The sequence below is a fragment of the Cenococcum geophilum genome (genome assembly GCF_001692895.1).
Source record: "Cenococcum geophilum 1.58 unplaced genomic scaffold K441scaffold_24, whole genome shotgun sequence".
In the NCBI taxonomy this organism is placed as follows: Eukaryota; Fungi; Ascomycota; class Dothideomycetes; order Gloniales; family Gloniaceae; genus Cenococcum; species Cenococcum geophilum.
This window is the reverse complement of record NW_027137582.1, coordinates 2,151,579-2,218,642: the sequence shown is the minus strand read 5'-3', so window position 1 is coordinate 2,218,642 and position 67,064 is coordinate 2,151,579. Positions and strand designations below refer to the sequence as shown.

Here is a 67,064-nt window from a genome sequence, read left to right as displayed (position 1 = left end):
TCGGGCTACTTCCAAGCACTTCATGGTTCTTTCTCAATAGGTTTGGATGGAGTTTGTTGGAAAGACACCCGTGTGGAATAAAAGGTAGGCAATATTGGTGATGGGAACTTTGATTTGGAGGGTTGACTGAGATGGAATGAGAGGTAAAGGGTAAGGACGGAAAACATATCACATGCGCCATGTCCCTAGAACTTTGGGATATCGTTTTGAGCAGCATATTAAATACTAGTCACATATTACAGAAAGGACCTCGAATCTCTGTGAATTGTTCTATCCCTTCGTCTGGCAAGTTTTTCATGGACTTTTCGTATATGCACGCCTCATAAGCCAATCTAGAGGCTCTATACTATGTAAAGCTTGGTGTTAAAGCCTCTGGTCAGTGCGGTAGCAAGGGTGCTGGCGCCTCATTGACGCTTGGATATCGAATAACCGCTGGTTGAACCGTTCAACCACTTGTAGCACTTGATACACCTTATTTAACGTATATAGCACGTCCTCCCTTATAACCTTAGGCTGGTCCTTTACTGGCTTATCCTCATTAGCGTTAAGAACGCGTATAAAGTAGATAGGTGGTAGTAATTTGGGGGAGGACTCTGATGGAGGATTTTCCCACACAATCACCAGCCGGTTAATGGAGGAAGGGCGGAAACCTGCAGTCATGGCGTCATATATCGCGACTTTTTACCCAACTTCCTTAAAAAAATATATATAGAGGTGTTTTTTGGTGGTGGCCTTCTGCAGTATTTCATCGGCATCGCAATNTTGACGCGTTTTGGTGAGGNTTGCTAATAAAATCACGCTAGCTAGGGTGCCTGCAGCATGCTAACCCAGGCAGGAGCGCCTAAAGCGCCCAATACGAAAAGTCCGTTTTGCCAGACGAAGGGATAAAGCAACTTGATAATGATTTGGATAACGTGAGCGATAAGGTTATGACGGCAGGGTCAAAACTACGCACAGACGAAATTTGTTAGGAATCGTCATAACTATGCCACGTTATAATTATGTTCTCCACATCAATAAAATAAAAAATCGCACTGTCATCAAGCAATCTGTACCTGGCTACCAGCTGCTCATACGCATTTTCTGAACAAAATAGTCTCAGGGTGCCATTATTTGAGAGTCAGATCTCCAGTCTATCCCTTACACTGTTGTTTACGTCCTATAAATTGTGGCCTGTGCGTGCCAATCAATAAGCTGCATTCCCAGGCGGTCAATCGTTCTGCCGCATCACCAAAGTTTTGAGCTGCCTCGCCCGCGCCCGCGCCCGCGCCCGGTAAGACCTAAATTAACACCTCTGCTTCGCATCTAAGAGCCTGCAATTATATAGAGCGTCGCGGCGGTCAGTCAATTAACTCTATAACTAGCTCTATAATTGCCAATCGCGTCAACAGATCTACTCGTAGAGAACCCTCGGCATTATAGGCTCGCACTTTGATGTTCTTGATCGCGCGCACGGGCCACATTTTATATCACATTAACAATGCAAGGGATAACCAGAATGAGAGAATGAGCATTTTGTGAGCGGTCTTAGATGCATTTTGTGTGGGCTCATAGTGTTAATTGGATTCACGCTTAACACATCTAGGGCTAGCTCCAAACGCAATCTAGAGCATATCAAATTTGTCAAGAAACGAACTAGCGACAGCAGCTCAAGTCCTTAAACAAAGCCCTCCATCAACCTACTTTTCCATACTAGTGCCAAACATAATATTACGGGCCGCCCATTCATAGATCGTCCACTCCGCTAACCTCTAGAATCTTACCCAATGCATCAGCATGCTTGAACTTCTCCCTATCCACTCGATCCCCCAGGCTCGCCGTCCGCACCATCCCCTCGACCGCAATCGCCGCAACATTCGGTCGCCGCACTTCCTCCGCGGTCGCGGGGACGGGAGGGGGCTCGAAGAGCTCGGCCTCGTGGTCGTTGAAGTCCTGGCCCGGGTTGACCGTCTGGTATTCGACCGTCTTCATTAGCTTGTAGAAGCCAACGGCGAGCAGCGTGCCCATGAACGGCCCGACCCAGTAGATCCAGTGGTATCCGCTGAAGGAGTGCGTTACTATGGAAGGGCCAAGGCTGCGCGCGGGATTGAGGGAACCGCCGGTGAAGAAGGCGCCTGAGGGGGATGGGATTAGTTGGTTGGAAAGTGAATAGGGTGTGGGGGATTAGTGAGGGGGCTGTTACCTGTCAATTCTACCATGAAAAGTGACAGTCCTATTCCAATTGGCGCTAGATATGTGGCTTTGTGTTTTTCAGCCGCAAGCATAAAGATAGTGAAGATTAGCTCGGCGGTTAAGAACATCTCGAGAAAGACGCCCTGCGTAATAGTTGTGCCACCTCCAAGAGAGGTAGATACGTTAAGTGGACCAGGGAGAATCGCAGAGACCACGCCCGCCGCCGCTATGCTGGCGAGCATTTGGGCGATGAAGCAGAGGACGGCTCGAAGAGGATTGATGGCCCCGATAAGGTAGAGGCCGAGGGTTACCTGGAATGGACGGTCAGATTATGCTTCTTTCCTTCGGTATAGAAATAGGTTATAATTAAGACGTACTGCAGGGTTGAATAGCCCTCCGCTAATTCTAAAGAACACCCAGACATTGACTGCGAGTGAGAAACCAGACGCAAGACTAATGAAGAGAAGCACTGAAGTATTAGGTGCTTGTGTTATCAAGTGATTTTCCTGCTGTCCTCCTGCACCGTTTACTACTACAGCTGCAGCATTGGCGACTTGTGTTGCTCCGAATGCAAAGAACAGGAACATGAATGTGCCCCCGAACTCTGCCACAAATGCGACTATCTCATTACGAGCACGGTTTGAGAGAAATGGTATGGGACGACGCTGTCCCCGTTCATTTTCGTTGTTGGGGTCGAAATCCTTGCGCATCGCGAGAGACGAAGCCTCTAATAGAGAATACGCGCGATGGGAGAATGTTTAGAAATTAAAATCTAGACTAAGAATCCGGATAGCGCTGATAAACGTACAGAGCTCAACGAGAATTGAAGATAGCAAGAAAATAAAGAGAGGAAAGCTGGGTTAACCCGTCAAATACGCAAATATGCCCAACTATAAAGGTGGCGTTTAGAGGGGGCAGCTGTCAAAAGAAGCCCAAGGAGGGGACCAGTGGACCCTATCCTCCACACCTCCCAGACTACGATAAACACAATGTGTAATACTGCCTTTAAATACTGCAACATGAGCACCTCCAATGAAAGGGTTACGTAGTGCATAATGAAGCCGGTGTCTCGAACTCGCCGATAAGGGCACATAGACGACGCCCTAATGGAATGTAGAAGGTCTGATGTGAGTACGATCTTCGCAGGGTCCACGGCGCACCAAACGGGTCTTTCCATACCCACCAGTAGGCTGGCTGGTAAAATCTTATAAATCTCGAGCAAGCATGATTAGAGCCATTCCCATTGCCCTTAATTTTCTTACAATAGGCAGAAAAATAGAGTTGTCATCTGCATGATGCAATCGGCCCCCCGCAGACTTGGGGCCCCTCAATGGTAATCAACCCCTCTCCTGCAGGATTTTTATCCAGACGTGTCCCTTATCTGCTGGAGGGGTTTGTTTGAAGAAGCATATTCGAATATGCAGGTCCGGATGATGGTGGAGGGCCGTATTAGGCAGACAAGGCCAATTGAAGTGGAATTCCTAAAACAGGTGAAAGATTATGCAGGGCAGGAATTAAAGGCATTTGATAAGCTCAATGAATGAGATAAGAGTATCATTTTAAGCCGAAATGTGACTTCCAACCTGCAAGCCGAACATAAGATGAGGGGGAGGCATTTGGTAACGCCAAGATCAACCAATCCACAATATTACTAGCGTTGTTAGCCGGGAATCAAAACTCTTCTCCGCTCTCAAACTCTTCTTTTCTTCTTCATGATACCGTGGTCTCCAATAACCCTTGGGCAGTCAGTTTTCAGTTGGCTTTCCGCATTCCCGAGTGACCAAGAACGATGAAGTGCCTTTCTAATCCTGGAGTTCGCTTTCGCGTGGCCGAGGTCTTCGGGCTTCTGCGCGCTTGAGAGCTTCGGGTTCGCTTTTAGGCCTACATCTCCTAACCATATATTGTGCGTAGTTGTGAAATACTTTTTAGGAACAGGTGTCTCCGCTAGAGTAGTTAAGTAGCGGCTTGACAAGACTCCTTTGGATGATGGTGCTCGGTTTGGAATGTGCTGCGTGCTTGGGCCCGTCGGGCCCACAACTGGAGGCCTGGCTGACGCGTTGTTGAACAAAGCTCTTGGACCGCGAACTAGAAGGATCAGCTTTAGAAAGCGAAGTAGGAGATCAGTTCTTTCCTATCTTAAGCAGCGGTGGAAGAGTCCGACTGTATGCCGGGCTTCCACTATCAACTGAACGATATGACTGCTTGCAGTTTTGTTTCCAAGGTTCCGTAGGTATGACTCTGCCGGTTGTAAGGAAGAAGGTAAGACCGGATTGTCGGTGCTAAATGTCGAAGTCTTCTGGAAAGGCCTCCAAGGTCTTACCAGAACCACGTCGTACATGATCTTGTACATGGGCCGTTCAAAGATCGTGCACGCAGGCGGCGAGCTTGATCTCATGGTAATGGTAATGTACGATGGCGATGGTGTTGTACAGACTGGCATATTCCATGGTTCATATAATCCTGCAGGCCGATATTATTAGACCGTTTTTTTGAGGAAAATGAGAATCGTCGAACCATCGAGCGCTCGCGGCGGGTACCGGAATTAGCATACAACGCCGTCGATACACCCAACAAGGCCCCAGGCACAAAGCTATCCCTAACCCGTCAAGGCCCTTAGCATAAGTGGTCCGTCGGAACATTGTTCTCAACGAAGTCAAAGGCTTCGTATTTCTGAGAACGGCTGCTTGATTCGACCGGTTTGATTGGTGGGCTCTTATCGCTACCGTAAGGACCAATTTTGACGGATTAAGGGATACCTTTTCTTCCTCCATGTGATATCTTGTACGTAGAGCGTAGCTTTGGCCCATAGAAGAGAACTCTATATTTTCATAAGGCTATTACGTACTATACTAGGGGTAGAGAGGCGTTATATATATTATCACGTGCGGTATCACGGGGGGAGCTTCACAACGAGCCCTTCGACGGGTTGGACGGGCACCAAAACTTTCGCTCTACCTGCTTGGCAAAGTTGTGCAACCACCTTTATTTTACTCTGTAAGCCTCGTACAGGGGGGAAGCGGGGGGCGAAATCAAGCGCCTTGCCCACCCGGGCAAGTGGTGTGGTGGGTGGCCCTCCGAAGAAAACCCTCTATTGGCCTCTCATCCCGACGCGCTTCCCCGCACGCGTCGAAGCTCTTGCCCTTGAAGCCCTCTGACCGCGGTTTGAGCCAAGGATTCATTCCGGCTTATGGTGCCTACCTTTGCCTCACTGGATAATTTGTTCGTGCCTACGAATTATGACAGCGAACCACAGCTGCACTGAGCACAAAAGGACGTCCAATGAGATAACCCGTACACGGCAGTTTGATTGTCGCAATACGATGAAATTTCCCAGCCTACGAACAATACACGTCTTTGCAACCAGCCGATCCTTTCTGCCAGGTTCCTGTGTCACTTGGAGTTCAAGGAGTACCAGCCCTAGCTGAACCCTATTGGGTCCAGCGTCTCGCAGCCTGCATGGCGCCGCACTTTTGCCGGCTACAGGTTTCGGACCTGCCGTCGTGCAACGGTCAGCGCCATTCTGCTAGACTGCGAATCATAGCTAAGAGGGGCGAGGGCTAAGGAAAATCACCGCCGCACCCTCCGGTCCTTTCTCAGTTCCTCGGGAATTTCAACAGCCCTCAGCCTTGCGCTGCCACGCCTTTTCCCTTACCAGTTCTGTGGGTTGCCGGTCCCGCAGTAAGACCTCGTTCCTCTGTCCATGTGTCGAGTTATAATCTTCTACATAAGCGTTCTCGATTCGATGTCCTTTTGCTGTGCGATTGGGCACCAGTTGAGTCGGTCATGGCATTTATACTCTATTGCCTTCTCGTCGCCCTCAACTTCGCTGCCCTATCCCTGCAAGATACGAAAGATCCCTTGATTGACTTCTGCCGCCGCTTCGGCCATCAAACCGCCGTTATCGACCGGCGACTTTACATCGATGGAGGCCTGGTGAATTGGAACCCAATATCACAGAATCGATTAAATTACACGAGTAAGTTAACACACCGATCCTCCATCTTTGAGAATTATTCAGTAACAATACTCTTCAGATACCTGGCTCCTCTACAATGATCTTAACACCACCACATCCTCTGGCGGCATGCCACAGCTGCACGCGAATTTGACCAAGAACAGCACAATCCCGAGCGTGTCCGGTGGGATCCTATGGGCGGATGATGTGAACAAGGTCTTCTATCTCTATGGCGGAGAGTTCCAGAGTACACCTCAGGACTTCACTTTCTGGCAATATGATACCATCCTGGACCGATGGAACTTGACCGACGACAATACGCTCGCCGGTATAACACGAGTGTCATATGGTGCCGGTACTAGCATCAGTGAACTTGGATTCGGATTCTACTTTGGAGGATGGGTGAACAGTCAAAATGTACCGGGATGGGGCGGAGCTCCTCTGGCCACGAGTAATCTCATCAAATACGACATGAACGCGAATGCTTGGACAAACAACACTGGGCCAGATAGTACGGGTAGGGCGGAAGGAGTTATGGTATATCTGCCGGCTTCGGATGGAGGATTGCTTGTGTATTTTGGAGGGATCACGGACCCGTACAAGAACGGTACTATAGTTGGTGTAAGTTGCTCTTATGACACAGGAAGTCTCCAGATGAATGCTAACTTTTCTGGATAACAGTCAAACATGAGTGTAAGACCGGCTTCAACCTTTTCTCCGGCCATTTCCTAACAATATTTTTTTAGTCCATATACATTTTTGACGTCGCATCATCAAAATGGTACACTCAGACAGCCAGCGGAGATATCCCTGAAATGAGAAGGAAGTTCTGCGCGGGGGCTACATGGGCCAAGGATCAATCATCCTACAGCATGTGAGTTCGTCAACATCTCAGAAATCTTACTCTGTTTCTAATATATTATAGCTATCTTTATGGCGGACAAGGGATTAATAACATCACTGGATTTGACGATGTTTACATCCTCTCCTTGCCATCGTTCACTTGGATTAAGTGGTTCCCGAGTGGAACAGCTGAGGGAACAAATCCTCATGGTATAAGCTCTTGTAATGTTATCGAAAACTCACAAATGTTGGTAATTGGGGGTTATTTTGCCCAGGATGACGACTGTGATTCTCCGAATGTCTGGGGTACCCATAACATGAATTTGGGAGAGAACGGGCCTAAGAACGCCATCTGGGATTACTACTATCCAAATATCACAAAATACTTTGTTCCGCCAGAGGTGGTCTCGAAGATCGGTGGCGGGTAAGTTGGGCGTCTTTTCAATACCTTGAAGAAATCCCTAACGATATTGTAGACCAACCGGCGGAGCAACTGCTACACAACCTGCAAGCGGCTTCAGTAACCCTGACTTATCAGTCTACTTCACTCGCATCCCCACCTTTGCTGCGCGTACAGCTACTCGATCTTTCCCCACCGCAACATCAACACCATCCGGAAATAGCACAACTACGCACAAGTCCACAAGCCACACTGGCGCCATTGCAGGAGGTGTAGTGGGTGGCCTAGCAGGCATAATACTCATCCTTCTCGCAATCCTTTACCTACTTCGTCGACACAAGAAGAGTCTCAAAAATAAACAAAAAGTCTGTGCGCCACCACCTCCTACCGAGCTCCCGGCCAACAGCATACACAGCCCGATTCCCGAAATGGACACGCCCATCAATCCATCATGGAAAATGACGCCCTCTCCAGGTACACAAACCGCAACGCCTGCATATACGCAGTCGCACAGTCCAGCGCAGGCTGGATCACCAATCACTTCTGCACATGGCAGGTCGCCGAGTGAAAACCCAATCTCCCCTGCCTATCACACACCTGGGTCCCCCTACGGCCCTCAATACTCACAAGGCACATACCTTTCCACAAACTCCTCATCTACTCAGTCAGCCACCGGCACCTACGCCCCCGACACCTACGCACCGCCCTCAACCTACCTTCCAGGAACCTATCCCCAAGACGCCTACCCAACCGGCACTTATCAATCCTCCGAGGGCTACCCGACTGGCATCTACCCCGAACAACAGTACGCCCAACAACAACAGCAGCAGCAGCACACCCTCTCTCCCTCCGCATCGCAATACCAGCCACCGCCAAACCCGCCCTACGACCCATTGCAGCACGCACTGCACCAACAGCACTTCCCGCCGCCTCCAGGCGCCGACGACGTAGCCGCAAGCTCCCCGAGCGGCTTCTTCACCGCATCCTACCCGAACACGACGTCGAACACACCCGCACACTTCTACCCGCAGCCTCTGAACGTGGCGCGGCGGAGCGAGGGCAGCCCGAGTGGGGTGGAGAGGCGGCCGATACGGGGGCGGTTTGTGGAGGAAGAAGACTAGAGGATGGAGCAGGGGAAACTGCGGCATTTGGGCCTGCGGTCTGGCTTTTTAGGGCTTGAGCGCTAGAGCCAGGATTTTGGATTCTGTAACCTGCGCAAAAAATTGGGACTAGGTTTGGGGTTTTGGATTTGAATTTCAGCGGGTTAGCATGTTTTGGGTAGCGCTGGCGCAAGAGATTTGGGTGGATTGGGATTGGGTTATGGCATTTGCTACTTGGTGCTTGGATAAAGGGGGAAAGGGCGGGTCTGTGCCCTTGGGGTGTGGTAGGAGATATAATCGTAGTATATGACCGTAGTCTGAATGGGCGAAGCCTGTGTTCGTTTGCTTTGTATCCCGGAGTGTGGCCCTGGAGGTAGGCACGTATGTAGTGTGGTGTGAGGTAAGAGCATTCCAGATCTTCCTCTAGGTCTTAGCATAAGGTCGTGTCTTCAATACTTTGGTGACCACGGTTTAGCGATCCTGCGTTGAGTGCTTTACCCCAAACATCGGTAATCTAGATTCGCAGTTTGCTTCACCGGCAGGACGAGATTGGATGCCGGGCACTAGTGTCGGAGCTAAGTTTGGATCTTGGATAAAAGTAGTTGAATCTCCAGCAGGTTGAGCTAGGTCGTCAAAAGCATGCAAATGGTCCTGCAAGAGGGGCGGAGGAGCGCTACTTGACTCTGCCCAGGAGCTTTGAATCAGAGCCGGCCGAAACCGCTCGGAAGCCTCGGGGGTTATAAGCTCCAGGCTACTACCTGCCGCCAGGGAGAAGGCATGCCGTCCGAAGGAAGGGTCCAGGGAGGGGGAAACACCCTGCGGCCATACTGCTGCTTCCTGATCTGGTGAAGTTGGGAGGTTTGAGTGTTGTTCAGCGTCGACTGGGATGACTTCGTCATTTCCGGCTATTGATGGGTCGAAAATGGAAGCATGGTACTCGGTGTGCGCAAACGGGGAAGGCGAGTCTAGACTGAACCGACCAATCTGGACTTCGGAGCTAGAAGCGGGTGGGGTAATTGGGACGAAAGTTGTTTGGAAGCTGAAGAGCTGTTCACATTGAATCCCCTTCAACGTTTTGCAGTCATCGCAGGTGCTAGTGATGTCGATGGTCGGCCAGAATATCCCACAGGAAGTGCATTTTAGCATGTCCAGGTCTGTGACAAGGTCGTCCCAGTTTATGCCACCGAGATCTTGACCGTAATGACGACCTGAACCTTGGAGGGGCCCTATGGGATACCCTAGAAAAGCCCCTGCATTACCGAACCCCGCCCCGGCCACAACGCGCTCTACCTTGTAGGGGTTTATAGGTCCTCTAAATTGCCTACGGCGTGACCGTGCGCGAACACATGTACCATCACGGAGCCTTGATCCTATTGATTCTATTAGCTAACTCTTATCGATAACTGTAGGATTAAATCTACCAGCCGAAGGGATATCGTCTATTCGGGATAACTGAAATGCCTCTAGCCAGGTGAATATGCCTGGCTTGTTCCACTGGTCTTTGGCGGTGCTCACCAAGACACTTTTATCACATGTGGATTTGAGAAGAGAGATGGATTTGCCAAGGTGTACGAGGTAGTGAGACAGAAACCGTACGAGCGCATCCTTCTGCGTTTCTATGACTCCACCCTCAACCACTTCATTCTGCTTCATGCATGAGTGAACAGAATCCCTTTGGATGGGTTGAACTTACTTCTGCAGGTGTGTACTTTGCAGCGACAACTGTACCCAACAATATCAGAAATATTGTTTTCATCTTTTCGAGTTTCTTATCCAATGCTTCCAAGCGGAGAGGCTTGAGTAGCGAATCAAGAGCGAAAAGCACTTGAGTGCCAGCATAATCTCGCACGGGACGAGTCTCATCCACGCTGTAATTTCGATATCCCGCTACTATCCCAGTAGTATGTAGCAGGGAGGCCAGATGGATGGGGTTCTACGGCCTGACCAAGCATCTCATGAAACCTTGCGGAGGACAGAAGCCCAACGATGCTGAATGCAGGAGATTGTGAATCGTCTGTGAGCCAAAGGGCAATGCGTTTGGAAGCATCGTCAATGTTCCATTCAAACGGTATGCCGAAGTCCGGATGAACATCGTCATCCATCAGCTTTCTGGTAGCGTCCTGCACCCAATTCAACGGCTGAGTGCAAGACCCTGTCCGAAGCGGTATTAGCTGGCATCCGTAATCTTTTGTATTGGATTTGTTCACACCTTGGTTAGAGATGCTCCTAGACGTGAGGGAAGGCCTAATGCAATCCATCCACATCAGGACCCTATAGCTCAGAGTGGAACCTGCTGCGGCAATGCATGATTTACAGGGATCTTCCCCAGAGCACTTGATTCATACAATATATCAGCATCAGTCCAATGACGAATGAAAAATGCACTCACAGCCCTCTTCGTGATTTTGCATCGTAAACAAGCACCTTTCCTACGGATTCTTCCAACTTGTTCTCTTCTGGTAGGGGTGTAGGAGCCTCTAGCTGGAGCTTTAATGCTTGCACCGGGGAGGGAAAAGCACTAGTATCCAGGAATTGTCTCAGGCACCTTGGCTTTTCGAGGGCTTCCCGATTGGTGATGATGGCTACCTTGGCCAGCGTTGTCATCAGGAATAAAGGACTTATCACTGAGGCCCAATTCGGGATTGTGCTTATTAGCAGGCTCTGTTTCTAACCCTCTGCTGCTCTGTCCGTAGAGATCTTCTGAGAGCCTTGCACATTTCGTAGTGAGTGCGTTTTGGAATTCGTCCATGGTTTTCAAGCGGAAGCTCTAAAAGTGAGTGAGAAAGAGAGTTTGGGTAGTTCATTATGCAGGGCAACGGGGTGCCTTTATAGATAATGATGAAAGCTTTGTGATACGCGTGAAGTTAATCTCGAGGAGTCTTTTGTGGACGTTGATTGGCGGCCGGACATGGAGCTCAATCCGCTTTACCGCACCCCAAGCGTCCCCACATTGGTTTACACGTGATTTACAGTAGATTCTCGACATCAGAAGCCTCTTCTATCTGCCACGTACAAGACATTGGGAGAATCCTAATATAGAATCTCGCTGAGATTTAGTTACGGCAGTAATCTTATGCCATCAATTCCGGAATACATCGGAGGCGCGGGTGATTGAATCGTTCCAGCCAGATTTCCCACCCTTTCTAGTCGCCCTCGTGGAGCACTTTAAGCTGCTTAGCCAAGGCCATAGAGGATTATAATAGAGACTTAAACGGATAAAGATTCTAATAGGATAGCTGAAGGCTATTTTGCATATTTGGCTTTGAAGTTCTTTAATAAAATTAGAAAAGCAACATACTGGTTCCTTTAGGGAAGCGTCGGGATTAGCCTCAAAAATTCGTTTAAAGGGAAGTGAAGCAAGGACCTCCACTAAGGCTACATTAAGAGGAGGGAGCCGACTCTCCGAATCACAGTAGTTGCGTTCTCCTAAAAGGAGGTTGCCCGCGTGTGGAACCTCAACAAATACCTTCATGGTCTGCACACAGTTGAAGCTGCAGGGAGCTGTTAAATGAAGCAGGGGAACAGTGTCAGTCAAAACCTTCTTTAGCCTGAGATACAACAGGGGCTTTACCAGTTCATTCTTCACAAGAGATACGTCGATTTCCACATGCGACAAGTTGGTGCACTGCTCTTGCAATTGCTCTAGTACTTCAATTGGCCAGATGGGAGCTATTACGCGTCCATAGATGTCCTCTAGTGGACTGTGGAAGTTGAGCGTCTGCAACGTGCTGCTATGCTTCAAGATTGAGCTGACGAGATAACTTGTGTCAGATTCGGAATTTGTGATATACAGCTCATCCAACCGGTTGATAGAGTCGAGGAAATTACAAACGGCAGCCAGATTCTCACCGCAGGTCATGGGTCTATGTGGGCATTTCCTTTCGCCCTATATAAAACCAAACCGGAGCGATTTCAAATTGCGCACGCGTCCTCGAAACTGCTCGAAGGAATATCTAGGACAGCCATCGCGGAGATCAAGCCGGCAGAGCTGATCCCAGTCCATGCACTGCCTCCACATATGGCAATTTTGGTAGTTCAGGTTGTACTGTGTCCATAGCTGTAGCTCTTGTATAGGCGGTAGTTTGTCGCCGGGTATAAAAGGCAGGTTTAGGAAATTCAAGTTCGCCTTATCTGTCAATAAATCGACTCTGTACGGGTGGCTATGATTAACAAATGAGGTCCAACATACCAAGACACTATTGTCTGAGTAAATAGTTGCCCTTCGGTAGAATCTAAGGTGTAAAACCCTCCGCCTAGGGCTTCTCAAAATGACTTCTTTCAGCTTTAGCATTTCTGAAGCTGACATTTCTCTCTCGTCTACTGTAAAGTAAAAGATGCTGTACGCTAGAGACTAAAGGAGTGGAGAAGCTAGAAGACCTATATCTATATTTAGCTCGTCGAAAACCGCTATCTTCCGATGAGTGTTGTGACGCAGAGCCTTGTGTCCGGCCAACTTGCTTCGAGTTTGGATATAACCGCTTCCGGAACTGGCTCGCAGGAATTCCAGCTAAATGATTAGAGGTGCCTAACGTGTCCGATAATTTTCTCAAGTACAGCGGCGTTGAACACTTTAGAATCTCCTTTGAAATCAGCAATCGTGTGATGCCTGACATGTTGCAACATATCATCGTGAGGGTCAAGCAGTCGTTGGGTTATGTGTTCCGCCCTTTCTAGCTTCGGAGTAGCATCACTTAATATAATTGATCGATGAAGAAACGGGTCCACGAGTTTTTTGCAGCGCCTCGAAGCCTGTGCCAGCTATTTCAGGGAATGTGGAGACTCAAGTTCAAGCTACTCTCCATTTGTTAATTAAGCCTCTCTTGAATGCCTGCTATCCTGAACTATACCTGAGTGATTACGAGGTTAAGGACGTCCTCGTTCAGTCCTGTGAAGTGCTTCGTTGTTAGATTCTGACCTTCATTTGCGCTTGATTTTCCATAAAAGGCGGTCCTTTAATTGTCCCAATCGCATCTTATACCTTGAAATTCAGTTTTAGTATAAAAGACCATACTGATTAAGACTCAGCCCAGGAAGCAGGCCTCTAAGAAGTCTAGGTGTTGCCTGAAGCGCGCTTGGCGGGAAGGACCGTGCTACGGCGGAGCAGCCCTCTGATATGTACTGAACTGGAGGCATGAGTATTGTATCTACGACTGGATATCAGGCGTGGGTCCTAAACCGTGAAATCGGTTGTATCTGGCAGAATAGATAGACTTTACGCTCAATCGCGTGTATGCTCATACACTTGATTGTATTTGGGGTGTGGTAGAGCTGGCTCATCGAGGTCATTTCATTGTGTAGATGTAGAAGAGAAAAGGATAATAGAATTTGAACCTTACTTAGGCTGTGACCGCAGATAGCGCAAACACAGTCTGGTAGATAATCGTGCCAAGCAAGCCCAGCGCCTCGAGAGGGTCGGTCGATAATTATTCCGAAGCCCGTCACTCTCTAGACCTAATTTTTCTATGCCGCTCAAAAAGCTCTACCGCCGTTCATTGCAGAGTGTGTACACGTAATTCCGCCCTCTGGCCGAGTCCAGTTACAGCCCAATTCCTACTTGCTGTGGAATAATATGGCCACGCTCTCCTTCTCGCCAACCACCTCTATATCCTCGCACACGCTCTCCGCGCAATCTGCGCAGCCGCCGCCAATGGATCTGCAAAACTCCTCCACGCCGGCTTTAATATCGAGTCTTTCAAATGAACCGCACGCATTCCTGCAGCCCCCTCGAAACCTACACACTGCTGCATTGGCTCTCGCAAAACGATATCTCGATCCTCTAGCGTCTAGGGTTAGCGAAGCGCAGATACAACGGCAGAAAGAGGCAAGGAGGAAGAGAAAGAGGGGCGAACGAGAGTATGAAGATGCGAGGGTATTGCAGTTGAAGAAGGTGCATTTGGAGGGGTTTGGAGTTGATCAGGTTTGGGAGCAGGCAAGGAGGGTGTTGGATGCCGTGAGCGAGGAAGTAGAGAAGGCGCTCCCAGAAGTATATGGAGAGGATGAAGGGGATGAAGAGGAGGGAGTACGTGTTAATGGAACTCATGGCAGGGAGAACGGAATCAAGACCGTTCGGTTCGATGAGGACGGGTTTGAGATGAGTGGGTCCGACCAGGAAAGCATAGGAGAAGAAGGTGAAAATTGGGAATATGGTGGCGATGACATTTCAGGTGAAGAAGATGCCGAAGAGGGTGGCAGTGAGGGCGAGGTTTTTGAGGAGGATGAAGACATCGAGATGGAGGACGAAGAATTTGATGATGAAATGTCACAAGATGATGAACCTGCGCAAGAGTTCATTGCCGACCCAAATGGCCTTAACGATGGTTTCTTCTCTATCGATGACTTTAATAGGCAATCCGAATTCCTAGAACAACAAGATGCAAGAGGAGAAGCTGCGGCTAGCGACGATGAGGAGGTCGATTGGGATGCTGACCCCTTAGCTGCTGGGGCAGGTCCAGAAGCCGATGACCTAGCAGACGAAGCATCAGAAGATGATGACGAGGAAGCTGGTCCCACTTTTGGGAACGCCGACCTTAATGCACCCGGAGGTGAAAGCGAAGATGACGAGCTTCTCGAGAACGGCGAGCTAGACGATCTAGGAGGCATGACCAACACAAATAACATCTTATACGCGGATTTCTTCGCTCCACCCGCCCGAAAAGCCAGCAAAAACAGAAAGAAACGAGGACGGCCGAACCCGCACAATTTCCCTTCAGCCTCAGATCCGCAAAACACCTCCGGTGCTCAAGATGAGGAAGACATCCAACGCACTATCTCCGCCGTTCACCGTGATCTTTTTGAAGATTCTGATGAAGCCGAGTCAGATGGAGATCTTAGTGACCTAGATCCGGCAGACCCCAAATCCCGTCGCTCAACTCATGAACGTCGCCAAGCCAAGCTTGCCGAGGAGATTCGGCAGCTTGAGGCTGCAAATGTTGCTAAGCGCAACTGGACGCTTTCGGGTGAAGCCCGGGCGGCTGACCGTCCACTCAACTCTCTGCTCGAGGAAGATCTCGACTTCGAACGTACAGGTAAACCTATCCCGGTTATCACTGCTGAAGTCACCGAAGATATCGAAGCGCTGATCAAGCGACGGATTATTGCTGGAGAATTCGATGAAGTTAAGCGGCGTCGGCCGGACGACCTCGTTACTGGCCCAGCCGCAAGAAGAGGCAGAGTTGAACTTGACGACAATAAATCTAGCAGAGGCCTTGCCGAGGTATATGAAGAAGAACACCTACGTAAAACAGACCCGAACTTCGTCGATATAAAGGATGAAAAGCTGAAAAAGGAGCATGCGGAGATCGAGGCGATGTGGAAGAGCGTGTCGGGCAAACTCGATGCATTGAGTTCCTGGCATTACAAGCCAAAGCCTGCGGCGCCGAGTCTGGAGGTCAGAGTTGATGCACCGGCAATCGAGATGGAGGATGCGAGACCTACTGCCGGAGGCGAGGCTGCGGGCGCAAGCATGCTAGCGCCGCAGGAGGTTTATAGGCCTGGCGAAGAGAAGGTGACTACAGAGATTGTGACGAAGGCCGGGTTACCTGTGGCAAGGGAGGAGATGACCCGAGAACAGAAGCTAAGGAGGAGGCGGAGGGAGAAGGAGAGAATCAAGAAAGCCGGCCTCAACGACGGTGGCAAGGTCAATGGTGAGAGCAAGAAGCGGAAGGAGAAGAAGGATATGCTCGGTAGTTTGAAGAGAGGCGGCGTCAAGGTTATTGGGAAGAAGGGCGAGCTCAGAGACGTTGAGGGTAAAGAGGTAAAGGATAGGGCGAGAACTGGTGGGAGTAGCTTCAAGCTGTGAATGAAGTTTATGAATGTCTTAATGTCCACCTATGATGTCCTTTGCTTGCAATCAGTCTTGACGGCAAAATGAATCGTGATAGCTTTATATTTGTGTATCATAAATTAAATTACCCTGAAGCACGTCAGAGTACTCCAAAACAGACCAGATTACCCCAAAGGAAATTAGCACCCCTTATATCCGTGTAGCCCAAAAATCTAAATTGCGCTAGACGTTTGGGGTACGAGAGCAACACCCTCTTTCCTTAACCTTGTTCCAGGCCATGAAATACCTCCATTCATGGTCCCCTGGTCATGTTGTCTGATGGATGGCGATATATACCATCTCTGGGTTGTGGGGGGGCGGCCTCGAGTTTCGAAGTCTCTGGTGGTTGGTGTTCTGAGTTGCGCGATGTGTTCGCGTTATTCTGCGAGCTCTGAGGTGAACTCTGCTGGGCTGAAGCACTATCAGTATTGGTATTGATTACTTTGACTCATTTCGTAAGGTCGGACGGAGGAAAGAAGTTGGCGATCCACGCAAATGGGCAAATAACCTGCAGGTGCCTGTATCTCCACCATAATTCTGGTGACGTGACTTCGTGGTAAAAGGCGACGACCACTTGCAGAAGTCTAAGTGAGGTTGGAACACCTGGATGTTAAGGCCAGATGTTGGTATGCATGTACCGATCGTTGTAGCCGTTAATAGTAGACCGACTTGAACGAGAGAGTGTCCTGTAAAGTGAATCATGGAGTAGTTTACATGTAGGTTGTCTGGACACCTTGCTGATAATGCATTTCTACAAGGGAGATGCCAGCATCATAGCTTCAGACTGGCCAAAACAGTGCTGCTTTGTTGGCACGCATGGTAGCGTAAGATAGCGGTGAAACGCTTAGGGCGCCCTATGGGATCTTTCGGACGGTCTTTGAATGGACTGACTGGATTGCTCCCTAGGGAGCAGGTGTTCAGGAGTTTGGCTTGGCGGAGTTGAGGGACGACGGTTGTTTTCCAGAGGCTATATAGCTGTTGCGCAACATGGAAGGAGTTTGGCCAGACCTAAGTTATTATTAATGTCGCGTCTTAATGAAGTATGGTCGAAGGAGGCTAGGGTAGCGAGGCAGACACTCTTTCTAGAGCCTTACGCTGAGCCATATTGCCTCAGCACTGCTCGTTTCTGTAATCGGAAATGGCCACCGAGACTCTCCAGACTACGGCGGCATATAATTCTCGTTAATAATTCTCCTGTATCCAGTCTCCATGTCTGTCATAGTATCCTTAAAGTGATCATTATGCTCTTCTGCAGTCAAAGTGGAGGAAGGGAGGTGAGGCTCTGTGAAAGAATCTACCCCAGACTTCAAAACTTTGAATGCCTCAGTGGAAGAAGGATGGCTCTCTTGCTTCCATTGCTAGCTTACATGCAATCCCCGAAGAGGCCCAGCCTTACAAGTAGTCAAGCGGTGCATGCAGTGCGAACCAAAGCTGTGGTGAACATGTGGCTTGGCTCGCAAAGCCACTTTTCCCCTTTGCCTGATTCCCGTCATTCTTCCGCAAACCCTAAACGCGACTGTGTTTACCAAAATTTCACGACTCCAACTCTTTTCGTTGTTGATTTGCGCTTCCTATCGCCACGTTTTTCAAATTGTAACAGAAGTTCTTGAAATCATCAGACCCTTTTCCATAGAGTAACGCACGCCTTAGGACGCTTTCACCATGGTACGGTCGCCCCATCTATTTCAATATTGCCCGGATACACTAGCTTGACATAATCGGTTTTCAGAGACTGTAACAAAATATATATGAACCGTGGACCTTGAGCTACCGGATTCCGCCCAAACCACGATAGCCCGACATCGGACGAAACTGGGCTTGGCTATTTGAACACTCAATGTTTTGGAGCAACAGGCTGTATGCCACTACTGTCGAACAGTTACCTAGGCATCGGAAGAGTTCGACTGTCCTTAGCAGCCTGATAGCCATCCATGTTGTCCTTGCATCTAAAAAAAGTTAGATAGAAGACACTGGTAGAGAATACTTTGAGATAGAGAAGATCGGGACGGTAACAGGATAGGATATTGTGTTGAATAGGAAAAGGCTTACAAACAATGCAGGCTATGGCTCGACCAAAGCCCAAGGGCTGCGGCACTTGGCCTGAAAAATGATGGGATGCGGCAGGATCCGGGGTTGAGGTGGAATACTCCTGGTCGAAACGGTCTAGCCCATTCAACCTGCGTGTGCCAACGAACTTAGCGTTGGAAGGAGGTATAGGGCTAGTCCGACGAAATTCAATCTTTGATCTCAGCCACATAATGATGGTGTATGATTAATTGAGAGATTGGATAGGGGGGTTGGGGGGGGGGGGTAAGTTTTTCGAGCTGAAGTAGTTTGCTCGTTTCCATGTAATCCACTCGTGCCTTGTAAAATTTTATTTACTTTTTTCTCAAGTACAATCTTCTGAAGTATCACGGCTATTGACTCCAATCAATGTCCTTTGGGTGAGCGGGACCTGCAGCCCTTGTGAATGATTCTCAAGGCACTTTAAATACAACGCAAGGTCATATTATTAGCATTTCGAGACGGGCATATTAAGACACTAGGTTCTGCCTCATGATATCCTCAAGTCTCTGTGAAAATTTTGTTATCCCACTATTTTGGTTTGCACTTTAATAGGCAATTTCTTCCTCCGAGGTGTGATTGTGGTGAGGGTGCCACAGCCTACAAGGCCGTTTACCATGATCGGTGCGAGGTCTCCTGGTTGCACCGAATCTTTGTGGATGGGTAGGCATGATCTGTGGGAGAAGGAATGATGTCGTTCGATGCGTGGCAATAATTGTTCTTCGGAGCAACCGGATCCTTTTAGAGATCGGGAGCAGATTCGGATTGCAGGTTCGTGGAGTGGTGGCCTCGGGAAGTCAGTCTGCCGGCGCCTTGAGATGCCCGCGTCGAAGGATTCAATAGCCCCAAGGCACCGTAATCCTTCTTGATTTGCCACCCTTGCACACCTGCCCAGCCTCCTTAACTCCCCGTAAGCCCCGCAAACAAGAAACCACCTCTTCCTCACCAAGCTTCATCGTCTTAGGTCCCAAAATCCATAACCATTCATCCATAAACCAAAGTAAGTGGAGACTTTCGGCCTTTTACTATAGCACGATCTTCAGCGTGAACCATGCCAGCATCTGAGATAGTCGTTGCACCTTTCCTAGTGGACGATCCCTACTGAACCCCACCTATCTTCACATTCTTCTTCAGCAGAAGAGTACGCTGCCTCGGCAACACCTGGCACTAAATCATGGAGCGCTGTATGTCTTTTTATCGTCATGTATATTGCGATTTTATGCCATCATCTTTCCTTATTGTTCCGATGCTCTGTTTTCGTAAAACAGTCTCGTTTGCCATCAAGATTATCATGCGCAGGTCGACACGAGAGTTTATTCGTCTGACTATTCGTAGTTTCTTGCCAACGATGGACTTTGGCCGACGTCTTAGTAAAGGATTAATATCTCCTTTATCCCCGGCAATCCCTCAAACTGACTCATACTTTCCTGATGGCCCCTCAAACCCTTCAGTCAAGCCACTTCCCTCGCGGCGAAAGCGGACCCTGACTTGTACCTATCGTCCGGGTGTCGATCCAGACCAAGTTACCCGCGATCAGCTACAAACCCCGCTATTTAGCAAACTCCCTCTTGAATTACGTCTTCTCGTCTGGGAAGCCGCCTTGGGAGGCGGGCATCTTCACATTCGCCCCAACCCAGACAGTAGGAAGCTGGAGCACCTGCGCTGTAAAGATCCCTCTCATGCTAAGCACGACTGTTGGCGCGTTTTCGGTTGGGACCGCTCTTCTAAGTCGATGTTTTACGACTACGGTTTGCCTGCGAACATTGGCCAGAACCCTTTTAAGCCAGCGGAAGAAGGACTCCTGGCATTGCCACTGACTTGCCGTCGAATGTAGGTTCCGTCATCTCCTAAAACCCTGCCTCTCTAACGTTCTACAATCATCTCAATTTCTAATATCATTAAACTGACTACTGTAGTTACACGGAATCACTTCCTGGTCTCTACATGCTCAACACCTTCTCCTTCTCTTCTTTTGATCACATAATATCCTTCTCTACCTCCATCCTGCCACACAGATTCAACCAAATTCAAAGTTTAAATATCGACATCTCGTTTGTGTTCCTCCAATTTGACCCAACCTCTAGCAACTGGGCCGGCTGCAACGATAAGCTAGTGTGGGAAAGGGCCTGGCGCGTTATCGCCAGTATGAGAGGACTTCGAGACCTCAATGTAAAGCTAGTGGATTTGTGCACCAATTCTACTGTGGATCTGGTTTCCATGTTGGAGGCGGATGTGGAGACCGAGCTGTGGGAGCCAGTGAAGGTGGTTTCGCGGCCGAGACGATTTGTGATCGAGACGAATCTACGAGAGAATGCGGACGTGGAATTGGATAATGCGCCTTTTGAAGTCTTGCGATTACCAGATATTCCCGCTCTATGAGTTAGGTGGACAACCCGGAAAAACATGACACTTTCCTAGGACAGCATCATGGTGGACGCAGTTTTGTCGCAACTATCTCAACTATAGTTCCGAAGGCCCGATTCCCAATTTCTGGGACACGTGGACAACACGTTTGGTTTTGGTTGTTTCCGGGAAATCAATACGTCTACACTCAGCCTGATTGGCCTTACCACCTGCCTTTTTGGGCATTAACCTCTTCAAACAGGGCACTAAACTTCTCACGGTATATTTTTGGCAGCAAAACTCGCGGAAGGGCAAAGCTTACCAGAAAACGGCCACACCACCCAATGCTCCTGCTAATGCTTACCCGACCTAACCGTGCTCTTTCGCTTCTGCACTTGTTATCGCAACAGGCAGCTGTGAGCCTCTACCACCCTTTACCGGGCATATTTATTCGCTCTTCTGCTTGTCGCATTATTCCTCTTACAGTGGTCCATCTTATGTTGGCTTATGCTTAACGCTGTGGTCGGATGTCCCGAGCAGCATTTTGTCGGGGGGAGATCACGTAAGGAATTGCGATTATAGAGTGTTTGAATATCTTAGCGGTCGTTTGAATGTGGCATATACCTACATTGTAAACGCTTTGCACCTTTACATTTCCGCTGTAAGTAAAGGAGCATGACCTTTGTAACATGGGTTTAGGAAATATATCTATTTCATGTGGCACAATCATACTTCCAGAAAAGTACTGAAGCATGTGCTGCAGCAACTATGAAAACACCATTTTAATTTGCCTTCAATGGTGTCATGTCTAACTCAAACCCAGGGGTCCCATGTTGAGTTATGTGTTATGAAATAGTTCTTCGGGTTTCCTTCTGCGCTTCTACTGCAGACCCACACCTGGAATGCGACAACGCACCATTTCCAGGCTCATAGTGATACAGAATTAGCTTTGTAAACCATAGGAAGAAAATCATGTCTATCGTTTTATTTTATGCTAGCATTTCTTCGTAATCTTGTATCTACGGCTAAATTAGCAAGGATAATTTAGAGCTCGGAACTACTTATGATACTTACAGGAAAATATTCTCACGCTCATAAACCCCCTTGTCGGGATCGTCATCCACTTCCTTCACTTCGAAAGTCTTCCGTGCAGCTTTCATAAAATGCAAATCCGCCCTCCTTCGTTTCTTAAAGCAGAAGTAGCAGACAGTCTTATCTCCAATCAGGTCAGCTAGCGTCTTTTGAAGCAGAAGGAAAGCGGGCTCAAAGTAGACACAGTCTGCAGCTAGAATGATGTCTGGATGGGGTGGAACCTGGGCAGGGACTGGCTCTCCCCAGTCATAGATTGCGGCTTTGGCCTTGCTTTGCAGGTTATTGAGGATAATATTCTGCTCCATTAAGGCGAACATTGGCTTTTGGTCTGTAATTAGTAGCGTCTTGCCGATTCCGCAGCCAATGGCGACAGCTAGACTGGATATCTCATATGGCGTCAGCATCTGGGTTTCTTTTTGCAGGTATTCATGCGGGTGCACTGACCCAACGAGACCGCCACCTGCTCCAAGCTCAACACTGTTCAGGTTATCAGAAGATGTTCGTCGGGCTAAGCGTGATTGTAGAGCGTACGAACATTGAACTATTCTGAATATCATCTTTGTGCTTCCGGAGCATATATTTTGAAAGCACCATGCCTGCAGGCCAAAGTTGGCCGCCGCATCCTTCCGACAAGTCTTCTTGAAGCCTCAGAGGAGGAGAAAGAAGACCGTCAAAGTCCACTGAAGATACTCCTGCAGCTTTGTGCACAGGCGATTGGACAAGATCTTCACTGATGCCAAACAAACTGCTACTTTCTTCTTCGCTGTCCATTTTGGATGGAGGTTGTAGCGTTGCCCTGGGGTGATGCCGAATTTGCGCGGCACCAACCGAAAATTGAAGCCAAGCCCACCTCACCACCCACCAACCTCCCTTTATCCTCCTAACCCACATGCATTCAAAGGAGTTGTTGCGTCGAAAAATGTCTAAGACAGCACCAATCCCCCAAATAGAAGGGTCTCGTATCGCAGATCTAACATCAAATCCACTCAAGGACCAGCAAAAGTACCTCGCTGAAATCCAGCGCATCGAGAAGAAACACTTTCCGTCTAGTGAAGCTTTAGATTTCAATGCCGAGCTAAAGAAGCGTAATACCAACGCCATTCTCGTACTCAAAGATGTTGACGGATCTACCGAAGTGGCTGCTTATCTCGTTTACCTTCGGATGAAGAGGTTGACTTTACTTCACAAAATTTGCGTCGCCCAACCGTACAGGCAACAAGGTATTGCCAAAGAGATGATCACTCTTCTCCGATCGCGTTTGGAAAGGGAAGGATGCGGTTCCGTACAGCTATGGGTGGATGAAGACCGAACCGCAGCGAGGGCGTTGTACGCTTCATGCGATTTTAAACAGGTTGACCGCTGCCCGGACTACTATGGACCAGGCCGAACAGGGTTGAGGATGGTTCTACGGCTTGAGTGAAGAGGCCGTCTTACCCCTCATGATACCATCTCTTTTCTAAGCTAGTTCCAAGTGTTGTTTTAAGGTAGCTGGGAATAGATCCATCACCCCTTGCCGGGAGCAGGGATGCACATAACCATTACGCTTGGACCCTGTTAGAAACTTTACCAGCGATTATAGGCACAAAAGGCTACCACTTACTACTTCTGCCAGCCATATAACTCTTAGGCAAACTCATGTAGTCGGATATACAATCGTGTATTCAGGGTTAGGAAGGACCATAATCACTCATTTTGAGCGATTATATTGATTATGCATCCCTGGCTGGGAGCGACTTTCTACTCGAGGGGCTCTTCATTCTTTCCGACTCCATTCCTACTTGCCACAAGGGTATACTGTCTAAGTAAGGTCATGTTGGTCCTATGCACGCTCGACGCGGTTCAGCGCGCACCGCGAGATTCCATTAATCCTGTTCTTGGACGACGATGGCGTCCCTTCCCCGACGGCCTGTTCCAAAGTGGTTCGAAGCTCCATTTAACACTGTTACAGAGAACGGTTTCTAACTACCACACTGCATACAGCCTGAGATCTCTGCTAACTGCTCAGTATATTCCCTAATCACTACGGTAAAACGCTTCACTGACATGAGTACAGACCATAGAGAACGATGTGGGGCACCGCTGTCTTGGTCCTTGCCGTGACAATATCGGCAGCTCCTCAAGCCTCGTTCCCATTCAACGCGCAAGTCCCGCCGGTCGCTCATGCTGGAGAGCCTTTCAATTTCCAGTTTGCTTCGACGACCTTTGAACCGAACTTCGCAACTCTTCAATACTCGCTCACGGGGAATCCGCCTTGGCTGTCTCTAGATGGTGCAACTAGGGCGCTCTGGGGTACTCCAGGCGCAATCGATGTGGGCTCGCCAACTTTCACTATTATAGCTGCGGGTGCTGCTGGAGCGGTTGCCAATATGCAAGCCACATTGGTTGTCGAAGAGCCGGGAGGACCTACCGCGAGCGGGAACGTCTCGGAACAGTTGTTAACTGCCGGAAAGCTCTCAGGTCCTTCTAGTCTTGCGTTGCTACCATCCACTGGGTTTGATTTTAAATTCTCTACCGATACTTTCACGGGCAACGGAAAGAATTTATCGTACTACGCAACCCTCTCGGATCACACACCACTGCCATCATGGGTGGCGTTTAATTCAGAGTCTCTGCAATTTTCTGGGTCTACTCCACAGGTCGGCGCATCGCCGCAGTCTTTTGAGATTCTGCTTATTGCTTCTGATGTGTTGGGCTTTGCTGGCGCATGGATAACCTTTATTTTTGTGGTTAGTAAGCATACCTTTATTTTTAGCCCCTGGAAGCAGACTATAAACACCCCAAAAGGTGCTACGGTGAATTTTACAAGCCTTCGCAGTCACCTCACTTTGGACGGAGGACCTATTGTGAACGCCGATCTTCAGAGCGCCACTGCGGAGCTTCCATATTGGCTCTCATTCGATCCAGATACCTTTGCCGTGACAGGGACACCTCCGTCTGGACTGATGTCTCAAGATATCAGTATCGAGGCTAAGGATAAATATGGAGACGTTGCAAACACGACGATCCATTTAACGTTCACCTCACCGTTGTTTAGTGGGGAAGTTGGGCAGTTGAACGCTACTGCAGGTCAAGATTTTAACTACACTCTTGGCCGATCAATCTTTGCTCAGGGGGATGAAGAAATCTCCATGGATTTCGGAAGTGCAGGCAAATGGCTTCACTTCGACCCAACGACGTTGAATATTTCTGGGAAGATTCCGGCCGGCACTGCGCCACTAGATATCCAGGTCACTTTAATGGCTAGATCAACGCAAGAAAAGGCGTTGAACGACTCCCAAACGTTCAATATACACGTGATAGCATTGGAAGCTCAGAATCCCGTCTTCGGAACCACTACCACACCAATCCCCAGCTCAAAAACATCTAGCATTGTGTCCCCAACAGATGCGACAAGAGCAGACACCGCTACCAAGTCGGAGAAGCCTAATTCGAGGAAAAAGATAGTCATAGTTGCTGCGGTGGCGGCATCTATTTGTGCTATTCTTGTTGTCTTTGTGCTCGCAATGTTCCTGTGTAATTGGCCAAGGGGGTGGAGAAGAAAGTCGAAGAGCCCTACGAGACCTAAGATCTCTCGACCTATCATGCAAACAGACGAGTGGGAAGATGTTGAGCAGAACCTCGGGCGTGATCCCGAAAAGGGTCAGGTCGAAGGAACACGGGAACGCACGCCTGATCAACCTCCCCAGCTAGTATTGGAACTACCTCTTAAATCACTAAAACGAAATAGGAACAGGGAGTCAATTGCTAGTTTCCTTAGCGATGGAGAAGCACAGGTTCTTGCGGCATTTGATCGCTCATCATTGGGGTATAAAGAAGAGATGGGCTCCTCGCACAATCCTCACGAGTCGATGAAGATACCAACCGAGATGGCAAGACTATCCCGACGCATATCAGAAACTTCCAATTCCCCTACTAAGCGCCATTGCCGAACACTAACGACGTATCGGGACTCATACCGAAGCGTCGGACTTCCTGTTAACCGTCGTCTTACTGGCCTTGGTCATGGTCGGAACACGTACTCCTCGTCACGCAGCATAGGCAGCTTTTCAGCCCCCCGACATCCCGGAGACTGTACTAGTTTTAGCTCATACAGCACACAATCGACTAGCATGCTTTCAACCACAACCTGCGCTTTCCCACAGCCTCCGATTGCACGCCACACTATGCATTATATGACTTCATGCTTTCAACCACAACCTGCGCTTTCCCACAGCCTCCGATTGCACGCCACACTATGCATTATATGACTTCATGCTTTCAACCACAACCTGCGCTTTCCCACAGCCTCCGATTGCACGCCACACTATGCATTATATGACTTCTGCCGAGAAGCGCCGCAGTATACATTTAGTATCATCTGTTTGTGATAGTCTTCCGGACCGACGTACACTCAATGAGCGCCGTCAAAGTTACATTCGAAATCGCGCAACCAATCGCTCTCCATTCTTTGCTGCAGGCTCTTCCCGCGCTTCCTCCTCCAGCTACAAGCCACCTGTACTTGGCACTGGCCCTAGTCCCTCGACATCCAGTCAGCGCCCCGTTTCAGCATTACCTATAACAGTCAGACCATCTGATGGTGTCTTTGATGGAGATGTGAAGAATAGATTTCCTGGTAGTCTTCGTTCACATTGCGTCTCTAACTCTGTCGTTTTTGGCTCTACCAACCAAGAATTCTCCAACAGTCTGCGTAAACATGGCCCGCATAGGTCGATCGGAACTAGCCACTCTGTCTCGTCGTCTATAGAACCTCTGCGTGTTCAGAAACGATGGGGTCGCCCTGGCTACCAACGCCGCGGCCTAGCCGATGGATTCCCACGCCCGGTGACTAGTAGGTCGACTGCAAGGGAAAGCCTCCGCGGACACAGCCTGAAGGGAAGCTTCAGCAGTCTCCGGGGCAGCAAGATTTTCGAAGATGCAGAAATGAGCGGGAGCATCTACTCGAGCGAGCCCTCGCTCACCGGCTTCGGGAAGAAAGACGACGACGACGACATCTCAGGGCAATTCGTCCTCCCGCCCTTCCGCCTCAGCCCGGCCCGAAGGAGCAGAAGAGAAAGCAAGAAAGAAAGCAAGCGCGCGAGCCGATTCAGCGACCTCGAGCCCGAGCACGGCGGGAAGGAGAACCGCCACGCCGGGCCCAGTTCCAGCGCCCTCTCCACCACCACCACCGCCAACGCCCACGCCAACGACAAAGGCAAAGGCAAAGCAAAAGCCAGCGCTCCCTCGACCTCCCCCCAGCGCCAGACCCACCCCCGGATCCAGATCCGCTCTCCCTTCCACACCACCCCGCAACCGCGCCCTCCCTCCCGCCACTCGGCGCACTCGGCCTCCTCAACCCGCCCCCCCTCCCGCACCCAATCCTCCGCCTACTCCCTCTTCCCCGCCCGCACCCGCTCGAAAACCCACTCGGAATCTCGCTCCCGCGCGACATCGCACGCCCTCCCCCGCTCCCCGTCCGCCCACCGCCTCGACTACGCGGCCTGCGGAGCCCCGCGCATCGAGCGCCTGGCCGCGCGCAACGTCGCGCTGCAGGCCGCGGGGGGCGGGTTGAGCGGTGCGGCGCGGCGGAGCGGGCTGAGGCTTGTGGTGCTTGCAGAGGCGGGGGGGCGGAAGGGGGAGGAGGGTGGTGGGGCGGGGGTCGGGGTTGGGGTTGGGGTTGAGGGGCTTGGTGATGGGTTGGGGCGGGGCGGGGTCGATGGGGATGGGAGTTCCGGGTTGGTGGGGGTGAAGGAGGGGGCGTGGGGGAATTCGAGGGCGGTTATGAGGGGGGGTGGGAGCGAGGCTTTTTTGTAGGGCGGGATGGTTTGGGTTGGCTTGGGAGTTGTTTGGTATAGCTGATTTTGTATGGCGTGGTGTTATTCTGTTTAAGATAATTTCTGCTGTTCTTCTGGTCTGATGATACGTGAGGGTGTAGTGTTCAGTTTGGCTTTGGAGGAGTGATTCCATTCGGGAGTTTGTCAACGCCTGGTATCACATATTTTAATTTCAGATCTCGGGAAGCTCGAACAGCTCGTTGAGGTGCAGACCCCTTGTTAGTGTCATCAGCAGTATCGATTTCACCAATACGAGGCACTGCAGACTGCATGGGTAGTGCAATGCTTATCCATTCGGGTGTTTCAATTATACTTTCATTTGTATTTGATTTCATAATTCATGCCATAACACAAGTCATGAAGCCAGATGTCCCTTTAAAAAAGAAGCAACAGGCAGACGCCATGCCATTCTCATGAGCCCCACATATCAGAATCGTACAATAGCCACTTTCGGCTAATAAAATGGTCGATTTAGAGAGAGAAAAGCCCAGCTCCTTTTCGCTAGCAGCAAAATGGGGGTAGCACTCGCAGCCAGCTAACGAGAGTTTTTCATATCCCGCTGCTGCTGCTAAACGCCGAGTATAGCTAACGCACGTGCCCAAACTTTGTGCTGCGGAGGTGGGAGGGGATGCGCCTACAATTTCTTGGAGGCATCCTCTTCGTCAACGCTCTGGGCGCTGTTGGCGCTGCTGACGGTCGACTCCTTTTCGAGCTCCTCACCAATCGGGGCGCCGTGAATTTCTTCTTCGAAGACGGGCTCGGGCTCGACGGTCTCGAATTTGGTCTTGAAGTCTTTGAGTCCGGTGTGGGAGCTGCTGTTGGAGCGACGACGTGGGTTCGTCAGGTTGTAGCTGTAGTCTTCAATCTCGACGCCTTCACGGCCCCTGTGATGATGAAAAGTGGTTAGTGGTAGAGTTTAAGCTGAGGTGGGGTAGAGTGGGGGGTGGACGTTGACGTCAGGGAGGGTGTGGCTGGGGAGGTGAGGCATTGGGATAGAGGCGGTGTTTGGTGGACGAAGACAGTGAATGCAGAGGACATACCAATTACCCTTTCCACCGCCATTCTTCTTGGTCTTGTTTGGATCAGCATCGGCGTGGCCTGATTTGGCGAAGTAGCGGGGGAGATGGTCTTCGTGCTCGGCGGTGCCGTCAGCAAGAGCGGCGTGGTCACGGTCGTTGTGCTTGTGAGATCGAGTCACTGCAGACGAAGCATTAATAAGCTTGAGTATACAGGATGTCGGTGATGAGACGACTTGTTGTTCTGTGGAAGGTCGTGGAAGGAGATGAGTATGCTCAATGGTGAAGCTAACTCCGAGAGGTCTGATTGCGAGCTGGTAGAGCAGCAGTGTAATGGATGGGGAGGGGATGGGTAGGGAGAGAACATACTGATTGCCTTGATGAATTGAAGAAGATGAGATCGAAGTCAAGCAGATGCGAGGGATGTCGGGGGATAGATATAGTCCAGGCACAAGAACAGACTATGGCGAGTGGAGGTCAGTTGGTGCTCTCGTGACCCTTACGCTTTGACCAATGTAGCTCCACCGACGGTGAAGCCACCATGGCCAGACTGGAGCGCTTGAGCCGCGTACCTTGCAGGCGATGTGTAGACGTGATGGGTGCAATGCCGTTAGTTGAGGTTACTGTGGTGGAATGGTAGATGTTTTGGGGGTAAATGGGTCTGGTAGGACAAAGCAATTGCTCTGGGTGTAGCTCACGGGAGTCACAGTTTCAGAAGCGGGGTTGTATCTCCGCCCAGAATCGCAGGAGAGGAATGGTACCCATAGCTCCCTGCAGGGTCAGACGAGGGAGCCAGTTTTGATCATTGCCATGCCGCGGAGGCGGAGCAATCCCATGAAAGCTGAACGTCGCCCAATACGTCAAGCGACACGGCCGACATCGGGAGATCTATCAATCCCTATCAATCTCTGGTGGGTAATGTGCTCAGAGGGTCCAGTTGAAACAGCGGGCATTCGTTCTTGGGGACTGGGGAGGTTGTTGATCGCCACGTATTGTACCTGGTCGTTAAAGGTCCGACGTCATCAGCTATGGTGGCTTTATTGAGAGTGGGGCGGTCTGGTGTTGTTGATGATCGCTATAATAGATTAGTTTTTGGTGCCGACCTCCACTCACTGTCCGTCTCTGGTAGTACCTCAGCCCTTGGACGGTGGTGAGGCGATGAAGCCCTGACGACAAGCTCTGCAGCGACTACTACCCAGAATCCGGGGGAATTTAGCTCCCACGCTAACGCCATAGTCTAATTACTTGAACGAGTCTAGCCTGCCATGAACTCTATTTATCAGCTGCTTGTGCCATCTCCGAGGACGGACCTAGAAGCCGAGCTTCTGTCTGAGAGCAGCAATCCTCTCTACTGACACAAACCAGCGTCTTTACAGGAATATCCTGTCCTTTGTGCTCACTCTTATATAAGTCGCCGAATTATCCTACTGAACCTGTATTAGAACGCTGGTGGCGAACCTCTTCCATTTCTTCTGGGCTCCCGCCACCATCCCACCATGACTCCGCGAACTCTCCTCCTCGCGCCTCCTTCCATATCCGCACACCCTGAGGTGCTGGAGAGGATATACGAAGCCCACCACCGTGAATTTACAGACATCCAGATGCTTGACCGTCTCGCTGTTGGTCTCGTTAATTTACCAGCCTCGAACTACGATGTCGTCTTACTTCTAACAGACGCCGACGGAACGAGTAGAGAGAGCCACAAACTTCTTGGAAGGGATGTTATGACAAAAGTCGCGTATGCACTCGAGCCGGGAGGCATATTCAAAAGCCAGGACGGGCTCTTTGGTTCAGTTGATAGCGCGGAAAGGACCGAAGCAATCCTAGCAGGGCTGGTCAGTCAAGGGAAAGACGGCATGGTGAAGCCAGGCAACATAGAGAGTCAGTCGGTGCCTTTACGGTTCGGGAAGAAGGCCAACCCAACGACAAACGGAACCAATGGAGCGCCCAACGGCACTGTCCCGGTAGCTCTGAATGGAAAGGGGAAGGAAATCTCAGCAGAGCCCACAAAGCCAGCGGGAGTCGGGTTCGTGGATTTCAGTGACGACTTTGAGGACCCAATAATCACAGGGGAGGACGATGAACTGATTGATGAGGATGATCTCATCACCGAGGAGGATCTTGCTCGACCCATAATCCAACGCGAGTGAAGCTTGAGGTCAATAGCAATTGTAATGGGACTAACTCTATGTAATAGCTCCGGAATGTCGACCGAAGGCTGGGAAACGCCGACGCGCCTGCAAGGACTGCACATGCGAACTGAGCAAGAAGATCGAAGCTGAAGACGCTGCTAAGAGGGCGGCTGCTGATAAGGCCCTCAATGCTATGAAGCTTGGTGCGGATGACTTAGCGGAGGTCGATTTCACTGTACAAGGAAAGGTTGGAAGCTGCGGGAACTGCGCGCTAGGAGATGCGTTCCGATGTGATGGATGTCCCTACATTGGACTGCCCGCATTCAAGCCCGGAGAAGAAGTGTGGCTATTGAACAATGATGTGCAGCTATGATGGGTGGGATATAACGACTTCTTGTAGATATTGATTCGGCACGCGTGACTGTTAGTGCACATCACTATAGAAGTCTGGATTATGAATGAGGCTCATTAGCCGCATGACTACCGTCGTGCTTACTATATTCATATGCGTTCCCTCGAGGGTGTGATAGCAAGAACTTCCACTTCTACAGAACTATTCACGAGTGATAATTAGCAAGATGAAAGACTTTCTGCGAAGCGTCTAAAGATAAATCTCACTTGGCATCCTTTCATCTGCCAAGACCTGTCTTCGGGCGGTGACAACCCCTGCAACCGACGAGCTTGGAGAAAACAAAGCCCGTCTTCGCTGTCAAACGAACACCTAAAAGGTGCCTGGACACGCGCACCGAATCGCGCATCACCACCATTTTCATTTCTTCAATATGTTCTCCCCGGATGTCACCCTGCATAGCATCCATGGCACATCGTCCCGAAATCCGCGACGGCGGCAGCGCAAGGATTCTGAAAGCATTCGCCAGCAACCCAAGAGAAAGCGAAGCAAGATTTCCGAGGATATATTTATTCCTCCGCCAGGCGCAAAGGTCAATGGAAATGGAAGCGCTTTGGTGAATGGCCACGCAGGTCGTAGCGAGGGAGAGGGTTCTTCATATACCCTGGACATGCCTGTTCGGGAGAAGAAACCCTCAGTCAAGAGAAGTCACAAAGATGATGGCAGTTTGGATCTGGTATGTACGCGTTATATAACTGACGGACACATGACTGACATGTTACTTGTGCTAGACAAAAAACGCGAATTACATCGTCAAGAAACTACCCGGATTTCCAACTCGTTTAAGCAAGAACCCAGCGGGCATGTGTTTGCTTCCGCACTTCTGCAGCCATGCTAACACTGTTTTAGAACCCTTTCGAGCCTTCGTTCTTCCTTCAACCGCCTACGCGCTTGCGCTGACCCACGAACATGCCCTTGGTTGGGACTATACCTCGACCACCGCTCCCTCCAAAGTCCACTGCCTGCCGCTTCCCTTCGACCTAAAGCGCTCAGATCCGCTTCCATTGGGCTCTGTTGTCAGGAGTGGGCCATCAAGTGAATTCGGACTGGTCGTGGTTGCGCCAACTACTGGGAAGGTCACATTCTGGGAAAATGTGGATAGCGCTGAGGCGCGTAGCCATTTCCCGCAGCGCCACCAAGGTGTGGATGGATCCGTTGGCCGGATGCTCTCGAACGAGACGATTGTGGATATAGTGGATGTAGAGCATGCCGGCTATGTCCTAATCTTCAGCACCGGTCGACTAGCGCAATTAACACTAAGAGATTCGCAAGGACGACCACACATAAACGTCTACTTCCTCCGCAACGGCAGCGGAGGGGGTGGCGGATTTCTCGGAAACTTGAAGAGTGCTTTAGGTGGGGGTCTGCGAAGAGAAATTGCATCTGTGAAAGCCCGGCCGTCCGAGTCGAAGGGCCAAATGGAGGTTATCACCGCATCTAAGACCGGAATATTTCAGCTCTGGGATCTTAGTTGGGCAGGCCAGCACATATTCAAGGGTGAGGTTGATACCTACGCAGAGCTACTTGCTACCCTGCGAGGCGACAACCCACCGGAGTTACAGGGCCAACAGGATGTTAAAGTCCTTGATTTTGCTATTCTTCGAAGCCCCAAGACGCGAGGGACGGAAGCCAGCCTTTCTGGAGCTCCAGAATCGGTTGGCCTACTCATGCTTGTTGCTTTGGCTGAGTCCTCACACCTCAGTTACTCTTTGGTTGAGGTTGACCTTATTGAAAACTCCGCTGTTGTTCAACGAGTCATCCCTCTACACGCCTACCACCAGGAACAAATTCCCAAGGAGCCAGCCGCGAAACTTTTGCTCCCTCCACCTGGACATACTGCTCTTGTTCAATTCATCGACGCAATTGTGGTCGCCTCTCTTGCTGAGTCGGAAGAGAGCCCAGATACACAGCTGATGTCTGATTCAGGCAAAGCGCCATTACCATTTCAAGATACGATTTACTTTCGCAAGGACAGTGATGTGCAATTTGTTGGTTCTGCATTAGAAGATCTCGGTCGAAAGGACAAGCAATCAAGTTGCATTTTCTTCATCAGGGGCTTTGGTATCATGCAAGTCGCTGCCCTACCACCCACCGACGACGACCAAGCCATTGAAAGGCAAAGGGTAACAGCTTTAAGCAAACTAGAACAGGCAACATTCTTCAGCACTAAGCCAGAAAACATCTTAGACTTTTCGATCAAATCACGATATAATTTTGGGCAGCAAGAAGTTCAACAAGCTGCAGAGGATATCAGTTCCAACATATTGTCCTCATCATCAGAGTTCATTGAAGTGGCCACGTCCTCCATGGAAGACCAACTTAAGAAGAGGTCTGCTGCGCTCAAAAACCTCGCGCTTCATTTAAGGTCCGATTATCCGCCTCTTTCCTTTAGCACTAGATGGAGTTTGTTATGGAATGCAGAAAAGATGGCTGCAGCGTTACAGGTGTGGAGACACTACGACGAACGCATGCAGCTGAAAGACGTTGAGCAGCGACCACTCATGTCCCAGCTTGTGGAAATGCTTCATGAGCGCTACAAGTCTGCTCTGAGGCCAGAACATGGCGAATTGGATCCCGTACGGCAGTGGTTCGTAAGAGACATCAGACAACTCCAGGTGGTCATCCCTTGGGCCTACAAAGCGATCAGGGAAACCTTCAGCGAGGGGACGAAAGATCACCCATCAATTATGCGACTAATTGGCGAAGCCGACGATCTGACACTTGGAGCCTTGGAGATAGCATTTGCTTTCAGGGAAGAAAACTTCGAGCTCTATGGTCTGGATCCGGACTGTCTGGATGATGGTGTCCTTAAACTCGGCAAAGGCTACGATCATTTACCTCAAATCTGGACATCGACGCATAATATCGTTACTAATACCCGGCAACTCGTCGACTTGGGCCGCAGACTAGCCATACAGTACTTTGAGCAGGGCAACGGAGTAGCATCAATCGAAACACTCGCAAGGAAGATTGCCTCAGAAAATCCTCGTCTAGTAAAAATCTGCTGCCAGATCCATACAGAACGCTACCAGTGGTGCCTAAGACATGAAGACGAACAGGTCCGGGCAACCGGGCAGAATCTCAAAGCAGAATTCGAAGGCAAGGTACGCAACACGCAGCTCTTTGCCCTCACCACTATTGGAATGGTTTATGAGGGCATGGAACTAGCTGAGAGGTTTCGCGATATGCCAACGCTTGTAGAACTTGTGTGGGCGGAAGTCACTTATCTTTATGAAATGAGAGATACTGTCGATAACGAAGTCGAGTTGATTGAGTGCCGGAGGAAGCTCAAGGCGATGAATGACCGAATTCGTCACTACTTTGAAAAGTATGGTGACGACTGGGCCGTTGCTTTCTACTCTAGCCACATCAACGAGAATAGGGCTGTCCAGCTGTTCGCGGAAGATTATCTTGATCAACCTGCTCTCACAAAATTCATGCGAGACAATCCCTCTCGTGCCAAACTTGGCTGGATCAATGAAGTGCTTGGAGAGAAGGATTTTACTGCTGCAGGTGCTGCATTAATTAACGTGGCTCGCCATCAAGAGTCAAATTCATGGTGCAAAAAGGTAGAGCTTTCTCTGGCGAAATTGGCGTTGCTCTGCGGCGACGGAGATAGCACACCAAGGCCTGAAGTCGAGGAGCTTAAGAGGAAGAACCTGACTGAGCTACGGCTTGTTGCCATCCAGGAGAAAGTTTACAATCATTTCCGGGATTTGATCTTCGGGGCTCTCGATGAAACCTCGGCGATGGAAATGCTCATAAATACTTACGGCGAACACGCAGTACATAATAGGCCAGCATTGGGACAAGTGCTTCACCAAGGCTTCGAAGAGATTCTCGGGCAAAGAGTGATGGAGCCAGGATTATTGATCGACGTTTTAACCCTCATGGATCAGCGCGGGAATGAGTCTGAAAACAACGTTGGTGGGCAAGAGTTTTGGTTGGCTTTGCAGGTGCTCGATCTTTGCTGGCGCGACATGGACAAGACAACGCGCGAAAGCACCCTCAAGATAATCTGGAAGCGGTGTTACATTCGAGATGATTGGGCAGCTATTAACAACACGACAAACAAATCCGATGAGCAGATCGAGCACGAGCTTTCAAACACGGCACTTTTCTGGACCCTGCGGGAGATGGCCGCAGCTATAGGTATGCATTTCTTTACTTGGATGTTCAGGCCTGCCTGGGAATGCACAGCCCGCTAACAAAGTGGGGCGATGTAGGTGATTGGAAACAGTCATCAAATATGGGCCCTCTTCTGCCGAATGAGGTTGTCGAGGCCGGCTGCTCCACCAATGAACTGGCGTCTAGATTCCCGTCAGAGGATCTTCGAAACCCAATCATACAAGACAACATTGCGGACGATGAATTGCTGCAGGATTATCTCACCAAGTGCAGATTGGAGCATTGGTACAAATCGTGCAAGGAAGGGTCTAAGAACAGCCTAGACCGCCATGCGGAAGAAGCGCAGAGAGAGCGCGAACTGATAAGAGCAGCTGATTCAGTAGAGAGTGCGTCGGGTAGCTTACAGGACGATGGACTGGCGTCTGAGACGACCAATACAGACGCGCCGGACGGATTTGATGGCGACGACGAGGAGAGCGTGGATGTAGACGTTGAGATGGAGGACCAGTGATTAGAATAATTGCGTGTGGGACCAGAGGAGGCCCTTGCGATGTGGGATAATTTTGGGAACTGGCAGCATTGAGCACGGCGTTGGACAAATAACACTTTGATGTGACGGGCATCGGCTTCGAGTTCTTTTGTTGATAGTCGGATTCGGCCCAGCTCATTGGGGCTGTTTTGTACTCTGTAACATTTGTCGCGAAGGGTAGCTGAGGGATGCTCTGGTGTATTACTGGCTCCAGCCTACGGGCTGGTTGTCGTAAATTTGGCCCTGGCGTGGCACCTTGCTTCGGAAAATGCTGTGGCTGGGCGGCATTGCGCCGTGATAGGCCTCGCAATAAAACGGTCTCTGTTTTTAGACTTTGTATGCATGGGGCATGTTACCGTTGCCATTGCTAAAAGTTCACCCAGCCTGCTCCGTGCCTGCAGCAGCATTGCGACCCTCTGCCGACCCGTGTGCCTCTGACCTGCCACGACGACCGCGACCGCGACGACAGCTCTTCCGCTGCTGCTGCTATCTTGCATCTCGTCGCGAGAAACATAGTTATCCCCCAGTTGTCCCCAGGGGCCGTCTCCCCCGGTCTATATTTGTGCTGCATACGACACACCGCTCCCGTTCTAGCTTGGCTCCACCTCAGCACCCTTTCTAACCCAATCTGTCCCCGAAGGCTGTTCTGATCGCCGGACACAACCTTCTCCACGACCACCGCCTCCCGACGTTCCATTCCCTCTCTCAATCCTCTCTCGCTCCATCCTGGGTCGCAGCTGATACGAGCGACACCGGTGCAGGCTTTGCCCTCGACCGTTCCGACTGCCGACAACTACAACAGTCATGGCCTCGTCCTCGTCAAACGTCGTGGGCGTCCACTACCGCGTGGGCAAGAAGATCGGGGAGGGTTCCTTCGGAGTCATCTTCGAAGGCACCAATCTGCTCAATAATCAGCAGGTTGCCATCAAATTCGTACGTCTGCTGCCATTGGAACTAAAGGGGTACATTGCGTGCTGAACAACCTGTCTAGGAACCGCGAAAGAGCGATGCACCACAACTAAGGGATGAGTATCGGACATATAAGATCCTCGTGGGATGCCGTAAGTCAATACATTCTTTCACATGCATGCTCACACGCGTCTGAAGGTGGACCTCCCGACAATCAGTGGGCCGTGTGTCACCTGAAGCACGTCGAACACCTCTTGTTCGCGGAAAAGCACAAGCCTGGCATGCCATATTGCTGCCCACTTCCTTGCTTGCTTCACAGTTACTGACATGGTCCAGCGGGTATTCCTAATGTCTACTACTTTGGCCAGGAGGGCTTGCACAACATTCTGGTCATCGATCTGCTCGGACCTAGTCTGGAAGACCTCTTCGACCACTGCAATCGGAAGTTTTCGATTAAAACCGTCGTCATGGTCGCAAAACAAATGGTTCGTATTGTGATCGTTCTGCGCTAAATTTAGCTTGCTGACGGCCACTAGCTTTCGAGGGTACAAACGATCCACGAAAAGAACCTCATCTACAGAGATATCAAACCGGACAATTTCCTCATCGGCCGACCGGGCTCCAAAGCCGCCAATGTCATCCACGTCGTCGATTTTGGCATGGCCAAGCAATATCGTGACCCCAAGACGAAACAGCACATACCGTATCGAGAGCGGAAGTCATTATCGGGAACAGCACGTTACATGAGCATAAACACACATCTTGGACGAGAACAGTCGCGGAGAGATGATTTGGAAGCGTTAGGACATGTGTTTATGTACTTCCTGAGGGGCGGACTACCTTGGCAAGGTTTGAAAGCTGCGACGAACAAGCAGAAATATGAGAAGATCGGAGAGAAGAAGCAGACAACTGCTATCAAGGACCTGTGTGACGGATTCCCAGGTACGGCTCGAGCCTAACCCCCTTCATTTATCAACTAACATCGTCTCAGAGGAGTTCAACAAGTACCTCAGCTATGTCCGAAACCTTGGATTTGAAGACACTCCGGACTACGATTATCTTCGCGAGCTCTTTACTCAGGCTCTCAAGAGCACCGGCGATGTCGAAGATGGGGAATACGACTGGATGAAGTTGAATAATGGCAAGGGCTGGGAGGCCGTGAAGTCACACCCTTCGGCAGGTCACCTCCATCACTCCAACATCAACCCAAACTCCTCAACTGCAGTAAATCTCCACGGCAACCAAATCCGCCCTCAAAAGAACCAACTACCCGTTGGCCGTCTGGAAGCCGATCTCCCAAAACCGGGTGTCCCCCGGCAACCACAGGGAGTTTCATCAGGGCGACTCCCGCGCAACATGGACCCAGCAAAGTACCATCCGGACGCGGTGAAGAGGAAGAGTATGGGGGAGCCAGGTCCGCCGGAGGGTTCAACGATGGCCCAGTTCCAGAACAGTCGGCCGAATTTGGCTGGCAACGGGATGAACCAAGCACAGAGCCCCATGACGGGAAACGCGCAGGCTCATCACACCGGGGTGAGGGCGCCGGTGAATGAACCGAAAGACGGATTTACAAAGAAGCTCATGAGGTTGTTCTGTTGTGGTAAGTAGAACCAGCCCGCCGAAGTGAACTGGCAATATTGACAAGTCGGAAAGGTAACTAAGCAATTGGCAACACAGCATAACGTCTCCCTGGAGCGATTATCAGCATCCTGGTGACGGCGTCGGCAAAACCGACCGTAGCACCATCTCATTCTTCTTCACATCGGGCGGGACTCGTTCTACGTACCACCTTTTAATCATTACACCAACGGTCTTCTCTCCATCCATCAATCGTCTTGGTTCCCTCCCGTATTCAAGGGTCATGGTCAGACTTTTACAGCAAAAGAATTTCCAAAAATATGGCGCCCTCTGGTTTGACAAGATTGGGCGCGTAAGAAAAACTTACTGCGCTCAGGCAACAAAAGAAATCCTACTTTTTGACTGCCTCCTTCACGGAACGAGCGTGAATGTGTCACGAACGATCTCACATATCTTTTATTTTCTCCAGTGAGCGCTAAAGCGAGAGAAGATGCTTGTTTTCCTGTTTGGTAGCATGTTGTGTTGTCAAAAATGGTAGCGCAGGGACTGTATTGATAGAATTGTGTCTTCAACTTGAAACTCCCCGATCCACAGCCTGTTCTCTGCACTGCTACTGCTCTATTCCCCCTCTATTGGTCTCTTTTTCTTGTTCCTTCTCTCTACCTTTCTAGTTCTTCTAGCCTGATATCCGCGCCGTGCGATACACCCCATATGTCTTGCGTGCGGCCTGAGCGTTTGTTACTGGGAGGACACGGGGGAAGACTCTGGGGCTGGAATACGACGACTGTTGGCGGCCTCTGATTCCTCCCCCGTCCCTAATTGGCGGTGCCCCAATTTTCCCAGTTTGGTTGTTTTTACTCCCAGCGAATATATCTTGGCGTTGGAATGGACGGAATTGAAGCACTTGCATTTTCCCTTTTTATTTAGTAATTGTTCTCTTTTTTTTGCTGCTTTTCGTACGCTCACTCGAACAGATCTTGTTCTCCGTTTGGTGTACGGTGGAGCGAATGGTTCCTTTTGAGCGGACGAAGGCGTTCGGTGCGTGGCGGACTGAGGGAAGGTAAACAGTACGGGAAAGGAAAGAATCAACAGGGGAAAGAAAGTAGTTGGAAGGATATGGGGAGAATTATGCGAGGATAGTTAGTGTCAGGCTGCTACGTTGTTGCACTGTGTCTTTGTTAATAGGATCGTAATGAATGCATAGATGGGGTCGTGCTCTAATCTCCAAGTCTGGATGACTGTGTGATGTGATGTGAGGTTGCTGAGCGGCAATATATATTGTGAAAGACAACACTCTTACTTTTTTTTGCTGGCTTTATAATATACATGCNCCCATGCTCACGGCTATCTCCTCAAGTCCATACTAGATAACTACTAGGCAAGATCCATCTATCAAGACCCCAAAACGCCCACGCTATGCAAAACCAGACCATATCCTATCCCAACCCGGGGCCCTGCCAGGCCTGTAACTCCAGCCCGCGCTTCCCCAGAAAAGATATAGCACCACCCTTCACTTCCTTGCCCTCTTCGTGCTCTTACTACTCGCCACGCTCAACACGCTCGCGCTGCGCTTGTGTCCTACAGACACAGCAATGGACGCCGAGGGCGTAGCGCCCGTCCTCGTGCTGACAGCCTCCGACTCCTGGCGCTCTGAGTCGGCCTCCTCGCCCTCAGCATCCTCGTCGCCATCGCCATCGCCATCGCCATCCTCATCCGCATCTTCATCGGCGTCAGCATCCGCATCGCCCTCGCCGTCCTCGCCGTCCTCGCCGTCCTCCCCACCCTCCTCATTCCCATCCTCCGTCGCCTCAACCTTAACACCCGCCTCCTTCGCCGCTTCCTCGACGCCTTCCTCGCCGCCCTCCTCGCCCTTCTCCCTCGCCCTCATCGCCTCCAGCACCCTAACCTCGCCCTCCTCCTTCTCACGCACCTTACGCACATCGAGCAGCTTGCCGACCTTGGCCACCAGCCCTTCGAACACGGCACCGACGCGCGCCGTCGGGATGGCGATGATATCGCTGAACCCCAGCTCCGCCAGCGCCGCCGCAATCTTCTGCGTCTGCACGTTGGACTTGGCCTGCCGCATCTTGACCAGCTTGTCGGAGCCGAAACTCACCCCGCTCGTCAGCCGCTCGTGCGAGCTGATGCCGAAGCGGTACTCGAGCTGCGGCGGCAGCGCGCGCACGGGCTGGCTCGCCGCTCCTCCCGCTCCAGCCCCAGCACCGCCGGGGGTCGCGAGCGGCGCTTTACGGCCGCCCGCGAGGTGCTGCTGGGCCTGCTGCTGGGCGGCGTGGTGGGCGGACGGCGTGCCGATGATGTCGGTAGCGGAGAGCGAGAGGCGCGCGCCGCCGGAGCCCGAGGCGCGCTTCTTGGAGCGGTCCTGCTGGAACAGCTGGGCGAAGAGCGCTGAGAGCGCCTGCGAGGACTGGAACTGCGCGAGCCCGCCCGCGAGGGCCGCGTTCGGGAGTGGGGACTCCAGCCGCTCGCGCAGCTCGGCGCGCTCGGCGTCGAGCTTGAGGGCCGACATGTTGATGCGTTGGAGCTCGGCGAGCAGGAATTCTTCTTCTTTTACTTCGTCGACGTTGCGCGCGAGCAGGGCCGCTGCGAGCCGTTTGCGGGACGTTTCGAGTTGCGGGTCGTAGCGGGTTAGCATGTCGTGGAGGGTGAATTCCGAGGGCGTCATGGTGGGGATGGGGGTGCGGAGGGACATGAGGGTGGCGGAGATGGTGTAGAAGCGGGCTTTGAGGTCTTCGACGGTGCGGGATTTGGGGGGGAAGAAGGGGAGGGTGGAGAGAGCCGTTGAGGATTCTTCGGTGGGTTGAGAGGTTGAGGGTGTTTCGTTGGACCTGGTTACCGATCCATCAGCTGTGCAGCTCGTCGTCGCAGCGACCGACGACTGCGATTCCAGTTTCGTGGACGGCTGGAAGTCGTAGCGGTCGTAGATGAGGGGCCAGCGGTAGTAGAACTCGCGCGCCATCTCGAGGAGGTAGTCTGTTTCCTCGCGGCTCCAGTCGCCGCTGCGCAGGTGTGTTTCATACTCCTCATCTGTGTACGTCGGCACTTCTACTTGCACGTTGTATTTCGCGAACTCGTACTCAGTTTCCATCTGCGGGTTTTGGTTTTCGATATCCTCCATCGGCATATCCTCACCGCTGCCATCGAGCACAGCGCGTGGTAAGGGCTTGCGGCGCCAGTGCTTGAGGATTAAGCCATCGCTGCGAGCTGGGTTCGTGAAGGGCTGTTGGATCCTAGACGCGGATATCCGTTAGAATCTCAGAAACATATCTTGCATGTGTAATTGAAAGGGTTGTGAGTTTACCATTTCTTTGCCGGCCCTGTGCTCTGCCGCTTCGCTCGGTAGGTTTTCTTCTCTTCGTAGACAGCTACGGGGGGAGGTCGCTCGCCATAGAGAGCTGCGACTTCGCGATTGACACCGACTGCGGGCCACCACACGTTAGCCCCATATCTATAAGAGTTTGAGAACAGCAGAAGCAAATAGAGACGTACGAAGCCTTTTCTGCGGGGCGGGTTTCGGTCGCTTCTGGACTGCCGATTTGGTGGTCTCGCCCGCAGACAAACCCATAATGTCCTGAACATCTTTTCGAGACGCCATGGTGAGCGGCAATAGAGGATGGAGAGGCGCCGGATGCGCTTATGGCATGTTTGAGTGCGCTCGGTATGCACTGGCCTGGCGTGGGAGATGGGACTTGGTCTGGTCTATGGCCTCGAGATGGATGTTGGGATGGTGTTGAGGTTAAGTTATCTCATAAATCAGACGCTCCGCAGAAGATTTGTTCCGTGACACGGGATAACGCATGGACCCTCTAAAACGCCTGCAAACTCCTGAGCCAATTAGAATAGCGCCCTAACTCCTGCCAACTCCTGCTAACTCCTGGACCAATTAGAACAGCGCACTAATTTTAGCCCCCTATGTACCCCTATTACCTAATAAAATCTTTTATAGAGCGTCTAAGAGCTTATAGGCGTTGCTTTGGTGCAAAATAAATATTTTAGATTATGCATTTTAACTTTAACTGGCTCTACTAAGGCCCCACCAACAGTTATTAATGCTTTATTTAATGCATTTTAATCTTAAGGTAATAATCTTTAATTTTATATATATAAAGGCTAATTATAATATAGTTAAAGGCACAAGATATATTATATAAAACCTTAACTACGTTTTTAAAAAGAGTTTTTATAATACAATAAGGGGATCTTATAGACAGGGGGCTATAAGGACACGATTGTGGAACAGAATAAATTGGTAAGAGAGACGAATCCTTAAGGAGGTAAGGCCTCTGGGATTGTGGAGACTATATACTACGGGTATATGCCTTTAGCACGTAACCGGCGACCATTTAAGGGGCGTCCGGGGGTTGTCCTAAGGGTATCCTAAAGTATCCGCAATAATATCCCTTATATTGCCCCCCCCCTTCTTATAGTTAGCCCCCGATCGCTATTACCTTATAGTAAGGAGATTATAAGGGCTCGTCCTAGAAGGGGTTTAGAGAAATATTAAAGAGATATTAGTATGCCGCTATATATTATCTATTTATCTAACCCCTACTTTAAACTCTTAAAAAACCTTAATAAGGAAAAAATATAACTAAAGAAAAAACGTAAAAATTACTAAAAGACCTATTAAAAGCCTATTAAAAGTATACTAGTAACTACCTAGGCTAATATAAGGATTTTTATATAACTCTACTTCTAAGCCTTTATACTAGTCTATTATTAATTATAAATATTATAGGTAATTTAGTATTTTAGTATAACTCCGTAAAACCTTTTAGTGTAGGATTTAACGTATAAAGCCTTAGCTTGCTGTTATCTTTAACTACTAAAATATAGTCTATAATCCTTTCTTATAATCCTTTTTTTATAATCCTCTAAATTACTAATATATTACTCCTATATTTGCCCTTAGGCTATTAAATGCGGTTAAGGTATTAATTAGTTAGTTAAAGAGACTTATCTCTTAAGATTTGGTATATATGCTTTTAAATCTAGTAGTCCTATACTATATATTTGGCGTAGCTCTACTACCTAGTAAATAGGGACATTTTGTAATAGTAATTGTAGCTATTATACGATTGTTAAGAACGTTTATAATATTATTCTTTAATACTATAGTATTATTTTAGGTCTAATTTAACCTATATATATCTTTAATTTAATATTTTAATTGCCTTTCTCTAGCCGCATAGTTAGTTTTTATAAGGAAGTAATAGTTAAATAACTTATACGCGTATTTCCTTTCTTTTAAATAGCGCTATTATAATAGAGTTATATTGGCAGGGTTACGGCTATTTACTAGAAGGGTATTAGAAGGTAAAGTATAAAGACACCTTACTTATTAAGCTGCTCCTTTTCTTAAATACCTTACTTCTTGCTATTAACCGTCGTCCAATTTTGGACGTATCTTTGATATATTATTAAGATTTTCTTTTTTTCCATCATTAATTTAATATGCCTCTTTATTCTCCTACTAACTGCTCTTCTAAGTAGATTCTACAGCGTATTTTAGCCCTGCCTTTATATATGGAACCTTAACCCCCACTAACCCATAACTAGTACTAGTCCTACCTAAATAATTTTGCCTATACGTCTTTAAAAGACCAGAAATTTAATAATAGGATTTTAGAGGCTTAAAATAAGACGCACTGCATCGGGAAAATATTCGCAGGATGAGATTCAAGTAGACTTTGGTTTTCGCGTTTCGCGTAATTGACATGCAATTTGACCAACTCGACACGCAATTGACCAACTTAACACGCAATTGACCAATTTGACACATCTAAAAGTCAAATAATACGCAGTTGACCATTTTAACAACTTTAAAAGCTAACTATATATTCCTTGACACGCAGTTGACCTACTTAATAGCAACTGTATATTTCTTAACACGCAGTTAACCTATTTAACAACTTTAAAAGCTAAACTGTATATTCCTTGACATGCAATTAAGGTAAAGTTATATGCTAATTACGCAAATGAATTTTTACACAGTTTTATTACTTAGAGGCTCTGCATAAGGCTCTACACGAAGCTCTACACGAAGCTCTACACGAAGCTCTACACGAAGCTCTATACGAAGCTCTACACGAAGCTCTACACGAAGCTCTACACGAAGCTCTACAAAAGCTCTACATACAGAGGCCTCTGCACGAGGCTCTGCGCGAAGCTCTGCGAACGGAGGCTCTGCACGAAGCTCTGCACGAAGCTCTGCACGAAGCTCTGCACGAAGCTCTGCACGAAGCTCTGCACGAAGCTCTGCACGAAGCTCTGCACGAAGCTCTGCACGAAGCTCTGCACGAAGCTCTGCACGAAAGCTCTGCACGAAGCTCTGCGTACGGAGGCTCTGCACGAAGCTCTGCACGAAGCTCTACGTACAGAGGCTCTGCACGAGGCTCTGCGCGAGGCTCTGCGTACGGAGGCTCTGCACGAAGCTCTGCACGAAGCTCTGCACGAGGCTCTGCGCGAAGCTCTGCGTACGGAGGCTCTACACGAAGCCCTGCACGAGGCTCTGCGCGAAGCTCTGCATACGGAGGCTCTACACGAAGCTCTACACGAAGCTCTATACGAAGCTCTATACGAAGCTCTACGTACAGAGGCTCTGCACAAGGCTCTGCGCGAAGCTCTGCGTACGGAGGCTCTACACAAAGCTCTGCATCGGGTCCCCGCTATATTCCCGATAGCGTCTACACGTGTCTCTGCCTATATAGCCGCCTTATTTTTTACCCTTCCTTCCTTCCTTACATCCTCCCTACCTAGGGAGGCACTAGAACGGCAGCCAGCAGAGGACCGTTACTAGAACTAGATAACTATCGCTAGAACTAAACACCGTCGCCAGAACCAGACGACCGTCGCCAGAACCAGACGACCGTTACTAGAACCAGACGACCGTCACCAGAGCCAGACGACCGTCGCCAGAACCAGACGACTATCGCCAGAGCCAGACAACTATCGCTAGAACCAGACGACCGTCGCCAGAACCAGACGACCGTTACCAGAACCAGACGACCGTCGCCAGAGCCAGACAACCGTCGCTAGAGCCAGACGACCGTCGCCAGAACCAGACGACCGTTACCAGAGCCAGACAACCGTTACCAAAACCAGACAACCGTCGCCAGAACCAGACGACTGTCGCCAAAGCCAGACGACCGTCGCTAGAACCAGACAACTGTCGCCAGAGCCAAACGACAACGACTAGCCAGCGAACACTATAAACGATTCAATCGATTGATCGAATCAAGGTAGCACAGACAGGTAGGCACAAACAGGGAGATGCTAACGGGTAGGCAGATGTAGACAGGTAGGCAGATACAGACAGGTAAGCAGATGCAGATAGGTAAGCAGATACAGACAGGTAGGCAGATGCTGACGGGTAGGCAGATATAGACAGGTAGGCAGATGCAAACAGGTAGGCGATGCAGACAGGTAGGCAATATAGACAGGTAGGCAATGCAGACAGGTAGGCGATGCAGGCAGGTAGGTAGATAGGCAGGTAGGTAAGTCAATAGGTAGATAGGTAGAAGAGAACCATCGCTATATTATATTAAATTATCTAAAATAATAATATTTATTTTGCTAGCCTTATAAATAGCTTTAAAATAGCTTTTATTTATTTAAAATATGCTATTAGTATAAAAGAGGTAAATATAATTATGGTTGCCAAATGCGCAGATTACTGGCAGGTTGCGCGCAGGTTGCGCGTAGGCTGCGCGCAGGCTGCGTGTCAAAAAAACACGACATAGGCTAGTCGGTCGAGTTGCCAAATGACCTCAACTGCGCGCCAATTGCGTCAACCACCAGCCATTGAGGCCATTGAAAGGGTACCATATTTTGCCGATGTGCGTTAGATTTAATACCTTTAGTCCTTATAATTAATGCATGCGTACTAAGAGTGGTAGTTATATTAAGGTGAGTTTTTCTATCCTTAATAGATTTCCATTGCTAACTTTAAGCTTTAATAGCCTGGGCCTAAGTGGCGACGTTCCTTTAATATCCTTAACTACTATATTACCTGGGCTCTCTCTTATTCCAGCGCAAATACTAAACGACTTAGCCGAATTTAAGACTATGCTACGGCTATCTATACTGCCTATAATTCCTAGTAAGCTAGCTAGTAACGCCTAATATAAGAGTAAGATTGGTATACTAAGAATAGGGTATATAATGGGGGTAATAAGAAGAAGGTCGCTGTCTACTATAGAAAGGAGTTTACGTATACGCGTTAAGTTTTAAAAGAGTATAATATAATACGGTATTAAGTAGGTTACCCTTTGGGTACCTAGCAGATAGGTAACTAATAGTTGCTATAGTAAGGTCTTGGTGGTTCTGGACTATACTAGCTAGCTAACGTCTCTATTTATTCTAGGCTTAAGCGTATCTTTATTAACTATAAGCTTACGCCTTAAGAGCTTCGTTAGTATTGGTTTGGACCTAATATTAGTATTAAGCGTTTAAGAGTCTCTGCTCTAGCTATACCTTATTATCCTACCCCTGTTTTTATGCCTACTTATATACCTACTAAGGCATCTAGATCCCATTCTTGTTAGCTATTACTTAGTGGCCTAATAGACACTAATCCTACTCCTAATAATGATAAGGCGTAGTGGCTTTTCAGATTGGGCATTTATGGTTTAGACTTTTAGGATTCGTTCTTATATATAGTAGCAATTAAGGACCTCAATTAGGTGCTTAGAAAGGCCTTAAAAGGCTTTTAGGAAGGGCCTAGGAGCCCTAGAAATAATGTTCCTAATATAAATAAATAAATAGAAATGCAATTCTAGCAAAATGCCCTATTAACTCTATACTATATATATGAAAAGGCTAAGGACCTATCTTGCCCTAGGCTATAGCCCTATCTCTATAGTTTCCGGAGCCTATCCGTTCTATATCCAATTTAACCTATTTACTCTTTTCGCGAGCCTTCTTTATAGGTCGCGATAACACCGTAGTATTAGAGCGCTTTTTGCGATTTATAGATTGTAGACCTTGGTCCTAATATTCTTTTAGAATATCTTCGCAATAATTAAGGTGATTCTCTGGTTCCTATATAGAGTCCTTAGTAGGCTAGCCTAGCTATTTAACTTTAAATTAAAGCTTGTTTTTAACAGACTTATAGTATAGTATAGCTTTAACCTTGTACCGCTCGCCTACTACCTTAGGGTATTTAATTGGGCCTGGATAGAAGTTTTTTTTCGGCGGTAGTTTATACTATAGCTTTAGTAGGTTTATATAAAACACTAGATATATATAGGCTATAGATAGGGGTAGCTGGAGACAATAGGCTAGCTTACTAATTTATTCCTTAACTTAGAAGGGACCTAGGTATTTTATATTAAGCTTCTTTAATAGTTAACGGGTTTTAATATTTGTTAAACATAATAGAACCTCATTACCTACTCCAAAATGCTTGTCCTGGTGCTTGCGGTTATACTAAAGTCTTTACTGCTCTTGGGTATTTTGTAGGCTCTACTTTATATACTTCTATTACTCCTCCTATTTTTAGAGGTATCCTTATACTCTCTAGTAGATATTCTTAGACTTCCCGGTAGGATCCTATAACTAATTATACGGCCTTAGCTAGTAATTGTTGGGTATACTATTAAACCCAAATAGTTAAACGCTATAGGTAATCTAGATTGGTGCATACTTATGTAATGTATATTGCTTTAAATTATAAGCGTACTCCGCGTATAGAAGTAGCTTATACTAGTTATCTTGCTAGTAGTTTAAATATATCCGTAGGTAAGACTTTAGTTTCTGGTTCTAGCGTTCCGTTTACCCATCCGTCTATAGGTGGAAAGCCGTACTATATTAGTGGTCTATCTTTAAATAGAAGCATAGGTCCGACCAGTATTAGCTTATAAAGACGCTGCCCCTATTAGTAATAATAGAGTATAGCTAATCTACTTTAAGAAAGCATTTCTCCTTAATTAGGTTGGCGAGCTCTTATATATTAATTGTCTTATTAATAGGAAGGTATTAGACGTACTTTAAAAACCTATTAATAAGTACGAGAACCGAATTGTATATTCGTCCTTGGCCATCTTTAGATAGTGGGAGATCTGTAATAAAGTCTATGGCGTAATATTGCTATAGCTTACTAGCAGGGGGAACTGATTTAAGTAGACCCTATAGCTTATACCTGCGGATCTTATATACTTAATACTTCTTATAATAGCTAATATACTCCTTTGCTTCCTAATTAAGCCTTAGCCAATAGTATTTACGCTAAAGTAATTCTACTGTCTTTGCTTAACCATAGTAGCCGCCTAAAGGATTATTATAATTCTTTATAAGAATCTTCTGTTATAGATTTGCTTCTTATGGCACCTAAACCTTACTACCTCTATATAGTAGGCCCATTAGGTCTAGTTCCTAATAGTAGCGCCTAGCAGCTTCCTTTCCATTACGTTTCTGGTCTACTTTTATATTAAGGTTAGCATAGAAAGCGTCCCTCCGTTACACCTTACGGATAAAATCCGTTAACCTTTTAGATAGTTCCTAGGTAAAAGCTATTTTGTCCCATACTGCTCTAAGTATAAGACTAGATAGTACTATAGATCTTATAACTCTTTAATACGCGTACATTAGGAAGGCCGCTATAAGGTTAAAGTCCTTTAGTTATTATAGGGCTCCAAGTTTCAATTGCTCTATAGCTTTGCTATTTATTTAAGGGGATAGCTTAGTAATTAGAGATGGTGTATTATTAAGTTCTAAGAATGTATTAGGGATATCCTATCTAGGTATATTCGGACCCTTATTAGTAACAAACCGGGTACTAGCTAGAATATTAGTGGAAACTAATAGGGCTTACACCGCCTAAGACTTGGTGTATTGTAACGGAACCTTATAGCAAGAACTACGATAGGCTCGTTATTGGGCTAGGTGTGTAGGAAATGCAAGTATAAAAGTTAACAACGAATAATAACTGGTAGAGTGGTTGCCTAATAGATTAACTCTAATTATATTCTAAGAATCACTATAAAGAAGAAACTATCTAAGTAGGGATTAAGGGTCCTTAAATACACAACCGTACTCCTATAAAATCCTTTTTATATATAATATACGTCTTATATATAAGGTACGTAAGTTCCTCTTATTTCTCTTATTTAATACGTAGCATATTATATAACCTTAGTTACTATTCCTTGTTATATAGTTTTATTGGTTTTATCCTAGACCGTACCTAAATTAACTAACTAGCTTCTTCCGACTCTTCTCCAAGTTATTATAATATTGTACTTAAAGCGTTCGTAACACTATCTCCCTCCTCTTTATCTTTGTCTTTAAAGATTTAAAATATCTCTAAGTTATTTATTAGAGGTATAATATCCGTCTAATTAATTTGGTTAATATTATTACTTATTATACCTAAAGCAATTTCTTCTTTATACGCCCAACGTTGTGCTCGCACTATTGCTACAATATTATCTCTTAGTAAGATTATGCCGTCTCCGTATTCTCGCTGTTTAAAAAAGGGGTTAGTTTATATTGCGTTAGCGAACCTATCTTTGCAATAACTGTCCTCTTAACGTCGCACCCTAGGAAGCGAGCCACCCCCCCAAGCGAGCCACCTGCACCTAGATTTCTATGTATTAATAATAAACGCCACAACGCCTATAAATTAAATCTAAATAGCCCAAATTAAAGCGACTACGCTTCTTATTACAGAAGAAAACGGCTTGGAAGTTTTCGAGCACGCTATGGGCGTAATTTTGCACCTGGCGTCGGCCAATTGTATAGCTTACCCCCATATTCCTCCGAGACCCCCTTCCAGATCAATACGCTATCAAAATAAGTATTTATAGGCTGGGGGTTATACCTAAAGACGTGCGTAAAGGATGCCTAATCTTGGTTATATTTGCTAGGGTTTAATACTGCTTTAGTATATAAAGCAATATTAAGCTCTAGTAGAGATGTCCCTTCCTTATACTCCTTTTAAGCTAACTTTTGGGTAGCAAGCTCTTGTTGTTCCAGATCTTCTGCCTTTAATCTATTGATATTATCCTGGGTAAGGACTCTACCTTTACTTAGGAGTCTCTTGCTACTTTTCTTATTAATTTTAAACTTCTGAAACTTCTTATTCTCCTCTCTCTGTATATGCGCATCAGCGGTAAAGCCTATAGCAGCTTTGAATAGCTTTTTAAGACGCTGCTGTATAGGAGACTCAAGTATACCATCTGGTCGCTCAGTGGTTGATTCGGCAATTTAGTTTCGTAGAGATTTAAGGTCCTCTACTGTCTTAGGCGTCTTAGGCGTCTTTAGGCTTATATTCGTAATTAATGGATCCGTTTCTAGGCCTATAGAGTCCTCTATGCGTGGTAGAGTCTTTAAAACAGCGGTAGAATTATATGGTAGAAGATTAGTAGCTTTCCAGGCGTTGCAAATGGTCTTATGGGTAAACGCCTATACGCGTGCGACTGGGTAAAGCTTCATAAAGTACTCCTTGTTAACCCCTGCATGGCCATATTAACAGAAGTCGTCGACCTATATGCTATAGTAGTGCTGAAGAGGTCCAAAGCAGCCCATATCTAGTGGCTGAAGCTTATGCGTTAAATAAGGTGGTAGAGCTACTAGAACGATTTTGCGTGATAGGGTATACTGAATAAACTGCCAGGTAAGGTGACTTGAATGATTATCCATTAAAAGCATACAGTAGCTTTAAATATTGCCCTTAATATCCTCCATAAGGTGCCTAGTATATTTATCGTAGTGTTTAATATAGTATAGGTCTATAGGCTTATTCTATATCCTAATAATATTAACTATAATTTCTCTTTAAGTAGTATCCCGCAACCCTAAGTGCCTACAAGTATAATATCCCTAAATCATTAGCTAGTAAGTAGGCGTTTATAGATAGAAAAATCGGCTTTAGAGATAATGACAGTAATATAGAGGCGTTAGCTAGTTAGGAGAGTGACTTTAGTAATAAGGATTAAGAATAGGACGCGGAGATATTATATAGCGGAGAAAATCGTTTTAATACTAAAGGTTAAGAAATATAGGTAGACAGTAATAAAAAGATATTAAGCGATAAGGCTATATAGGCGACAATTAAATACGGTGGCCTTAGCTTTATAGTCCTAAATCTATAAATATAGGATATAAATATAAAGAAGAGTTCTAATAAAAGCTAGTAAAAGGGTTAAAACTTTGGCCTTTCTTTATTTAGCCTATTACGAAACAAAATAATATTTCACTATTTCTATTAGAGTCTCTGCCCGCTTGACTTATAACAAGCTATAAAGCATTTATAACAATCTATACCTTCCCTTAGATAAGTTTATTTACTACCTTAAAAGTAATAATAGAATATAAATCTATACTAGCGACCTAGGATTTTTTGCATTTCTTATAGACCTGGAATATATACCGCCTTAGTAACTATTAGTCGTGTTTAAGACTACGGCCCTTATAGATTTATACCTTAAGGATATAAATATATTATTTTATAGTGTTTTCTTTTTATTTAAGTCGTTTCTCTACTTATTATATATAGCGGTTGTTCGTCTATTCTGGTATAGTAGGGAGGAGTAGTTAGGTTACGTAAGGGGGCTTAGACTTATAGCTACGCTTATAGGGCTATTTATATAGGGACTTCTTTAGGTATATATAAGGGGGCTTTAAGTCATTATAAAGTTTATAAAAGTTATTATATAGGAATTTCTTTAATATTTCTAGATCTGGTCTTATATATTTCTTTTATTTCTAGTTTTAGGATTTTTATAATATTTGCTTCTTATTAATTTAGATTTATATATAACGTATTTCACGGGCGAGCTGGTCAAACGGGCGAGCTGGTCAGTTTGCTAAGACCACGCATCAAAATATTTGACACTATAATGTCTCCACCTACGAATTTACAATTGACTTCTAAAGAAGCTCGAATACAGCTTGCTATCCAGGCTCTCGATACAAAGCAGATTTACGGCGTTTGACGCGCTGCACGCACTTTTAACGTCCCCCTCTCGAGCCTACAGACGCGACGCGCCGGAACTACCCCATGACGCGATACTAAGCCAAATTTAATGAAGCTTACAGTAACCGAAGAGGAGGCGATAAAACGGTATATACTTAAGCTAGATTTAAGAGGATTTGCCCCTCCGCTTAATGCTATTTAAAAGATGGCCAATAAACTATTGGCCGAGCGGTGGATGGATCTAGTGGGCATAAACTGGCTATATAGCTTTATTAAGCGTACCCCAGGGCTTAAAATAAGATATAGTCGGAAGCTAGACTACTAGCGTTATAAATAGGAAGAACCAATAATTATATAAGCCTGGTTCGACCTTATACGTAATATAAAAGCCAAGTACGGTATCCAGGACGAAGACTCATACAACTTTAACGAATCTGGCTTCTAGATGGGTATAATAACCCAGCAAAAAGTTGTTATAGGCTCTAAAAGACGGCATCGACCAAAGGCTATACAACCAGGCAATCGTGAGTGGGTTACGGTAATTCAGGGTATTGGCGCGTTGGGCTACGTGCTTCCACCCTTTATTATCTACAAAGGCAAAAACCACCTCTCTGCGTGGTACCAGGAAGCCAATATACCATCTCAATGGGCATTTGGGGTCTCTGATAACGGCTGGACAACAAATAAGCTTGGTTTTAAGTGGTTAAAGCACTTTGATAGGCATACAAAGGAGCGTACTGTTGGCGCGTATTGTCTGCTAATTATCGATGGCCACGAGAGCCATAACTCGCTGCAATTTACCGAATATTGCGAGGAGAATAAGATAATTACTTTATGTATGCCAGCACATTCATCGCATATCCTGCAGCCACTAGATGTGGGTTGTTTTTCGCCTTTAAAGATAGCGTACGGGCGCCAAGTCGAGAAGCTGATGCGCAACCGGATTAACCATATTACTAAAATAGAGTTCTTACTAGCCTTTCGGGACGCGTTTAACGCCTCTATTACTGAGAGTAATATCCAAGGAAGCTTTCGAGGCGCTGGCCTGGTTCCTTTTAACCCGGATGAGGTAATATCGAAGCTTGACATTCGATTGCGCACGCCTACACCACCTACTACTGAAGACACCCTATGGCAGTCAAAAACCCCTAGTAACTACCTTGAATTTGGGTCGCAAATAGAGCTAATTAGCGATAAGTTGGGTAGCTCACCATCTTCGTTAAAGGAAGGGTTTAATCAGCTTGTTAAGGGCACCCTTTTAATGGCTTATCAGATGGTGTTACAGCGCGATCGAATCACCGAGCTTGAAGCAGCTAATGAGGCCGCAATCCGACGGAAACAGCGTAAAAGAAAGCGTATCCAGCAAGGAGGAGTCCTTACCTATGAGGCTGGATTGCAGCTAGTTGCTGAGAACTCTCCTACTACTGCCTCTAGTAGTAAGAAGAGTCGGGGTAAGGCTGGGGCAGATGGAGTCGAGCCAACTTAAAGGCGCTGTGGGAACTGCGGTGGGACTGGGCACAACGTTCGAACGTGCCAAAATATTAAAGAATCTACTGTAGAATCTAGTAGCGATGAGGAATCAGAGGTAGATTATAGTGAGGTGGAATAGTTTGTTACATAGTTCGTTATATTTAGTGTGGTCTTGGCAAACTGACCAGCTCGCCCGTGAAATACGTTAATATATATTGACCACGGAAGTAGCTATTGGCCTAAATCGGATGTGCTTTAGATTGTCTTACAATTGTCTTTGATGCCTAGTACCCTATGTAAGACTACCCTAGTGCTTACCCTCGTATTTTATATGTCTTAGTACGTATCTCTGTTGCCTATATCTTCCTCGTGTATATATAGATCCTTAAGAGCCACCTTGAATAAAACAGATCACTCGTACAATTCTGTGTCTCTACCTACCAGCCAGCTTAAGTCATTTGTCGTGATACCTGCCTGGCTGAAAGTTATGAGCCTGGTAACCTTCTGAGCACTAGGGAGATTTTAGTGGCCAGACGACTACCACTAAGCCTCTTTAAGCATAGTTTGTTACGGAATATCGCGTGCTTTACGCGTAAGCGCGTCTCTTTACGCAACCTTAAAAGAACCTTAAAACAAAAGCCATTATGGCAACTAAGGACTCTACGAACCCTCTTTTGCTGACCTAAAAAGACTGGCCTATATGGTTTTAATTTATCCGCTGAGAAGTAAGTTTTGCGAAGATCTGGGACTATGTCGACCTAGATAAGACGGAGAACGAAATTAAAGAAAACAATAAGCTAGCCATACCTTCGATAGCAGCAGCTCCTATAGCACCTACAGCAGCACCTGCAGATCCTGCAGCACTAGTAGCGGACCCTGCAGCTCCTGCAGCACTAGCAGCAACTCCTGCAGCACCAGTAGTAACTCTAGCGTCTACTAGAACAGCTATATTTGGGTTATCGAGTTAAGGACAACAAACTCAGCAATCTCTAGAGATATAGAGAATGCTCTTTAAGCTCTATAAGCTCTAACGATAAGACTACCTAAAGCGGGAAGAGAAGCTCCACACGTTTGTAGCACTCTTATATACCACTGTGGGCACCAACTTCTCGGGCTATCTTAAGAACCTTACTATACCACATTTGGTTTTAAGACAGCTAAAGAAGGTAGTAAAGCCATCTTAAGCTACGTTGCAGCAGATGGTATTGGACGATCTTAAGAAAAGGAAACAAGGACCTAAACGTTAGACTCTAGAATTATAGCTTTAGCTTTATATTACCATTATACAGAACAGCGAAGAGCTAAAGGAAGGGTTAATAGAGGTAACGGAAAGCAGCGTTGTACGAGCCTTTGTCCAGAACTGTAAGGAGATCTGTCTAGCTCTGTACTATACCTTTATCCAGAAGGTAGTGAAGAGGTTAGAGAAGCTCAAAATGGTGACGATAATTAAGGAATTTAACCTCCTCTATAAGCATCCGAATACGGGACGTAACGCCTATGCTACACTCTTAGGGCAGCCAGCTGCAGATCCTACGACGTTTACTACCCTAGTACCTTCTTAATTACCTAAGACAAAGTGCTTTGCTTATAGTTTACCCTATAAGTTAAAGAATTGCAAGTAGCTATTTTAGTCTCTCCAAGGTCCGAACTTTATACCGAATGACGAGTGTCTATAGAGGTGTTAGGAATGGCTTAAGGTCCCAATAAATAAGTAGTATTATAACAAAAGAGTTAAGCAGATTAAGAAGGAAGGCCCTAGGTTAAGGACGTCTCCAACAGCTTCTGCTAAAAAGATTGAGGATCTGGACAGGCCCCGAGCTACAGCGGCTGCTATAATAATATTATTAACATTATCGCAGGATTATCCGGATCTGTCCTTAATTAACGCCTGGGGATATAACACTATGGCAGATACACACTTCTATAACGATATTAGATACTTCTGAGACCTTAAGCCATATATGTCCACAGTAATAGCTAGATATTCTAGAGCAGAAATCCATAGATACGGTGATATTAACTTGGCCATTGAGGTGGGCGAATAACGTCTAACTAGGTATCTGATATTAAGGAATATAGCGTACACTCCTTATTTTTATACCAATCTAATATCCGTAGCGAAGCTCCGTAGGGTTAGAGTAATTATGGACCAATCTATAAACTACCTACGCTATAAGGATGACGGAAGCCTATTCGCCAACCTTATAGAATACGGAGGTCTCTACCTTATCGATGCAATCGCCTGCTTACCACCTACTCCTACTACCTACGCTACATCCACCAGATTCTTTAAGACCTCAGCATATAATAAAGTATAGCATTAACGCTTACTACACTGTAATATGGAGTTAGTGGATTATCTGCTAACTGCGGCAGATGGGGTTAAAGTGGTTAAGACGGACAGAGGAAGAACTCCGTATGGTGTACTACTTTATAAACTATATATTCTTAGAAAGATGATATAGTAGACATCTCGCAGAATATCCGCAAAAGGAACTTACCCTTTTAAACGTATACACTTTGATGTTATTATGGAAGAAGATAGGTTTAATAAAGACACGTGTGTAGCTTACTTTTAGTGTGACTATATAAAGTACTATTATGCTTTTCCTATTAAGAACCACAAGCAAGAAACGCTGCTCCCACTCTTTAAATTAATAATAGCATTTGCGAAGAAATTTAATGCTTAAGGTATCCGTATTTAGCATATAAACAAGAAGTAAGGTATAGGCGCTAGGGTAAAGAACCTCATCTAGCTTAATAGAGGTGTTATTAAGTAATTAATACTAGATACCCTAGCTTAAAATAAACCTACAAAGAGGTTAGGGAGAGCCATTTCTAAATAAGTAAGGACTGCTATTATTAAAGCAAAGTTACCCGTGGATCTATGGCCCGAGTTTATACTCCTTGCAGTATTCCTACTCAATTAAACTCCCATTAAGTCTATTAACTAGAAGACCCTATTTAAGATACTGTATAAACGGAAGCTATGGCTAGTAGGACTTTATATAGCCGGGTCTTTAACCTACGTGCTTATTAAATACGGTATTCCTAGGAAGGTAAAGTTTGAGCCACGAGCCTAAATAGGTTATCTTGTTAGTATGGAAGCGTTAAATATCTATAGGATATAGATACTAACTACCAACCGTATTATCCGATCTTGTAATATACAAATTAATAAGTTAAAGAGATATTAATCTCCCGAAATACTAGAACACCTTATTATCTTACAGGCTTAAAAGGATTGTTTTTAGTAAGTCTAGGACCTACTGGATAATCTTTAAGATGGTAGTAAGGACTGGATAGAGAACTTTAACGAAGAACTGGATGTAAGACTACCGCATTTGGTAAATATTAATGTTACTCCTATGTTAAAAAGCATTTAGATCTTAATAGAAGAACTCCGTTAGCTACCTACCCCAAAGCTAACTCTAGAACCGTCTAGGCCATCTATGTCTTTAATGCCTTAACAGATATTATCTACTACTTAGTTATCTCCTAAAGTCACCGAACTACCGTTTGTAGATCCTACACCTTATTCTGAACCTTAGATAATAGCAGGCTTATTATTAGGGGGTAAGAGACGTTCTGGCCGTGAAAAGCGGCCTACGGTAAAGAAGAAAGATATGCTAAATTAGGATCTATGACGACGAGCCTTTGCGGTTTAAATTAATGATAGTAATGATATTATTAATCTAGATATAATACTATTAGCTTATGCGTTCTATACCGCTGCTATAAAGATATATGGACATTAAGACGATTTTCTACCACCACTAAAGTTATGGAAAGAGATGCTTAATTATAGGTACGCTATGGAGTTTAAAGTAGCTGCTTATACTAAGATAAAGGCCTTAATAGGAAAACACACCTGGGACGAGGTACGACTAGTTAAGAAGGTTCATCGACTTCCTACTATATAGGTCTTTATGTACAAGGAAGATTTGGATGGCTTTATTACGAGATTTAAAGCTTATCTGGTTATCCGCGGAGACCTTTAAGTAATCTTATAAGAAGAGGTTAAAGCTATTACGGCAGCCTATCGGACCTTCTGTCTGCTCTGCGCTCTTATTGCTAGCTTTAACCTAGACGTTATACAGATTAACGCCGTTAACGCCTTTGTTAATACCTTGGTTGATAATAAGGTCTACCTTATTCCCCCTAAGGGTATAGACCTACCGCCTGGATCATCTCTCTGTCTTAGAAAGGCAATATATGGACTACGGAAATCTCTAAAATTATGGTTTTTAGAAATGTCTGCTGCTCTGTAAAGTATGGGTTTAAAAGCTGTACCGGATAAGCTATATCTCTATATACACCCTACCGAACCTATCTTTATATTCTTCTATATCAATAACATTCTAATTATAGGACACCTAAGCTGTCGATAGTAGATGGAGGATATCCTAAAGCAGCTATAAGATCAATTTGAGATACGCCAAATACCTTAATTCACGTCATTCCTAAACACTCGTGTCGTGCGAGATTGATAAAAGGGAAAGCTCTAGCTCTGCCTAGATTAGTATTTTAAGAAGCTAGTCTTAATATACCATCTAAAATATCTAAAGCTATCAGCTACACTACTATCGGGCCAGGAATTGACACTGTATAAGGGAGAAGCTACGCCGAATTAGATAAAAGGATATTAACGCTATATAGGTTCTATAATGTATCTTGCATCTACTATACAACTAGACGTTGCTTTCTTAGTTAGTAAGCTAGCTGAGTTCTTATAAAATCCGTCGCTAGCTTATCTTGCGGAGATTAATAGATTGCTTACCTATTTTTATAATACCAGATACCTTGGTCTTAAATTTTCTACTATTACGCTGTATAAGATAAACTAGGTTTTGAAGGCTGCTTTTGATGCTAGCTTTGCTGATAATGCTCTAACTTAACGGAGCTTATAGGGCTTCTTAATAAGCTTATTTAATAGGCCTATAGTATGGTAGGTAACTAGATAAAAGGTAGTAACTAAGTTTACTACGGAGGTAGAACTCCTAGCTCTCTTATATGTTAGTGGGGAGGTTGAGTATATGGTGCGGATATTTAAAGCTATTAGATTCAATCCAGAATAGGATATTATTATTAATTGCAACAACTAGTAGTTAGTATGGATTATAACGAAAGAGACTCCTATGGTATCTATAAAGCTCTAATATATAGATATCTATTAGTTCTGGCTTCGCTAGGAAGTATAAAACGGAAGCTTTGTCGTATAATGGGTACTAATAAGTGAGATAGCTGTAGATGGACTAACTAAGGCTCTATTAAAGCAAAATCATTAAAAGTTCGTTAAGGTAGTAGGGCTTCGCGATATTAGATATCTGGTCAATTAACGCTTGGCGAAGCTCACTACTAACTCGTCTCTCCCGACTGCCTATTTCAGTAATCTAGCTCTGACGCTCTACGCCAGATCTGAGGGGGTGTGTTGACTATGGAAGTAGCTATTGGCCTAAATCGGATGTGCTTTAGATTGTTTTATAATTGTCTTTGATGCCTAGTACCCTATGTAAGACTACCCTAGTGCTTACCCTTGTATTTTATATGTCTTAGTACGTATTTCTGTTGCCTATATCTTCCTCGTGTATATATAGATCCTTAAGAGCCACCTTAAATAAAACAGATCACTTGTATAATTCTATGTCTCTACCTACCAGCTAGCTTAAGTTATTTGTTGTGATACCTGCCTGGCTGAAAATATATAAGGCTTAAAGTAAGGCTAAAGAGGACGCTAGTATCCCTTGTATGGATAGATACGTCCTATAAAATGTGGCCCGTGCGCACCAATCAATAAGGTGTATATACGGGCGGTAAGTTGTTCTACCATATTACCAAAGAGAGGCTCGAAGGCAGGTAATGGTTCAGGCTCTGGCGGTGGCCTTTTTGCGACCCGATTTTTGGAAATAAGATATTAAATGGGCTGCGCAAGGTCTATATCATTGGATGTGTAGTTACACGCCATCTTGGTGGTGTTATTTGTTTACATTTAGACGCCAAAAAGTTGATGTTCTTGACCCTGCGCATGGGCCACAAAATATAGGACCCTATCCGTGCAAGGGATAGAGCTTAAAATTTACATCTATCCTTAACTCAGCTATTTATTACGGGTTCCAGATTATTAGTAAAACCATTTAGATATTTATATTAATCTACTCCGCCTAAATCGCCTAAGGGCTAGGCGAAAAGTCGTGGCTACGCGAAAACAGCCCCCTATAACTTTGTACCCTTATAACTCTATAACCACGCACTCAATATATACAAATAATAGCTTATTTTAAAGAATAAAGCCTATAAATTTTTTCTATTACTATATACTAGCTAATTTAGGTGTTAATTATATTATAAAGTAATATAAATAAAGAACCCTTAGAGTGACGGTTTGGTAAGGAATTATATAGTCTTATACACGACTAGCTTCCCCCCCCCTTTAGTAAAAAACAGATTTGCTACATAGGCCCCCTTTTTTTCTATTATTCTATAAACTAACTTCTATTTTAAGGATAATGCTATCCTCTACTAGTAAAGAAGACGCTAGTAAAGCGACTAGACTTAAATATATAATAGGGAAACGTAGTTCTACTCGCTTTAAACGCTAAGCTTAATTAAATCTACTAATTTATTACTAATTAAGCATATAAATACGGCAAACACTCGCTATAAAGGGCGGGGCTGTTTAGCTTAAATTTAATATATAAATTTCCTTTAATAAGTAAACAATATAAGACTAAAGAGCATACCATTTAAGCCAATAAATTTTCTTCTTAATTCTGCAGACTTCTTTATTCTTAGGCTAAGCGTGCCCTTTTTCTCTTAAATACCATAACCTTATTTCTTGCCTTTATAACCTATTTATCTCCATAATCTAAAGTTTTATTACTGCCTCTCTTAAGAGTATGGATTTTATTTTAAAGCCGCTTAATAATATCTCTTATCTCTTTCTAGTTATTTCTTAGGTCGTTAATCCGATTATTAACCTTCCCTATATAACTTATAATATAGCGGTTACATTTTTTAAGGCTACTAACTCTCCTATTAAGTTAGCTAAGCCTATAGCTAAGTTAATTAACTAAGCTACCTAGTCTCTTTATCGCCCCTAATAGAGTAAGCTAGGGGTTAGTAAGCTTTATTAGAAGGAGTTACTAAACGGACTATATTAAGACGACTTCTTTATCTTATTAGTGTGGAGTAAGTATTTCCTTATAGTTCCTTTTATATTAGCTTTATTATTCTCTAAATTACTCTTGCGTTCCGATGCTAACTAGATATTTTACTTATATTAGTAAGCTAGCGAACGGATAAAACTATAGGGAAGTAACTATTGCATATCTACCCTATTATATTAATGGCCTTATTAGAGCCATTAGGATAGAAAGTATACAGTATATCCTAGCTCTATTAGCGGTATCCTATAAATAATTTAATATTTAAAGCGCACCTCGGCCTAATATAATATAGTATCCTCTATTATGGCGTCTAAGTAGCTTATTATTAAAGAGATAAGGCAGCTAATAGTTTAAGTATCTTTACAAGAAAGTAAGGAGGGATTTCCTTAAAGGATACTATACTTAATATAGGTCTAGTTAAAGGATATAAAGGCCTTTTATATCCTGCTCCTCTCTACTACCTAGCTAATAGTGGACTCTGCTTCAACTATGCCTTAAAAGTTAAGCCAATTTACTAACTTAGGGATACTAGCATAGTATTATAAATGCGCTATAATACGGCTATAGCAGGAGTATAATCCTTCCTATCTATATCTACCTTTGCTATACCTTTATAGGAGGGTTATATTAAACGATAAGGGCTAGCATTAACCCCTTTCTTCCAATTATTCTAAGATGGCGATATAGAGGCAGCTAGTTAAGCGTTGCTTTATATAGTAATACCTATCCAGTTACGTGGCTTTACTTAAGCCCTATTATACGCCTTAACGCAATTTCCTATTACCTTAATAGCTAATAAGCTAGGCTTAAGATTAAGATAAGGTAAACAGGCAACTTAGCTTTTAGACAGCCCTAATAGTATAGGGTTTAGAGGCGTTTATATAAAATTATAAACTAGAACTAGAAGCTAATAATAACCCCCTAATAACGCCTTACCTAGCAGGAATAGCATTATATAATCTACTCCTAACGCCCACCCTTTATAGAGTAGGGCACTGCTTAAGCAGTAGACTTATCTTAGCCAGTTAATCTTGTATATTTACTCTCTATCTATAGCAAAGGAGCTATTAATACGTTATAGGGTAGTTTAATTAGTATTTTAGCTAAGCCCTTTATAAGCGCTTTACCTTATATAGGCGGTATAACAACTCCTATTAATCTGCCTTGCGTTAAAAAAGGACTTATATTTAAGATACTAAGTAGCTAGTACTTAGGCATATAGACTTATACCCTTATTTATACGTTCTACTACGTCCTTATTTCTATAAGTAGTCGGTTTACTTTTTACTTATTATTTATCTATTAAAATACTCTATCTTCTCTTTTTTTACTAGCCGTTCTATCTAGTTATTAACATTAATCCTCCTTTCCTCTATAGCAACTATTCTAGAATTTACTTTAGATCCTTACTTGTAAAATTAACTGGAAAAAAAAAAGCTAAACGCACTATTGTAGATTTAAGGCGTCGGTGTTGGCCTAAGTACTATTAGACTTCTTAGTCTTTATTATATGTAGGTACCCTCTGAACTACAAAATCGCCCTTCTCTATTATGCTCTTTTTAGGAAAAATTAAAAACCGTGCTTATAATGGTATATTTAGATCTAGTAATACTCTTAAAAGCCTATTAAGCAGCCTAAATAAGGCCTAACGGTAAATAACCTAATAAAGAGGCCGGTATAGGCCTATAAAGATCCTTATATCTTAAGCTAATAACTAAAAAAAAGGCTAAAAGTAGCTTTAAAGCGTAATATACCTACCTAGGATTAGGTTCATACCGTCCTATTTAGCTTATAAATAAATATACTTTTTCTTACTATTCCTATCGGCTTTATAGTTAATTATCTTTATATTAACAGTATTACTATATTTATTATTAACTTTATTACTATTATTCTGCTTACTATAATGCTTAGTTACGCTACTAAAGAGATTACGCTCCGCGCCGGTAATACATTAGGTGGTCTTTTAAACGCAACTTTTAGGTATATTTCTCCGCTTCTTATTTATCCTAATATTATCTAATATTTAGCGCAGAAACGCTATTAAATTAATTATCTCTATTTTAGCCCTAACTAAGGGCCAGATTACTATTATTAAAACTTCCTTAATTAGTAGTATACTTTTAAACTTACTCCTTATTCTTAGTATATACTTTTTTTTAGAGGTATTAACTGGGTGGAATAATATTTTAATATAATAGTAGTAGGTACTACGGCCGGTCTTTTAGCTCTGTATATTAGTAGTCTAATTATTCTAACCACCTTCTACTCTACGCTGTTAAGTAAGTTTAATAATAGCTTTATACCTATAATAGGTACTAACCTACGTAGCTATAAGCCCTAATAGCTTTATACTTAATCTAGAGCTTTCCTATAAAATAGCTGTTATCCTCCTAATTATATACGTTTGCTACCTTATATTTTAATTAAAGTTATATACTGAAATATATAATACTCTAAGCTAAAAGGCTCCTAAGCGCAGGTCCTCCTATAAGTAGGGTATACCTCTCTATAGTATTATATAGATCGGCGCTAGAGTACCGGCTATATCTAGAGGCGGAGTAAACTAAGAACAGTCTATATAGGATTTAAATGTAAAAAAGGAAGATGATAAGATTAAGGAGCCCCAATTAACGATCTAGGGTATAATTATAACCCTTAGAATCTCTACCGTGTTAGTTGCCTTCTATTCTAAGTTTATAGTTAACAGTATTAGTAATATTACAGTAAGCGGCACTATCTCCACTACTTTTATTAGTCTTATCCTACTCCTAATTATTAGGAACGCTACTAAGTATATAATAGCGGTTATAGTAGCTTATAAGGATAAAATAAGTCTAGTAATTAATATTACTATTAAATTTAGCATATAAATTGCTTTTCTAGTTCTCCCATTTGTTATTATACTTAGTTAGATTATAGGCTAGGATTGCATAACGCTTTATTTTAATACCTTTTTAATCGCTATTTTATTTATTGCCGTGCTTTTAGTAAATTATCTTATCTAAGATAGTAAATCTAGTAAGTTTTCCTTTCTATATAGGTAATCTACTATAACTAACACTAAAATAAACTGGCTTAAAGGCGTTCTTATTATAGCAATCTATACTATTATTACAGTTACTAGCTGGTTTTATTAAGTTTTAGATCCTCTTTATCCTGCTTAGTTTAAGCCTCTAATTAATATCTTACTCCTCTATAGGTGTTAACTAGTTTCCATTACCTAGAGCTAAATAGGATTTTTATAAACTATATATATGGCTTTCTAGCGAACCCTAGGTTAATCTTTTTATATATATTAAGCCGTCCAGGTTATATAGAATATTTCTTTTTTTTTATTTTCTCTTAAAATTTTTTTTTATATTTATATCCCTTTTCTTTTATATATATATATATAGATTGTGTCTTATTATACTATTCTCTACTACTTAAATTCTCTTACATATTTATTATACCTATAATAGTGCGAGAGTAATTGCTACTATTAACGAATTAATATGTCTAATATATCTTTAGCATAATAGATATATAGGATAGGTAACTATATATAAAATTTCTAAAGTATAAAAACCGGAAGCCAATTTATAAGCGATTATCCCTTAACCTAGTATGCATAGGGCTATAAGGCTAAGGTGGTATAAGCTAAAGGCGTAAAGCAAGATCTATAGGACCTTTAAAGTCTTAGGGGAAGATATTTTAAAACCTAGAACGAGAACTATAAGGTATTTAAAGCCGTTAGAATACAAAGTAGATAAGAGTAAGAGAGGTAATCCGCTTATTTAGGCGGTATATATTTACATTAGATTGTAAGGCTAGTTTTAGCTATTATTACGGCACTAGCAGAACTACGCACCGGCAAGTTGCCACAGATTGCCGTATATTGCGGTTACGTGACGCGAAGATCGTATATAGCTTCGAGCGGCGCTCCCCTTCCTCTCCTTTCCTTTCTTTAGCTTTAGATTCTCGTTTATAGACAATCCAATTATACAGGCTTGCGCGACCCTTTTGCCGTACTTATATCTTAATTAACTGAGTCGCTAATATTATCTAAAGCTTACTCTACTCTTTCTTCCTAAGAAGGAACTTAAATATATCTACAAGAACATAGAATAGGACCCTAAGAATATTACTAGGACTATAAGGACAGGACCTAAAAGAAAAGAATAGAACCCTAAGGAAAGGACCTATAAGACATATATAGACCAGAACCCCTAAAGAAATTACCCGGAATTACCTAATACCCCTACTACTATACTACGAACTACAGTAGCGGGTAAAGCAGCTGTAGGACCCTTAAATACTTTAGACGAAGAAATAATTAACGTTTTAACCCCCTAGGCGGAGCTTACGGCTGCTAATACCGAAATTAAATAATTACAAGAGCTGCTTAAAGCTAAAGATACCCCTATATCTAATAATAAGTTATTATTAGACAACTAAAGACTTACTATAGTCCTTTAGGCCCTATCCTAGCGCCTTAGTAGATCTACTAAGGCCTATATAGCACTAAAGCGGTCAGCAAAGGTCGCGGACCCCCTACTACTTATAAACGGAACTGACCCTATATTTAATAATTAGAAGCTTTAATTACGGGATAAGCTTAAAGTTAATGCAGACTACTTCCCTAACGCCTAAGCTAGAATGGCCTATATCTTCGGCCGTACTAGCGGAGACGCCTAGATGTATTTACGCCCGCGATATACTAAAGACTTAGTAAACCCCTTTATCTCTAAAGAAGAAATAATTAAACACTTATCTTCTATTTATAAAGACCCTTTTAAAGTATAGAACGCCCGCCTTAGCTATAAAAGCCTAAATATAAAAACAANGGAGACCTTTTNNGCCTTNTANACCCGCTTTCTATACCTNGNNNNATANGCCNAGATCCCCNAGAAAGACCTACTACTAGACCTCTTTAATAAGCTTACCCTGGACCTATAGTAGGCCGTATTGCCAGCTTATACTACGGTATAGACGTTAAAGGAACTTATAGACTATTGCCTAGCCATTAACTAAGGCCTTTATTAAATTAAGGCACGCGCTAATTAGCTAAAAACTAGAAACCTTATAAACCAGGCCGTAAGTACTATAAGTACGGCCTATAGTGCCCTAGTATAATTGGCAACTCCTATAGCTAACCCAATAGCTAGCCGCGCAGCTACCCCTACTGCGGGCCTAGTGTACACCCGGCCTATATATAGCGACCCTTATATATAGGCCCTTAGCGATTAAGGAGCTTGCTTCTCGTGCGGTTAAATAGGCTACCCTATAAGGAACTGCCTAATAAAGGCAAGGATAAACAAGGTCCTATTAATTTAAAAGAATAATACGGAGCCAAAAAAAGAGGAACCCTAGAGGAAGACTCCTCTTTAGGGTTAAAAGGAATTGATATATTATATATTAATCTAGGTTAGCTAATTAGTAAAAGAAGCTGCACTATCCCTTATACTTTATTTTGTAATAGATATTAAGTTTTAACCTCTGCTTTAGCTAACTTAGGAGTAAATACCTTTACCTTAATTAATATAAAATGCGCTATAAAACTAGCTAACTTTTTAAATATACCCCTTAAAGAACTGCCTAAACTAATCCCTATTTACGGTTATAACGGACAGATAGGGCTACCTATTATAACTATCTTACGGACCTACCTCCGCGTTAACGGACAAAGGCAGTATAATATCCCCTTTCTTATTACGGACTTAGGAAGCCATAATATAATCTTAGAAAGAAAATAGCTAGCCTATTTAGGCTTATAGCTCAAAGTATAGAGTTAACAGCTTATCTAGCCCAAAACTCTACCCCTAACCCCTTCCTTTATAAAAGAAATTAGCATTATAATAAAAAACCTTATACGGCCCCAAATTAATACCATTTACTAGGCCAATGCTATACGTAAAAACCAGGCCTTTAAGAAGAACGTATAGCTTAACCCGTAACGGATCCGTATACTACGCCGCCCTTAAACTACCTATATTACGCCACCCGTACTAAAGACCTAGGAAGTTAGTAATAACCTAGCTAAGTTCCCTATAGAGAACCCTATAAAGCCATAAAGGAAAGTTAGAGATATTAGACGCCATACTAAACTAATAGATAGGAAGGACAACTTACGGAAAATAAAACGTAAGCTAAGGAAGACCATAAACCCTATACCATAAACCACGGCCTAATAAACGCTAAAGAAACC

At 45.6% G+C, this 67,064-nt stretch overlaps 16 protein-coding genes across 16 annotated transcripts; 9 read left to right on the top strand and 7 right to left on the bottom strand.

Moving 5' to 3' along the window:
* Positions 1-1,725: 1,725 nt before the first annotated feature.
* On the bottom strand, positions 1,726-2,882 carry K441DRAFT_563409 (aquaporin-like protein; the record flags this gene model as incomplete). Its single annotated transcript, XM_067643609.1, has 3 exons — positions 1,726-2,114; positions 2,183-2,483; positions 2,550-2,882. The coding sequence occupies 3 exons, from the start codon at positions 2,880-2,882 to the stop codon at positions 1,726-1,728; spliced, it is 1,023 nt and encodes a 340-aa protein (XP_067503597.1).
* Positions 2,883-5,955: 3,073 nt separating this feature from the next.
* On the top strand, positions 5,956-8,491 carry K441DRAFT_562905 (uncharacterized protein; the record flags this gene model as incomplete). The annotated part of the gene is made up of 6 exons (XM_067643582.1): positions 5,956-6,148; positions 6,207-6,748; positions 6,809-6,820; positions 6,874-7,001; positions 7,053-7,394; positions 7,447-8,491. 6 exons carry the CDS (start codon positions 5,956-5,958, stop codon positions 8,489-8,491), a joined length of 2,262 nt encoding a protein of 753 aa, XP_067503596.1.
* A 450-nt stretch (positions 8,492-8,941) lies between these two features.
* Positions 8,942-11,074, bottom strand: K441DRAFT_696897 (uncharacterized protein; the record flags this gene model as incomplete). Its single annotated transcript, XM_067652937.1, has 5 exons — positions 8,942-9,760; positions 9,986-10,114; positions 10,164-10,357; positions 10,416-10,714; positions 10,860-11,074. The coding sequence occupies 5 exons, from the start codon at positions 11,072-11,074 to the stop codon at positions 8,942-8,944; spliced, it is 1,656 nt and encodes a 551-aa protein (XP_067503595.1).
* A 391-nt stretch (positions 11,075-11,465) lies between these two features.
* Positions 11,466-12,329, bottom strand: K441DRAFT_696896 (uncharacterized protein; the record flags this gene model as incomplete). The annotated part of the gene is made up of 3 exons (XM_067652936.1): positions 11,466-11,633; positions 11,769-11,945; positions 12,042-12,329. 3 exons carry the CDS (start codon positions 12,327-12,329, stop codon positions 11,550-11,552), a joined length of 549 nt encoding a protein of 182 aa, XP_067503594.1. The 3' UTR covers positions 11,466-11,549.
* A 1,628-nt stretch (positions 12,330-13,957) lies between these two features.
* Positions 13,958-16,424, top strand: K441DRAFT_660932 (Mpp10 protein). The gene has a single exon (XM_067648791.1). The coding sequence runs from the start codon at positions 14,040-14,042 to the stop codon at positions 16,266-16,268; it is 2,229 nt and encodes a 742-aa protein (XP_067503593.1). The 5' UTR covers positions 13,958-14,039; the 3' UTR covers positions 16,269-16,424.
* A 1,162-nt stretch (positions 16,425-17,586) lies between these two features.
* On the top strand, positions 17,587-17,980 carry K441DRAFT_131430 (uncharacterized protein). The gene has a single exon (XM_067640081.1). The coding sequence runs from the start codon at positions 17,630-17,632 to the stop codon at positions 17,900-17,902; it is 273 nt and encodes a 90-aa protein (XP_067503592.1). The 5' UTR covers positions 17,587-17,629; the 3' UTR covers positions 17,903-17,980.
* Positions 17,981-19,057: 1,077 nt separating this feature from the next.
* K441DRAFT_722198 (uncharacterized protein) lies at positions 19,058-20,985 on the top strand (the record flags this gene model as incomplete). Its single annotated transcript, XM_067654068.1, has 4 exons — positions 19,058-19,127; positions 19,252-19,356; positions 19,625-20,186; positions 20,273-20,985. 4 exons carry the CDS (start codon positions 19,058-19,060, stop codon positions 20,733-20,735), a joined length of 1,200 nt encoding a protein of 399 aa, XP_067503591.1. The 3' UTR covers positions 20,736-20,985.
* Positions 20,986-21,693: 708 nt separating this feature from the next.
* Positions 21,694-22,562, bottom strand: K441DRAFT_677925 (uncharacterized protein; the record flags this gene model as incomplete). Its single annotated transcript, XM_067651115.1, has 3 exons — positions 21,694-21,718; positions 21,774-22,268; positions 22,327-22,562. 3 exons carry the CDS (start codon positions 22,560-22,562, stop codon positions 21,694-21,696), a joined length of 756 nt encoding a protein of 251 aa, XP_067503590.1.
* Positions 22,563-22,710: 148 nt separating this feature from the next.
* K441DRAFT_687553 (putative GNAT family acetyltransferase) lies at positions 22,711-23,211 on the top strand (the record flags this gene model as incomplete). The annotated part of the gene is made up of 1 exon (XM_067652104.1): positions 22,711-23,211. The coding sequence occupies one exon, from the start codon at positions 22,711-22,713 to the stop codon at positions 23,209-23,211; it is 501 nt and encodes a 166-aa protein (XP_067503589.1).
* A 646-nt stretch (positions 23,212-23,857) lies between these two features.
* K441DRAFT_612257 (uncharacterized protein) lies at positions 23,858-27,581 on the top strand (the record flags this gene model as incomplete). The annotated part of the gene is made up of 2 exons (XM_067645609.1): positions 23,858-25,868; positions 26,005-27,581. 2 exons carry the CDS (start codon positions 23,858-23,860, stop codon positions 27,579-27,581), a joined length of 3,588 nt encoding a protein of 1,195 aa, XP_067503588.1.
* A 504-nt stretch (positions 27,582-28,085) lies between these two features.
* K441DRAFT_131322 (uncharacterized protein) lies at positions 28,086-29,262 on the bottom strand. Its single transcript, XM_067640080.1, has 4 exons — positions 29,190-29,262; positions 28,987-29,078; positions 28,642-28,798; positions 28,086-28,485 (listed from the first exon to the last, which is right to left on the bottom strand). Coding segments are annotated over exons 2-4 (408 nt in total). The 5' UTR covers positions 28,988-29,078; positions 29,190-29,262; the 3' UTR covers positions 28,086-28,235.
* Positions 29,263-29,938: 676 nt separating this feature from the next.
* On the top strand, positions 29,939-31,201 carry K441DRAFT_660925 (anamorsin family protein). The gene is made up of 2 exons (XM_067648790.1): positions 29,939-30,759; positions 30,815-31,201. Exons 1-2 carry the CDS (start codon positions 30,114-30,116, stop codon positions 31,120-31,122), a joined length of 954 nt encoding a protein of 317 aa, XP_067503586.1. The 5' UTR covers positions 29,939-30,113; the 3' UTR covers positions 31,123-31,201.
* A 280-nt stretch (positions 31,202-31,481) lies between these two features.
* Positions 31,482-36,141, top strand: K441DRAFT_660923 (uncharacterized protein). Its single transcript, XM_067648789.1, has 4 exons — positions 31,482-31,834; positions 31,890-31,959; positions 32,008-35,310; positions 35,385-36,141. Exons 1-4 carry the CDS (start codon positions 31,532-31,534, stop codon positions 35,795-35,797), a joined length of 4,089 nt encoding a protein of 1,362 aa, XP_067503585.1. The 5' UTR covers positions 31,482-31,531; the 3' UTR covers positions 35,798-36,141.
* Positions 36,142-36,466: 325 nt separating this feature from the next.
* K441DRAFT_131267 (kinase-like protein) lies at positions 36,467-38,485 on the top strand. Its single transcript, XM_067640079.1, has 6 exons — positions 36,467-36,748; positions 36,807-36,876; positions 37,061-37,209; positions 37,261-37,666; positions 37,716-38,324; positions 38,378-38,485. Exons 1-6 carry the CDS (start codon positions 36,620-36,622, stop codon positions 38,383-38,385), a joined length of 1,371 nt encoding a protein of 456 aa, XP_067503584.1. The 5' UTR covers positions 36,467-36,619; the 3' UTR covers positions 38,386-38,485.
* Positions 38,486-39,750: 1,265 nt separating this feature from the next.
* On the bottom strand, positions 39,751-42,057 carry K441DRAFT_705943 (uncharacterized protein). The gene is made up of 3 exons (XM_067653628.1): positions 41,810-42,057; positions 41,622-41,739; positions 39,751-41,550 (listed from the first exon to the last, which is right to left on the bottom strand). The coding sequence occupies exons 1-3, from the start codon at positions 41,913-41,915 to the stop codon at positions 39,813-39,815; spliced, it is 1,962 nt and encodes a 653-aa protein (XP_067503583.1). The 5' UTR covers positions 41,916-42,057; the 3' UTR covers positions 39,751-39,812.
* Positions 42,058-50,806: 8,749 nt separating this feature from the next.
* On the bottom strand, positions 50,807-50,971 carry K441DRAFT_563530 (uncharacterized protein; the record flags this gene model as incomplete). Its single annotated transcript, XM_067643615.1, has 1 exon — positions 50,807-50,971. The coding sequence occupies one exon, from the start codon at positions 50,969-50,971 to the stop codon at positions 50,807-50,809; it is 165 nt and encodes a 54-aa protein (XP_067503582.1).
* Positions 50,972-67,064: the final 16,093 nt, after the last annotated feature.

Bases quoted from the DNA above. Each gene is read 5' to 3' on its own strand.
- K441DRAFT_660932 (XM_067648791.1), top strand. From the start codon at position 14,040: ATGGCCACGCTCTCCTTCTCGCCAACCACCTCTATATCCTCGCACACG.
- K441DRAFT_131430 (XM_067640081.1), top strand. From the start codon at position 17,630: ATGGCTCTCTTGCTTCCATTGCTAGCTTACATGCAATCCCCGAAGAGG.
- K441DRAFT_131322 (XM_067640080.1), bottom strand. The intron at 28,486-28,641 runs GTATGTCCTCTG...TCATCATCACAG, and splicing joins GGCGGTGGAAAGGGTAATTG to GGGCCGTGAAGGCGTCGAGA.
- K441DRAFT_660925 (XM_067648790.1), top strand. From the start codon at position 30,114: ATGACTCCGCGAACTCTCCTCCTCGCGCCTCCTTCCATATCCGCACAC. The intron at 30,760-30,814 runs GCGAGTGAAGCT...TCTATGTAATAG, and splicing joins TGCTCGACCCATAATCCAAC to CTCCGGAATGTCGACCGAAG.
- K441DRAFT_660923 (XM_067648789.1), top strand. From the start codon at position 31,532: ATGTTCTCCCCGGATGTCACCCTGCATAGCATCCATGGCACATCGTCC. The intron at 31,960-32,007 runs GCATGTGTTTGC...ACACTGTTTTAG, and splicing joins TTTAAGCAAGAACCCAGCGG to AACCCTTTCGAGCCTTCGTT. The intron at 35,311-35,384 runs GTATGCATTTCT...GGGGCGATGTAG, and splicing joins GGAGATGGCCGCAGCTATAG to GTGATTGGAAACAGTCATCA.
- K441DRAFT_131267 (XM_067640079.1), top strand. From the start codon at position 36,620: ATGGCCTCGTCCTCGTCAAACGTCGTGGGCGTCCACTACCGCGTGGGC. The intron at 36,749-36,806 runs GTACGTCTGCTG...CAACCTGTCTAG, and splicing joins AGCAGGTTGCCATCAAATTC to GAACCGCGAAAGAGCGATGC. The intron at 36,877-37,060 runs GTAAGTCAATAC...GACATGGTCCAG, and splicing joins TAAGATCCTCGTGGGATGCC to CGGGTATTCCTAATGTCTAC.
- K441DRAFT_705943 (XM_067653628.1), bottom strand. From the start codon at position 41,915: ATGGCGTCTCGAAAAGATGTTCAGGACATTATGGGTTTGTCTGCGGGC. The intron at 41,740-41,809 runs GTACGTCTCTAT...GGTGGCCCGCAG, and splicing joins CGCCCCGCAGAAAAGGCTTC to TCGGTGTCAATCGCGAAGTC. The intron at 41,551-41,621 runs GTAAACTCACAA...ATCCGCGTCTAG, and splicing joins ACAGGGCCGGCAAAGAAATG to GATCCAACAGCCCTTCACGA.